The 72,089-nt window shown below is 36.2% G+C and overlaps 1 protein-coding gene across 1 annotated transcript; it reads right to left on the reverse strand.

Moving 5' to 3' along the window:
• Positions 1 to 7,370: 7,370 nt before the first annotated feature.
• On the reverse strand, positions 7,371 to 58,458 carry LOC121374534 (multiple epidermal growth factor-like domains protein 10). The gene is made up of 16 exons (XM_041501637.1): positions 58,333 to 58,458; positions 57,177 to 57,180; positions 55,726 to 55,872; positions 36,146 to 36,292; positions 34,913 to 35,020; positions 30,569 to 30,727; positions 29,125 to 29,271; positions 25,861 to 26,019; positions 24,396 to 24,542; positions 22,534 to 22,680; positions 20,756 to 20,902; positions 12,678 to 12,845; positions 11,192 to 11,359; positions 10,506 to 10,673; positions 10,108 to 10,207; positions 7,371 to 8,942 (listed from the first exon to the last, which is right to left on the reverse strand). Exons 1-16 carry the CDS (start codon positions 58,456 to 58,458, stop codon positions 8,645 to 8,647), a joined length of 2,340 nt encoding a protein of 779 aa, XP_041357571.1. The 3' UTR covers positions 7,371 to 8,644.
• Between the last annotated feature and the right edge of the window lie 13,631 nt (positions 58,459 to 72,089).

Here is a 72,089-nt window from a genome sequence, read left to right on the forward strand (position 1 = left end):
TATCCGACCAGACCGTACGGAACCGCCTACGTGAGGTAGGAATTCGTGCCAGACGTCCAGTTCGAGGTGTCATCTTAACACCACAACACCGTCGACTCCGACTGCAGTGGTGCCAGATTCATCGACAATGGCCTCAACTGCGATGGAGACAGGTGTGGTTCAGTGACGAGTCCCGATTTCTGCTCCGACGTCATGATGGAAGATGTCGCGTGTATAGGCGTCGTGGTGAACGTTATGCGGCAAACTGCGTGCAGGAAGTGGACAGATTCGGCGGGGGTAGTGTCATGGTGTGGGCAGCCATCTCACACACTGGCAGAACTGACCTGGTCCACGTGCAGGGCAACCTGAATGCACAGGGCTACATTGACCAGATCCTCCGGCCACACATCGTTCCAGTTATGGCCAACGCCAACGCAGTGTTCCAACATGACAACGCCAGGCCTCACACAGCACGTCTCACAACGGCTTTCCTACAGAACAACAACATTAATGTCCTTCCTTGGCCATCGATATCACCGGATTTGAACCCAATTGAGCATCTATGGGACGAGTTGGACCGACGCCTCCGACAGCGACAACCACAGCCCCAGACCCTGCCCGAGCTGGCAGCAGCCTTGCAGGCCGAGTGGGCCACCATCCCCCGGGACGTCATCCGTACTCTGGTTGCTTCAATGGGCAGGCGGTGCCAGGCAGTTGTCAACACACGCGGAGGCCACACCCGGTATTGACTCCAGATGACCTTGACCTTGGTGGTGTGTCCTATCACTTACTCACAATGGACTAGAGTGAATTGTGAACAATCCTGCAACATTTGGTAATTATCGGACTCACCATTCAATAATTAAATCAATTCTTCAAATGTTACGACAATGTGGTTTTGCGTTTCTTCTTTTGAAGAGTATATATGTGCTTCAGTGGTGTCGTTAAACAAAACAAACTTTTGCAGCCTGTATGGAGGTTGTATTATTTCAAATAATATCCCATTTTTCTGATAGCCATGGTCATAGCAAACTAGAATCAGCGGTTTTAAAGCAAACGTATCTCGGTTAAGTACCGTACAAACACAAAAACCAAATGAATGAAAATAGTAGTTTTCATAACAGTTTATTTGACATTCAAAACATGAATAGTTAAAGTTACATTCTCTGGTTACCATATTATAACGCCATGTACAAATGTGAAATACAAGCTGAAATGCACTTTTAAAAAAGTCGTGTGTGTTCGCTATGAACGGATATCGTCAAACGTATACGCTTGATTCGTCGCCTGTGCCGCCATAGCTCTGCAAAGCACAAACGACAGCCTGTTGTCAGTTTCAGTTAACACGTGCGTTTGCTGATTTCAAATTGTAGGGTTCGTCTCAAAAAATTAAAAGAGAAATCTCGCGCTGTACGAAGAACGTTCGGTTGAGGATACGGTACCAGAGTCTTTAGTTGAAACCGGTTTGGTCTTGACAACGTATTATCGACAGTCGTACCTTCCTATTTTTGAATTGATATTTTATAAAGTGTTAGTAGAATTTTCAAAGTTTAGTTTGTATACTAGTAACACATTAATCATGTATATATTTTAAAAATAAAATATACTAAAGTAGACAATGAACGTTTTCACTTCTTAATTTTACGTGTTAAAATCGACAAATGCAAATATTATTTCGTTTCGAAAGGGTAAAGTTGGTGTGTGTGTGTGTGTGTGTGTGTGTGTGTGTGTGTGTGTGTGTGTGTGTGTGTGTGTGTGTGTGTGTGTGTGTGTGTGTGTTGACTGATTTAATAATCAACCAACCCCATACAACCGTAAATAAAATGTGTTGAGTGCGTCGTTAAATAAAACATATCCTATCCTTCCTTGCATCTGCTGTTGGATGTCTAACATTTAGTAATTTTGACATAGAATCTTAGAGAGGAATCGGGTGCATGTGTAGGGGGAGGGTATTGGAGGTCGAAACCCTTACTTGCCAAAGCTTAAACAAATTGAAATGTATTTTTTGGGGGAGCATGGCCCCATATAAACTTCGCTCAACACAGTCTATAACCCCAACCCCGCTGAAATCCCTGCACACGCGCCTTGCAAAGCCGCTACATTTCTTTTAGCAAGGGATCGTTTATATGTACCATCTCACAGACAGGATATTACATACCATGGTCTTTTATATACCCGCCGATGGGGATCGATCCTAGACTGACCGCGCATTTTAAAAAAAACACCTTTTTAGGTCTAAGTAATGAATAAAAATAGCATATAGTCTTGAACAATTTTACGTAAATCGAACACAGTGCCCTCTTCCTCTACCCCTAGAGCGTTACGTAATTAGTAACATCCCCTTACATGCAACGCGTATGCCAACAGCTGGCCACTGTCAAAATTGCAAGGCAAATCCCCCACGCACCGACCCCTGGAAAGGCGCTGTACCATACCTCTATGGATATAAATATCTTTTGGAGATATGAGACGACCCCTCAATCAAGACTGTTAAATTTGTTCAAAAATTGCGAAATCTCACGTGATCTTTTGTTGGGGAATTCTATACTTGTGATAAGCCAATGAAAACCGAGATCGGTACGAGCCCGTCAAAAGTGTCCCACTTTCAAAATACTGGCTTTGTTTTTGACCTGGATAAGCCAGCGTAGTGAAACCAATGCGAAGTGCAACGTCATATATGCACCAAACGTAATTGGATTTTCTGTTCTATATGCTTAAATAATAAAAAAATATACCGGATACTGCCGCTTTAAACACTTTGACTGAATATTAGACAGCAGCAGCAGTAGAAGTGGTTGCAGAAACAATGTGCATTAGCTATCTCATTACTATCCGTTCCATTCCGTTCCGGTCCGGTCCGGTCCGTTCCGTTCCTTTTCGGTCCGCGTTTTACCAACACCCCTATATTCATGTGGTGGTTATACGTGCGTTATAATTAACAGGGGTTTTGAAGTCAAAGAAGAAATATTTCGAAGATTTAAAATGTTGTTGTTATTCCTAGAAACACTGTTTCTAATGACTGAAGTTAGTTTTGTAAATAAAACAAATGACCTGCAAACCAGCGGATTACACTCCAAACCCTCAAAACAAAATTAATAAGGCAAACCATAACAAAATAGAAACAAAATACAGATTGAATAATCGTTATGCGGATTCAACGAATTTACCTTTGTTTGTAGGGTGAGTGACCTGTAACTTATGAATTCTGTTGAACAAACTCAGTATACATGCATGCATACATACATACATACATACATACATACATACATACATACATACAATCATACAATCATACATACATGCATCCATGTATGTAAGTATACTGAGGGTTTTTTCACTCGAATTCATGTTACAGGGCACTCACCATATAAATAAAAGGTAAATTCGTTGATGCCTAAAATGCATCAATGAATTTGGGTGAACTAAACCAGTATACATACATGCATACATGCATACATACACACACATGCATACATACATACGTATAATTATGTCCCATTATTCGTATATTTTTCTGCTTCAACACACTATTCATCAGTTGGGACATTTTGGGCCGACTTGGCACATAATTTAATTTTTAGAATTGTGACATCTTGGGCTTCTATAACAGTCGCTATATTGTTGAGGGTTTTTTCCTCGTGTTTCTATTTGCTGTGGCTGTTTTTGTTTCAAATATTCCCAGACGTAGACCCAGAAGGTGGTAGGGGTGCGCGCACCCTTCCAATATCGAAATGCCGCGAATTATCGAATGAGTAGCACATGGATACAATAAAGTGCTATGTGTTTAGCGGGGAACATGCAGTACCTTCTTCGGTGTGGTCTTTGGTGTAGTAATGTCATGCACTGTATTGCCAATACTGTGCTTTTCAATATGGCAGGTGCTGTTAGCCTCTTTCTAAACGTTCTACCCCTCCCTGGATAAACAGAAGCCCCATTCTCGGTTTCCAATGAAAAGTAAGGCAGTGTGGTTCGAGTGACGTAGATAGCGGGTACAACTAAACGACACAGGATATATTCTAAAAGGTTACCTATTTTAAAATATATTCATGAGATTGGATATTGAGATTGAAGCCGATCTCCATTACACTGTTGTTAGGACATGAGTTCATATTAAAGTACGGCTCCATTCTACAGTGGGTACACGGGTCAACTGGGTGGGAAAAGGAACCGGTTGAGGCTTCTACACCGACTACACTCGAGTTAACTACAAACAACTAAACTCTTCTTCAGGATTAGAGATGTTTTCTGGTTGAGGAAAGTGCCAAATACAGCGTGCTTGAACCGTAATTGGGTAGAAGTACAAATATCCTGAAATGAACGAATGGATCATTGATGTTCTATTCGCGGTAGGTCGACAGGTACCGGCTAAATACGTTTTGTAATGGTAGTTTATGAGACTTGGGATATAAGTAAACTTGTCGGAAGAAATAATTTTTAGTATTTTATTTATTTATGTTTTATTTATTTTCTTCAGTTCAACTCATTAGTTTATCTCACTCCAATTGTATTGTATATTATGCACGTTTACTACAAAACACCCACTCACACCCACCCCCACACAAAATAAAAAGAAAGATAGAAAGAAAGAAAAAACGAAAATCAAACAAAACGAAACAACAACAACAACAACCAGAGCAGCCTCACTACTAATAACAACCCAACAAAGGAATGGGTTTATACAAACTATTTACGCTTTTTAAGTACTATATACTACGTATTACGCCGTGCATGCTATTTACTATTAATGTACATGGAGTAATATTAAAGTCACGACTTAACAAACTCAGACAATGCTACTTCTGAATATATAAATAAGTGGAAAGAAAAGAGAAAAGTAAAACGCGTCCACTTTCGAGCTGTGTTGCATGCAGTATGAACCAGGAATAATAGTCATTCAGCCACACTATACACTATCTTACTTTAAACGAGATAATAAAGACTGACTGATACTCGTTTAATAACGTATTATTGCAGCCACAACACACACAATTCACAATATAAGTACTAAAACAATGTTACGTGTTTAGAATATTCATTGCGTTGTTTTCTATGGCCAGTAATAAAATACCATTCCAGCGCTTTAGATTAAAAATAGCGTGTATAACAGTTCGTTTTTCACAGAAGACAAACATTTGATTATGCACGATCAATTACTACCCATTATGCGGCACACGCACGCAAACACACACACACACACACACACACACACACACACACACACACACACACACCTGATACAATATTTGTTAGGAACGTTTTGTTTCCTACACCACTGACATTTCATTTATTTTAAAAACAATGAATGAATGAGTTTGTTTTGTTTAACGACACCACTGGGGCACATTGATTAATTAATTAGTTAATGTACATATTACCCCAAAAAATTAATAAGGTAATATACATTATTATTCAATGCAATATGCCCCACCATTTTATACAGATTACCTGAAACAGACATATGATATATCAACATTGTATGTGCGATGTAGTGGTTTAATGGTAACTAGACTATTTATTTCTTCTTATTGTAATTATGTCTTTGATCTGTATTTTCATTGTCACATGATTTCCACAGACAGAATTATCGGTACATGGACATGGTTTGGTAATGAACATGTACATCAAAGGCTTTCAGAGAAGAATTATGGACATATATTGACTGTTAATAAATCAGCAACAAAAGTGCCGATCTAGGTATAAATATGTAGGTGATATTTTTTCGGTCACTTACAAAATGGATATAGAGGATAATTTCAAACATGCGTTGTATGAGAGTTATGAGAGAATAAGTGCGTGTTGCTTCCCATAGACGAATACAGCAAGACCATCAGCGAAATTCTGGAAGCCGCCCTAAATCTTTCCACCAGATTCGTCTGCTTAAATAGTATGTAATTCAACAATGTGGTGATGTTCATAAGGTAATCAAAAAACGCAAAAGCCAGGACGATACAAGATGATAACAAAAATATACCAACATCACCCTGGAAGCTATCTCTGTGTTTACGTCCATGTCCTAGAGAAAACAGAAGATGCCAACTACCAAGGGAGTTGTAGTGAGGCACATCCTGCCATATCAGTTACTGGACATCAACCTTTTTGCTGGGAGACCCTGAAATACTGCAACGTGACAGTGGATCTGACTTTACTGGGCAAGTTATCTCTGAGCTGAAGCAGTTGTGGCCTTCATGGGAAGCCGTGACAAACCCAGACCATGGTAATTTGACTACACAATAGCTGCAATACAATAGTGATTACTATGAGTGTTTCGGTTAATAAAGATCACCATAATACAATCAGATTGTTTTGTCTTTGAAAGTGTCAGGTAATATGTATCAAGTAGAGGGATACACGCACACTGAATTAATTGGATACGGGTAAGTTGTATTTGCCAAGTTAAACGACCACATCGTTGATAGCATTCGGAAAGTGTCAGGCAATCTGTATAAAATGGTGGAACATATTTCAGGTAATATGTGTATTATTTGATTTTGTTTAGGTAGTATGTACATTAAAGGTACATTCCTGAGTTTGCTGCATTTTTTAAGTCGTTATTGATTAACATTGTATTTATATACCAACTATATTTTTCTGCATAAGATACTAGTTGCTGTATATTAAACGTGTTTCTGATCGTTCTAATATTTGTACTAGGTTAAAGTTCATTGTTTTTCCTAAAATATGTTTTTTTTCGTACGTACGAAATTATTTGAAGAAAAAATTCAATTTCGGCTTCTTACAAATATTAAGACGACCAGAAACACATTGAATATACAAACACTGATATTCTAAACAAGAAAATATATTTAATATGTATGTTTAATCGTAGAAATATTTTATTATTCGAAAACATCTTACAATGCAGCAAACTCGGGAATGTCCCTTTAACTGACAGAATCAGGTAATACACATATTACTTGATTATACAGATTAACTGTTACAATTATATATGTAAACCACGGAGTGTGTACGTAGTTTGAAACAGGAAACGAATAACGCGTCCGCTTTAGGGTTATGTTGTATGCGGTATGAACTATGAACAATATTCACAACTGAGCGGAAACACAGACAGTACATTAAAATAGATACAGTAGAGCATGACGCACATGGCTTTGTAATCTGAACGAAACAACTTTTATCATAATCAAATTTGTATGTTTCACTCTTCCAACAGACGGTGCAAGGAAGTAATTCTGTGACGTGGCGACTCGTGGAAACAATCACAACATCGTCAATGCCCTGCCATCTCTGTTTCGTCCGGAAATACGATTTTGATCAGGATAACGGTTTTGTCGTTCAAAGCCAGATCACACAATAGTTTATACCAACATATAAAAACAATCCTTCCAGTTACACTATGTAGCAGATAATTATTCACAAACAAGAAACATTCATTTTATTAAACTGCATTTATTAAAATGTGTGTACATTAAAACGCAACAGGCAATGTATATAAAACAATATCTCCCAACATGGAGAGTGATATTAATCATGGCAGAGAGTACACTAACATTACATGGAAACAAACTGGCAGACAGACAAACGGGGAGATAGACAGATAAACAGATAAATATCTGACAAACTATATTCAGCGGAACACTGTTAATAATTTTGTTTGGAGTAAACAGTCAGAAACCCAGTATTGTCGTGTATCATACAAGGACGTAAGCATCGTTCGCTGTAGGGTGAATTGGTCTCCATACCTTTAACTCCATTCAACTTAGGGACTCGAATTACAAAACCGCACCATGAGGCTATACTCTGTGAAATACTCAACTAGCTGGCGGTATCTTGGATCTCATGTCTGTTTATGAGTCGACTAATTCTTACAAGAAATTCTTTGTATTTCAGAAAATACTCAGAAAATTGGTGATTAATTTGACAGGTCCAGATCCATTAAAGTACGTCACATATGGTGTGCATTTATTAACTGCGAGTAAGTTAATATTTAATGTTTACAATAAAATAATAATAACAACAACAACAAAAGACCACCACCACCACCACCAATGACACCAACAACAACAGCCAAGATAAAAAAGAAAGAAAATACTTTAACAATAATTATATGTACAAATAACAGGCTATATCGCAGATGATTTAAAACAGTATGTACATCGTTCGCTGTAGGGTGAATTGGTCTCCATACCTTTAACTCCATTCAACTTAGGGACTCAAATTACAAAACTGCACCATGAGGCCATACTCTGTGAAATACGTAACTAGCTGGCGGTATCTTGGATTCCTGTCTGTTTACGAGTCGACTAATTCTTACAAGAAATTCTTTGTATTTCAGAAAATACTCAGAAAATTGGAGATTAATCTGACATGTCCAGATCCATTAAAGTACGTCACAAATGGTGTGCATTTATTAACTGCCAGTAAGTTCATATTTAATGTTTACAATAAAATAATAATAACAACAACAACAAAATACCACCACCACCACCACCAATGCCAACAACAACAGCCAAGATAAAAAAGAAAGAAAATACTTTAACAATATATCTACAAATAACAGGCTATATCGCAGATGATTTAAAACAGTATGTACAATCCAAGGTGTTAGGTCAGTACAGTCAACCTGTTCAAAATGTTTAGTGTTCTTGTGACATTCCAGCTGTTGGTATTTGACTATACCTTTTTAAACATGGTTACATGGTGTATCTTAGACTTCTAACTTACTGTACGGAGATCCTTCGCCAATAACATCAACATCCAGCCTGTCATAATGATTGACGTTCTCCTCGCTGCTTGCTACCTGATGTGATGAGTTTACGTAATCATGTTGTGACTCACTGGTCCCACCACTTTGTGTACGAGTGTGAGTAAGATTTTCTTGCGAAGAACCAACATTAGTTTCACCATCACCAGCTTCATAGACGGAGTTAGGCAAGCTCATCATTCTGAGCAGGTTTTGAGAATTGTTCGGTTTATTCGATCCGCGTGATCTTCTCAAAAGCAACCTGAAAATAAAGATAAATATTCATTTACAAGCAGACATATAAAGATATGTACGTATAAATACTCTTTTTTCCCCAAAAAAAACCAACGTAAAAAGAAACGGTATTATTGTAACAACATTTCATCTTTGAAAAGCAGGTGGGAGTGTGTTAAGACGACACCGACACGTCACACACCAGCACACACAATGCTAATAGATTGTATTTTGTCCGTTAATGTACGTTACACCAAATGGAGTCAACTTTAGAACACGGGTAAACGGGATGTCACTTTCGAGTATCTCCGTTAACATTTTGTGTTCAATTATAATTTCACAATATGCACACATATTTTATAGTGTTATTTTTATCCCATAATTAGACAGTTGAACAGGTTTATTCGTTATGAAGTTCAGAGAAAGAATCAGTATATTATGATAATCACACGGGCATACGGCCGTCCAGCAAGTCTAACTAACTGCATACAATATATTAAATTGAAAGTGGCAGTACTGAGTCCAGACCGATATTAATTTGAAACGAATATTATTATTTTACATAATTGAATACAATTTGCACTATTGTTCATAACCAGTATTCATATGTGGTGACAGAAATAACAGAAGAGCTTCATTATGTTGGACCCTGTGCCTTTTTACATATTGTATACATGGAGATAGACTTGCTGAACTGCCGTTGAGATCGCTACAAGTCCAAACGTACACATGTACAAACGTATTAAATTATTTTAAAGCTAATTCTTTGTAACAACCATTTTTTAACTCAAATGAATTATTCAGGTAGACACATGTTAAGAATGCTGAAATTCTCATCTACGTAACTATGTATCTAAATTAATTTTGTATAGTCTAAAATTGAAAATACTTATCCGCTAGAACAGCTAGGCGAAAAACAGTTCACCTCATGCCGTGCTTCAATGCTTATACGAGGTCTGATGACTCCAAATGGCCGTAATATATACATGTCCTGATGTGTGGTAAAATATACCTTTCCTTTCCTTTCCTTGTTACATGCTATGTTTTATAAGTCATTTGGAATAAACTATTTTTGTGTACCTATATTTTGTTTGATTTGACATGTGCTAAAAGTGAAAGCTAATTGTATCCCCATTTAAGACCTGTGTCTGTTTACATGTCGGCAGACCGTATCCTGGTATCTATGTACTAACCTGATAATCATGATAAACTGTATAATCAAAAATAGGAAGAGTACTCCATTAACTGTTGAAAAAACAACTATTGTCGAATCGCTGTCTTTTTGTGGAGGCACTGAAAATACATTTTATTTGGAGTGTTAAAATAGCGTACATTTTAAAGAAAAACATCCAACAGTGCTACAATTTTGATTATCAAATAATGTTTGACAACTCATTACTATCATTAACGTTAAATATTTTGAGTAAACTAATTCAAGAACGTGTGCTAATAAATCCGTTCCAAGGTGTTTAAGCTAAAACATCATTGCCATGTAGTCATCAACGCTAAAGGTGTATAATTTGGAAAAATTACACCACAACTGTTACCAGGAGCCGTTAGTGTTTTAAGTTTTCAACTGACAAAACGTTACCTGTCGTGAGATCATTAGTTTTAACTTCGTTGCAGGACACTCCTTGCCATCCAGCAATACACCCATCCACACACTGTCCTGTTACTGGATCACACCGTTGTCCACCATAACAGTGCCTATCTATACATTCTTGAAGGCATCCCTCGCCATATTTGCCAAACGAACATTCTATAATGAAAAGTGATTCAAATTGTTGGAACTACCTCATTCCAGTTGACCTTTCATTCGACCAATCAAAACCTTATTGCAGAATCATGCCAGTGATTTGAAAAAAGAGAGAAAATATTCTGAATTATCCCGAGGGTATAAGACATGTTTCGTGTGAATTACGAATGCATTAAAACAGGTTTTATTTTATAAAATAGCTAATTTGTAACGTAAAACTGAAGACTGATTTAGTTTTTGTTTTTAAATAAATAAATAATTTGTAATGTAAAACTGAAGATTGATAACCCATCCCGTACGTATTGGTATGGATCGCTGCAATGCAGCCACTAAAATAGACTCGCCCGATATTATTAGGATTTGTCTGCTCCCAAATAAAATTATAAAATGTGAAGTGTGATTGGTCGATATTTCAATTATTATTTATAGACAAAAAGTCACCTGGACATGATGAAAAAATTACAGTGCAACCGTTACCAGTAGCCGTTAGTGTTTTAAGTTTTCAACTGACAAAACGATACCTGTCGTGAGATCAGTAGTTTTAACTTCGTTGCAGGACACTCCTTGCCATCCAGCAATACACCCATCCACACACTGTCCTGTTACTGGATCACACCGTTGACGGCCATAACAGTGCCTATCTATGCATTCTTGAAGGCATCCCTCGCCATATTTGCCAAATGAACATTCTAAAATGAAAAATGATTCAAATTGTTGGAACTACCTCATTCCAATACGCTATTCTTAAGATTTAATTAAAAAAAATACTGTACATGTTAGTTCTCTTCGATTTGAATAAATAGCAACATTGTCACATGACCCATGTACTGGATCACACGTCGAACTGAAGCCATTCTTACAATGTCGAGATGAACAGAGTGGTGAGTAAATAGGTTCATAGCTCCCAGAATTATAAACTAAAACGAATGAATGTTTTAAGATGTATCATTGTGTCGTTTATAATTATGTAGACGGTCAAACAATAGTATAGTAGGAATAAGTGTTATGTGTGTCAATTCCATGTAATACACTCTGAATAATTAGATTAATAGCAACCATTAGTACATGTTTTAGGCAAATATTTCAGATATTGCATTTGCTAAATGAGTACCAACTGTTATAGCGAACTCGCGCGTGCCTTTTCATTACACATAATGCCAACATGGCCGGGTACCCAACACAATATAACATCTTTATTGTGAATGGATAAAAAGACACACTTTCGTATCACCAGTTCTTCAATTTCGTGTACTGTAAAGCTTGTAGACAGGAAAGTGAGTCTGTAAAAAGGATAAATTTGTATGCACTCGAATCCATAATCTGTTCCAGGGCTTTAATGATAATTGATTGTCCAAATTGCAGCAGTAAAGGTTAATGCTGAATGGGCAATGTCATCCGAATTATTGTGTCTGATGGAAAAACTGTAGCAGAAGTCATAGCATTCTCATCCCGTGATCAGCTAGTGTAATCAAAACTGTAATCACGATATCGGTCTTGGAGTTCATCTGTGCGATCTTTCTTGAGAGTCAGAATTGTAAACAATCTAATTAAAATTAGCCCCACTATTACATGTGGATCTAACAGCAGTCCGTTGGAGCTCATGTCCAGTTGACCTTTCATTCGACCAGTCAAAACTTTATTGCCGAATATGCCGAATTATCCCGAGGGTATACGACATGTTTCGTGTGAATTACGAATGCATTAAAAACATGTGTTATTTTATAAAATAAGTAATTTGTAATGTAAACCTGAAGATTAATTTAGGTGGGTTTTTTTAATAAATAAATAATTTGTAATGTTTGACAACTCATTACTATCATTAACTTTAAATATTTTGAGTAAACTAATTCAAGAGCGTGTGCTAATAAATCTGTTGTAAGGTGTTTAAGCTAAAACATAATTGCCATGTATTCATCAACGCTGAAGGTGTATAATGTTAAAAACATTACACTGCAACTGTTACCAGTAGGCTTTAGTGTTTTAAGTTTTAAACTGACACAATGCTACCTGTCGTGAGACCAGTAGTTTTACGTTCGTTGCAGGACACTCCTTTCCATCCAGCAATACACCCATCCACACACTGTCCTGTTACTAGATCACACCGTTGTCCACCATAACAATGCCTATCTATACATTCTTGAAGGCATCCCTTGCCATATTTGCCAACTGAACATTCTAAAATGAAAAGTGATTCACATTGTTGGAACTACCTCATTCCAATACGCTATTCTTAAGATATAGTTAGAAAAATTAATGTGCATGTTAGTTCTCTTCGATTTGAATAAATAGCAACATTATATTATTTTAGTAAATGAATATAGTTTTAGTTTTTGCATGTATTGATGTTATAAACACCTTATTTTGTATTTACATTGGAAATATTACATTTTGTTACGACTAATTTCCAGAATATGGCACACTATATCACTCAATTTTCCATGGAAATACAAAATATGGTATACATTATTTTGTTGTATTCGGTGATGTCGTTCGGACTCTCCATTACACAATAAATATTTAAGAAACACACTGACAACCATTGTCACATGACACATTTACTGGATTACATGTCGAACTGGAGCCACTCTTACAATGTCAAGATGAACAAAGTGGTGAACAAATAGGTCCATAGCTCCCAGAATTATAACTGAAATGAATGAATGTTTTAAGATGTAGCAATAGGTCGATTATAATTCTGTAGATGGTCAAACCATTGGCCAATGACCATCAATGTAATCATTTAGCAAATACTTTTTCTCCTAGCCTACATATAAATGCAACGTTTGTGTTGATCAGTACATTTTTAGGTCAAATAATTATAATATTACAATACTAATGACAAACTAATGAAATAAAGGATATACCAACTCTAAATTGTAATCCATAATGCCATATTAAGCATCTACTTCATCTGTAATAGTATATATATTGCTGTAGTCCTCATCAGTGTCACGCTTGCAACGCTCTGTACACTGAAAATTGTGTCGCTTACACTAAATTACAGTACATCTGTCTGAACACTTACTAACACCACAATTGCATCTGTTCAGTTCTACCACCTCCAACAGCAGTCACAAATATACCAACCCCCTTGACCCAACCATGTTTGCATGGATCAAGAATGTCCAGATGTAGCATGGAACCTTGAGCTCAGAAATGTGCTTGGAGATGTGCTCTTTGGGTATGCTATTTTCATAACCCAGAGGTAAGTATCAGTGCTTCCACACTTTGGTTTTGTTGGTGGTTTCTTGAACTTCTTTCATCTTAGAGTAGTTGCATCAGTTGTAGAAATGACCCCTTGTGCTTGGTTCCATGCAGGAAAATCTTCACATTTTTCACTGACCTCTCTCTTTGCATGGTTCATCACCGATTCCAAACTGATTTCGGTGTTACGTATAAGTGGAGCTTTCGTGAATACATTGAATTATCTTTATTGGTGTCCACCATCACCAACTGTCCTGTTGTGTCATATTCAGTTACAGCAGGAACATCAGGTAATCCGAGTCTATCTCTGGATACAGTTCATTATCCAATGTTTGCAGGTTGATCTGGTTGTGATTTACATATAATTATTTGTGTAACCTAATGGTGATAAAAACACAACAGTCTGTGTCTTTGGTGTAGAAATCCTCCTCATTGCCTGGCCCGATTACTTCACGAGTATGAGGAATCATGATCATGTCTGCTTCTTCTTGTGTACCGACACCTGTGGTAGGATGGCATTTTAGTACATACTTTGTTGTGTTTGTGACTGTTATTAGCGTTTTACATCAGTATATAACTTTATATGCCAGATCAGATCAGAGGATCATTTGTATATCTAATTGATGTCACTGATAGGAGTAGGCTTTCGCATGTGTCAATGTCACATCATGACCTACCATAGTTGTTGATATCGTAGCGCTCAGATAGCTTTGAAAATCTGTAGTCTGGTTAGTGGAAATATCTAATGTCATCTTTCATAAATATTATTGTGTTAAAAAGTAAATCTTACACCCATATAACCATCTAATAGCGAATCAAAGCATGCAGGAAATGCTTCTGATTACTGACACAATATAAGGCAGATTAGAAGTGAATTTCTGCACCAGACACAGACTTAGTTCTTATCCTGAGCAGAGCACACACACTGATCCCAATATATATCGGTACAGACGTAAGTCGCAACCAGATCAACATGCAACTAATTGATGACGAACTGGGTTCAGAAAGAAAATCAACATTACCAGGGTTGCATGTAGCAACTGGATGTAACACAATAGGACAAATTGATGATATATGCAAATAAATGTTACTGAATGCATCCGGGAAAGCTCCACTGGCTATATCTGAAACTTCTAACCAGCTTGGAATTACTGATGAATCATGCAAAGATGTCAGTACTCCATGGCACTAAGCTCAAGAGTCATTTGTCCAATTTATGGAGCTATTCTGAGAGGAAAGACGTTCAAGACACCATCACCAAACCAAAGTGTGGAAACACTGCCAAATATGTAATAACAGCATACCCAAGGAGCATATCTCCAAGCAAACATCCTATATGTAATAACAGCTTAGGATTCTATGCTACATCCAGAGATCTAGACTCACGGTTGAATCAAGGAGGATATATTTGTAAATGTGGTTGAAGGTGCAAGCTGCACCAGAGGCTGTGATAGAACTGATCATATGCAATTGTGGTATCAGTAAGTGTTTAGGTAGACGAACCTGTAAGGAATACAACCTGCAATGTACAGAACTCCTCAAGTCATGATGGTTGTTGCAATACACTTGCTATTACAGACTAAGTAGAATATAATAAGTTTCAGTCAATTTTCAGATACATGTATGTTGGGTATTTCTTTGGAAATTATTAAAAAGTGACCAATTTAAACAACGTTGTAGCAACTTTGTATAAAATAATTAGCAATTGGCTAATTTGGCATGAGCAGGGTGAGCCCTGGGAATTACAGTTTACATTTGTTCTGTTCCTCTATTTCATTAGTTTAAAATCTAGAACATGAACGTCATTAGCAATGCAATATTTTAATTATTTGACATAAAATGTATGTGGACTAGGAGGAAAAGTATTTGGCCATTTTAAAATTTCCATATGGCTGCCATTATGAATTTTAACGTGGGTCCATGACTGGAGCGTGGTTATAAAAATGTCACCCTTTAATTCAATGACCCTAGAAATGTACAGACAAAAATAATTGTGCTTCTGCCGTAACCGGAAGTTACGATATATGAACAATACATTAAAATGGTGGCTATTTTGAATTTCAAGATAATTGCCACGATTGGATGACTATAAAATTGTCATTAATAAATTCATGACAACATAAATATACATATAGTTAAAAAATATTGTGTTTCTATGTTAACCGAGAGTTCAGATATATGAGAAAATATATTAAAATGGTGGTCATTTTGAATTTCAAGATGGATGCTTAGGTCAGACAACAATTTTCGTTTTCACAACTTCATTCACTAAGCTCATAAATGTAAACAGATACCTAAATTGTTGTTGTGGGTCAACTGAGTAAAGATATATATAAGAATATTTAATTGTCGGCTATTTTGAATTTCAAGATGGCTGTCATGCCCAAATGACTAAATACAATGCTATCAGCGAGTTCACGGACTTGAAAAATGTAAATAGACAAAACAACTGTGTTTCTATTTTAACTGGGAGTCAATAATATGTGTAAAATATCTCAAAATTATGGTCTTTTTTAATTTCAAGATGGCCGTCATGATCAAATGACTAAAAAAATGCTACCAATGAATTTCTAATTCTGGATAGTCTAAAGAATAAAAAGAAATAAATTTTACTGACTTGAGCAAAAAAAATGCAAATTTACATAACTCCCTGGACTATCAGCAAAAGAGCGTCCGACTGCGGTTTGAGTGGTCCAAGGATCGATCCTCCTCATTGGACTCATTTAGTTATATCATCTGTTTCAACCAGTGATCAATAACTAGTGCATCTCAGGACCGAGCTAAGTGCTATCTTATGAATGGTGCTATCATAAAAGAACCCTTGTTGCTAAGAGTAGCGAACGTGGCGGGAACAGGTTTGACAGTAATGTATGTTTTTCAGCAGTCTTGTAAAACACAGATTTTATTTTACCATTTTTATATAATATTTTAATGCAGTTGATAAGAATAATATCAGAACGGTCTAGTGTGAATAATGATGTGTAAGGCAATGAGGTTGCAAATTCACACACACACACACACACACACACACACACACACACACACACACACACACACACACACACCCTGCGCAGAGTTTTGGCGCAGAGTTTAATTTGATTTCTTTTTGTCGTTTGTGTTTTTTGTTTGGTTTCTCAAGATGTATTTTTTAATTATTATAACTAGCTGTCTATGAACTCTATTGACAATTCATAACATGTGCATTCGAGGGATTAATCACAATCTTATTCGGATTTACGTATAATCCAGAGTTGAAAACATATTAACGGTAAAATTGCAGAGGACCGTATTTCTCCATAGCATTTTTGTTCCGTAAACATTTTCTTAATATCCTATTCTTTCAATTATTCTTTCTAAATTTGTGGGTTATATTACTTTATACCAATGGTTACCTAAAATTGTAACGATTGTAGTGATGCTTTGGAGGGAGGGGTTATATATGTTAAATAACGTATTGCTGTGTGTGGAATTGGCTGCCCAGTCAAGCTTACAGACAAGAGATTAAGGTTGTGAGTTGTCCGTCTGCAGTCATTAAGACTAACAAAAGCAAAGAAAAACAAAATAAATGTTTTATTTAACGACGCACTCAACACATTTTATTTACGGTTATATGGCGTCAGACATATGGTTAAGGACCACACAGATTTTGAGAGAAAACCCGCTGCCACCACTACAGGGGCTACTGTTTCCTATTAACAGCAAGGGATCTTTTATTTGCGCTTCCCACAGGCAGGATAGCACAAACCATGGCCTTTGTTGAACCAGTTAACGATCACTGGTCGGTGCAAGTGGTTTACACCTACCCACTGAGCCTTGCGAAGCACTCACTCAGGGTTTGGAGTCGGTATCTGGATTAAAAATCCCATGCCTCGACTGGGATCCGAACACATTACCTACCAGCCTGTATACCGATGGCCTAACCACGACGCCACCGAGGTCGGTAACAAAAGCAAAGAGTCTGCCGCAGTACAACCGATCGCATCCAACACTTTTGATGTATTGTCAAATGTTCATAGTTGACAACTCGGACCTTTGTAACTGTAAACTATATGTATTGTTTTATGTGACACTGAACTATAGTTCGGCAATTAAAGGGGAATGTTTTGGTTTCTTTTAGCAACTTGGGTATTAATTAAGTTTTGTCATTAAATATAGACATTTGAAAAACATCTGGTGTTATTGTCATACAATGTACATGCGTTTATAAATTTTCGATATGATTTTTTATATGATGTAATACATAATCTACAATTATCCATTATTCGTTCTAAATTAGTGAAATCAAGTGAACAATTTCATGTTGGTAACATCACCTCAAAATTTGTGAAAATGTAATCATGATTGTAATCATGATTACTGGGCAGTGTAATCGCAATCGAAATCGATTACTTTCATTTTCGTAATTGTAATCGTAATCATAACATTCTTAAGTAATCGTAATCTATTACTTTTGTCATGTAATCGCCCCATGTCTGATGGCTACACATGTACATTAAATGTTCTTTTGAACTGTTTAGGGTAAAGCAATTAACATACGATTCAAAAGCATGGGCATGCTAAAGGTATGCGCGCTCTATCTCTAATTGCGATAATTATTATTCATACGATAGCACTTAGCACGGTACTTTGATGCAGCAGTTATTGATCACTGATTGAAACACATGACGTAACTAAACGAGTCCAATGAAGAGGATCGATCCGACGACCCACCGCACCATGAGCGTACGCTCTTTCGCTGAGCTAGGGAGCAGAACATAGATCAGTGGTAGAGCGTCCGCTCATGGTGCGGTGGGTCGTCGGATCGATCCTGACTGGTGGACCCATTAAGATATTTCTCGTTCCAGCCAGTTCTCCACAACTGGTGTTACAAAGGTCGTGGCATGTGCTATCCTGTCTATGGGATGGTACATATAAAATATCCCTTGCTGCTAATTAGAATGGTCACTGACCATATGTCTAACGCCATATAACCGTCAAATAAAATATGTTGAGTGCGTTGTTAAATAAAATATAAAACATCTCTCTCTCTCTCTCTCTCTCTCTCTCTCTCTCTCTCTCTCTCTCTCTCTCTCTCTCTCTCTCTCTCTCTCTCTCGCTGAGCTACGCCCCACTCCTCTTTATTATGGCATCACATTTCGTAGAACACTGTATACATTGAGTATTTGATTGATTGAAATATATTTTATTGCTTTAACAAATGGATTAGACATGTTTTTCTAACTTACTAGGTCTTCTGTAAACCTCTATATAACACAGAACTTACAAAAGTCAACTATATTAGCAGGTGGTCGTTATATACAGATAAAAATAGATGCATTGGTATACGTAATGTAGCTCTCGAAGTGCCCGTTTATGAAGCGTGGTTGTTAAATAAAGGTGGCCTTTATAGCAGTTCGACCGAACATGACAGTCTTGTTCACACTAACATTACTTATATGGTGCTGAACATGGTACGTGAGTCATTTTATTCAACTGTGCTTTTACAGTGTGATATTGATTTGATATCGAGTTTTGAGACCACTAATTTGGTGCTAATAATGAAACATTTTAGGGGATGCTACAGTGGGAATAGATCCTCTAATCCTGCCGAGCAAGGGACACTATATTTGAGCTAAGGATATACCCCCAAAAGGACAAAACAGGATTTTTTTTTTTTAACGTCAATATAAATTATGACATTTGTGGTCGATGAGTTGCGTCATTTGTCGTTGTGACATTTGTGGCGTTCAGCGTTGTGACATTTGTGGTTGAGATCTTTGTGACATTTGTGGTCGATCGTGTGACATTTGTGGTCGATTAGGACATTTGTGGCAGTAACATTGCGACATTTGTGGGCACTACACACGTCGAGGTAGGTTGACCATGCGTTCAAATTTGAGAATATTTTGTTTCGTTTTCTACACTGAAGTAAATTTTGCGAAATCGGGGTCAGATATTATTGAACTGCCATAAGTTCTTACTTTTCAAATACTGCTCAAAGCATCCCATTATCCCGCGGATAGTGGATGGTCCGTAATTCGAGCCATCAGGCTTTTTTAATTAAATAAAATAGCTATAAAAATGTTGCATAATTCTGATTTGGGAATGATTTCGATGGGTCTTGTCCCACCATAATCGTCGGTGAAACGATTCAACTGTTTAATGGTGTAGAATGGGTTTCTTCATGGTGTTTTTATTCTGATTTCCAGCAATATAGCGATCGATGTTTGAATGATAACAAGTGTTTGTGGGTTGATATAGAAACTTACTGGACTCATTAAAAAAGTCATCCTTAAAATGTTCTTCCAAAACATCGTACGACAGATCAATGTTAGATTTATCTGGTAACTTTCGCAATCGGTAACCGGAGACTTGGCGCATCGTCACATGTTCTGATGTTGTACATTGTGTAAGTACCCAAGAGTTTTACAGTAGATGTTACCCGCCATTTTTTTTTGCCATCAACTGTATGTAGTCATTGAACTGAATGTTGTTTATAGGTGCAGCCATTTTAATAATATAGAAGCTAGCAGACGATGAAAAGTAGTTCACATGTTTACATGGTTACTGGGTCATGACCTCTCGGAAACGATCTCCAACATACGTTGTATACGATATTGGTAGGCAACGATGGTCTCCTACACGGGTATGTAAGAAACTATATTTATATAAAAACCGAATATTTATACATGTATAGTTCGTATGAAGTTAATATATATTTTATCATTATAAATTACTTTACGATGCAAATGCATACACATGCATGCGTAGTGGCGCCTAGACTGGCGAGTGAACATATACATACTCGTACATACACACATACACGCACGTACACACACACACATACAGACACACACACACACACTTTCACACACATATATATACACACATATCTTATATACTTTTTGAACAATCGACGTCTCTCCAACCCGGCTGACAACCGCCTTCACACAATCCTGTGTTAGCGTCGCATGTCGAGTTATTCAGACATTGACGACCTGCACATCGCTTGTCACAATTATTACCGTAAGTCAGTCCCGCTCTACAAGCTGTAATAGAAACCATAATTGTGTATCTTAGTTTGTGATATACTGTATAGAGACTACTACATGCGTGGCCGTTCACTACCATTTGTCTTACGGCGAGTTGTTGTAAAACGTATCTAACGAGAGAAATGGAGTGGGACAGGAATGTTGTATTCTATTTCTTACATATCTTGAAAAACAGTTTAAAATTAAATTTAAAAGCCTTTTCAAATTAAACATATTGATAGAGCTTATAGCTATTTGTATGTCTCAGACAAATCAATTTCAGGTTAAATTGTACGTTACAGAAGGATCGATTCGACCGTGCTTTTTTAATTGGATGTTATGACATCGGTAACCTGGTCATCTCCTATAGGTTGGGCTATACCAATTAAAATCCCATAGGCGACCATGTTAACATTTGTGCTTAAAACACTATATGCAACATACCAACAATACTATGGCCCATTAATATCAGTACTGCAAGACCTACCTCGAAGTATTAACGGCAGAAAATGGTATTTTGCATAGCTCACTTTCGGTATAACCAGATGTTTGTACAGCACCCTTAGTTTCGCACAAAATTTGAGTACTATTTTTATAGGTACCCCATACATGTTTCAAGCACAAGGCTACTTGACACAGTGGAACTAGATGAAATAAAATCGCATACATGTTTAGCCGAGATGAAACTTTTTTTTTTTTTTTACAACCAACACACTCACATTTATAACCAATCACAGGACTTGTGGTGGTCACTTATCTATCAAACGTTGGGTGCACCTCGAACTTCGACTCAACCGAAAGTTATTTGGTTTAGTACTACCTATAGTAGCCAGTCGTATATTTTAAAAATGTTATCGCACATATATGCGTTCTCACCAACGGGTGTGTAAGAATAAAATTCTAATGATAAAACTTATGTGAGTATAAATTTGAAATACAATGTGTCATGAGTATAAAACAAAATACTACTCATTAAATGTAGGAACATGCACAACACAGTCGCTATTAGGATGTACGAGTGATATGTAATTTAATATTAAAAATATTCATTGAACATGTCACATGCAGCTATTTCACTAAACCAAATACAACTGAAAGGGGACATGGAAAATAACTGATCGTGGTTCTCTGTATTCTCAGCGTTCAGTCAAGATACTGACACAACTTAACCTTTTAGATAGTGTGAAATGTTAAATAATATGCAAAGGCATGTGTGTGCCTTTTCTCCTTTGTACCCCCAATTGTATACATCTTCTGACATGCATTTCAATCCATTTTCGAAAGATGTATTCTGATATTAGATACATGTTAGGTGGTGTAAATATTGTAAGCAATAAAAAATACGCGAATATTTTAATTAGAAAAAAAAATATTAAAGATAAATTTAATTCCGTAAATAGACTGTAAAAACGGATATACGATATACATACAGCAATGATAATTTTAATAGACTCAAAAACTAATGGAATTCAAACTGAATAATACATAATAATACTAATATGACTCATGCATGTTGTAGGTCAGTGGCATTGTATTAATTTGATTATGTTGAATATGTCCTGTAGATTACTACAAGCATTACTATCGGGCATTAACAAAGACGCCTACGTAAGTCTTTTTTAAAATTATTTTAGTTCGAAGATGCTTACCTGTGCAGTCGATGCCTTGCCAACCAGATTGACAACCACTGTCACATGATCCATTTACTGGATTACATGTTGCAGTTGAGCCACTCTTACAATGTCGAGATGAACACCGTAGTGAACAGCTAGGTCCAAAGCGATCAGAATAACAAGCTAAAACGATATGCCATTTATTATCATGTAAACGATCAAAACACTTATTAAGCTGTCATGGGAATACAAACGTAGAGTAACTGTGCTTAATTGGATTACTAGCAAACATTAGTATGCAATATGTTAGCTACATAGTATATTGCAATATGGCTGCCCATTAGACATAATGCATCTTACAAATTGTTTATGCCGTATTCGCGCTTACACAGTTAAATTATTCGTCATAGAATAATAAGTTTCGTTAGTATTAATTGCATTTGACTGTGTGACGTTTTTATACAATATGCAATGTATGACATTTGAAACTTCGAGAATGCATCTTTAAGAGACATAATGATAGTTAGATCAGAATGTTTGAATATCAATTCTACCTGTCAGTCCTAATTTTCGTGCTAAGAACATTCTTTACTGGATTAGTTCAAGATACACCACACTAGTGAAGTCAGAATGATTGAATGAATGTATGTTTAACGACACCCCAGAAAACAATATATTTTGGCTTTTGGGTGTAAAACAAAGGCAAGTACATCGATATGATTATTTTCGTTGTAAAACAGTGTAAAGAACTGTGGAAATACAACATAATAACTAATTCTAGGTTGAATTTAAAACATTCCAAAACATTTCTGTTGCCAAATATATCGTTTCCAGTGGGCTTCAGATTATTATACTCCACCAAAATGAGGCGCACGGTCAGTGTACACTGACAGTGTTGACACTGAGGAGGAGAAGGGTACTTCTTTAAAATAAATGAATGCGTCAAATGTGGCTTTCACTACACATAATGTCAACCTGGCCGGGTACCCAACAAAATATAACATCTTTATTGGCAATGGATAAAAAGACACACTTTCGTATCACCAGTGCAACGAAGGGATCCTTCAAGTTCGTGTACTGTAAAGCTTGGAGACAGGAAAGTGAGTCTATACAAATATATATTTTTTTTATGCACATAAATCCTTAACGGGACATTCCTGAGTTTGCTGCAATTTTTAAGATATTATTGACTAAAATAGATTTTTTTAACGATTGTAATTGCATATCAAATAGATTTTTTCTGCATAAAATAATAGAAGCTGTAAGCCTGTATATTAAACGTGTTTCTGATCGTTCTCATATTTGTACTAGGTTAAACTTATTTGAAGACAAAATCCAGTTTTGACTTCTTACAAATATTTAGATGATCAGAAACACACTGACTATACAGACACTGATATTCTACACAGGAAAATATATTTAATATGTAAGTTTAATCGTAGAAATATTTTATTAGTTGCAAACATCTTACAATGCAACAAACTCAGGAATGTCCCTTTAGTCTGTTTCAGGGCTTTAATGATTGTCGAAATATCAACAGTAAAAACTGAGGCTGAATGAGCAATTTCATAGCAATTATTGTGTTAGATGGCAAAACTGTAGCAGAAGTTATCGCATTCTCATCCCGTGATCAGTTCATGTAAACAAATGTAATCACGATATCGGTCTTGTATTTCATCTGTGCGATCTTTCTTCAAATGAACAAGATCGAATACAAGCTTGTGTGGTTTCATACACCAAGGTGAGAAAAAAAAATATGATGGCAATTCCAAAATGTCGGTTAAATCACTGTTGAAAACTGATAAAAACTGCTTAATGCGAAACGGAAATGTTCGGATGATATTCGGCCTGGCAGTAAATTGAGAATAAAATCAGTATTTACATCACTAGCCGCCTACCTTGTGAACAGTCTGTGTATTTCCATCCTGGAAGACAACCTCCCACACATTTCCCAGTCTTTGTGTCACATGTTGAATTTTGCAGACAGTGACGATCACTACACTGATTCGTACAGCCAGCACCGTAGGTCAGTCCTTCCTGACATTCTGTAACACAGAAAAATAACTAATAAGTTCTCAGTAGCAGTTTAATTAAATAAGTTGTCACAATGGCCACTGATACGGTTGCGAATACATTGACGAGGGTGGAGGTGATCTAATTTAAAATAATTATGTAACTTATTATATACATAGCAGTGAAATGTGACTTTTCACTGAATATCACTTGTATGGTTTCAGTTGATCTATATATCATATAAATCGACATAAACCATAATAGTGATATTCAATGAAATGTCATGTTCACTGTATGTTAGCTACAGTGAAAATATAGAAATCATATTTATATTTTTGTGAACAAGTTCGAGATTCAATTATCTTCCTTGGTAACTTATTATTATATGATCGTTTTTACTTTTATGAGTACCAATGCATATGGTTGTATTTGATTTGTTTATATTCTAACAACAGTTTAAATAATAAAAAATGGATATGAAGTGTAATATTGGTAAAGTATTTGAAACTCATTGGGATCGAAGCTAAATAATGATCACTCAATATCTTGTCATTGAGTGTATATTAACGTTTTATTTCACTGTTGATTCAAGTTTAATTTGTGTTGTTTTGCTAGACGATCGCTGTATCAGGTATGTTTTTACAGCAGTATCATTAAATAATAATTAATTTAATAATTAAATAACGGTAATTAGTATTCATATTTCTTTTAAAATGTCCATGGTCAAATAATGTTTAGGAAACTTTCTACCGAAACAATAGATCTATATCATGACGTTACATATTTTCGATAGCATATAATCAAGCAAAAGATACTGTCAAGAGTTCAGAAAGATGTATATATAATAAATATACCCATTACATGGTTTTTTTTTTTTTTTTCGCATACAGTGTTTATGTCAACTCGTGAAATATGGTTCTCACACATCACACGTTGACATAAAAATGATATTCGAAAAAACAAAAATCCCACCATGAAACAAACTATATATTTATAAATGATTGTATGACTCCAGAATGTTATTTCTATCATGTCCAGTACTAACCACTGAGATGTTTCAGGTGGAAATATATTCAAAAGATAATTTAACCAGAGTCGCAATCATGCCACAGCCACTTTCATACATACACACCTATTTAAAAACGTCGATAAAAAAATGAAGTGCACGTGTGTACATGTGTGTATGTGTGATCGTATGTGTTAAGGTGTACATGTGTGTGTATATGTGATTGTATGTGTTAATGTGTAGATATGTGTGTGTTTCTGTGTGTACACGTTTGTGTTTGTGTGTCGCATCTGATGGGCTAATATTATAAAGTAAATTAGATTACATTATGAACTATAGCATACCTTGTGTACAGTCATCTCCCTTCCATCCTGGGTAACATCCCCTATCACAGTTTCCAGTAACTGCTGGACACGGGGCTGTGTACGAGCCATAAGGAACACAGTGACGTTCAGCACACGACTTGGTACAGTTAGCGCCGTACTTTACACCTCGCTCACATGCTAAACAGAACAGAGAAAGAATAATCTAAACTATGTTTTTCAGATGACATAAATACTACTACTACTACTACTACTACTACTACTACCACTACTACTACTACCACTACTACCACTATTACTACCACTACTACTACTACTACCACTACTTCTTCACCTACTACTACCACTACTTCTTCTTCTACTACTACTACTACTTCTACTACTACTACTACTACTACTTCTAATCCCTTTTGCATTCCTTAGAATTCTTCTTATTTATTATTCCAGTATTTCATTTTATTTATACTTCTGTTCGTGCTTATATTCAGTTAAGATTCAAACACGCTTTCCTAGACACACACCTCAGCTACCCGGACAGACTCCCCATGGCAGGACCTTCACATGTTCTGATGTTGTACATTGTGTAAGTACCCATGGGTTTTACAGCAGATGTTACCCTTCCTTTTTCTTTGCCATCAATCCGTACGTAGTCATTGACCTGAATGTTGTTTATAGGCGCTGCCATTTTAATAATATAGAAGCTAGCAGATGATGGAAAGTAGTTCGCATGTTTACTTCCGATTGCAACGGTGGTCTCCTACACGGGTGTGTAAGAAACTATATTTATATGAAAACCGAATGTTAATACGTGTATAGTTCGTACGAAGTTAATATATATTTTATCTTTTAAATTATTTAAGGATGCAAATACATACACATGCATGTGTAGGGGCGCCTAGACCGCCGAGCGATCATATACACACGTACTAACGCACATACACGCGCGCGTGCACACACACACACACACACACACACACCCATAGCAATTTTGAAACAACTATATCAATATTATTATGTAGACGACCAAAACACTTAATAAGCTATGATAGGAATACCGAACAAGAGTAACTGTGATTAATTGGATTACTAGCAAACATTATTATGCAATATTTTAGCTACAGGATATATGGGTGCCCATTAGATATAATGCATCTTACAAATTGTTTATATCCGCATACACAGTTAAATTATTTGTAATAGAATGATAAGTTTCGGTAGTATTAATTTCATTTGACTGTGTGACCTTTATATATAATATGAAGTATATGACATTTCAAACTTCGAGAATGCATCTTTAAGAGACATGATAGATAGATCAGAATGTTTCCATATCATAGTTTTCTCTGTCAGTCCTAACGTTCGTTTTAAGAACATTCTTTACAGGATTAATTTAAGATGCATCACACTTGGTGTCAGTCAGAGTGTCGTTGGCCGACTGTGGCAACGGTACCAAGCAACGGATTCTGTTCGAAATCGTACACGTTCGGGAAGACCCCGAAGCACTACAAATAGAGAGGACCGCTACATCACCAATATGGCTCTACGTCAACGCACAACCACTGCACGCCGATTACGTGACAATCTGCGGACTGCGACTGGAACTCGAGTGTCTGATCGAACCATACGCAATCGTCTGAGAGCCAATAATCTACGCTGCCGTCGCCAGGCTGTTCGTGCACCACACCTACCACGTCACAGAACGGCCAGACGTCACTGGTGCACGCTTCATCTGCGGTGGCAACGTGTTCAGTGGGGTCGAGTGATGTTCACTGATGAGTCCAGGTTTAGTCTCCAGTTCAACGACGGTCGGGTTCGTGTCTACAGACGTCCTGGGGAGCGCTTCGCTGACGTTAACGTTAGACAACGTCACCGGTTCGGTGGTGGCAGCGTCATGGTGTGGGGCGGCATCTCTATCCACCACAGGACCCCCCTCTATGTGGTGGATGACAATCTGAATGGAATCCGCTATCTGAATGAGAGTATCCGGCCGTTGGTTCTCCCGGGCCTACAGCAGATTGGCGGCGGGGCTGTTCTGCAGGATGACAATGCCAGACCCCACCGCGCCAGGGTGGTAACGGATTTTCTCAGACAACAAGGTATCGCCAGGATGGATTGGCCAGCATATTCGCCTGACTTGGCCCCAATAGAGCACGCCTGGGACGAATTAGGCAGGAGAGTTCGGGATAACCATGCCCCTCCGGCCAACCTTCATGATCTGGGTCAAATTCTTATGGCAGAGTGGCAGGCCATTCCCCAAGAGTTCTTCAGACGTCTGATCAACAGCATGAGGCAATGATGTGTCGAGTGTATTCGCGCCAGGGGTGGATTCATACACTATTAAACGAATGTTCTAATGTGTAAAATCCATGTTTGACAACCTTCAACTTTGACAGCATGTCATGTGACTTTCTTGTATACAGTGACGTTTATTTGTGGTTTTTTGTAAATACGGAACAATAAATTAAATTTTTGGTGTAGTTTACATCATCAATCTAATACACTCTCAAACTTATTTGGTTATAAATTTTTGACCCTTAAATTCTTTTGAGTAGTATATATATCATTTCCAGTCGGCTTCAGATTATTATACTCTACCAAAATGAGGCGCACAGTCATTGTACACTGACAGTATTGACATTGTGGAGAAGAAGGGTACTTCTTTAACATAAATGAATGCGTCAAATGTGCCTTTGACTACACATAATGTCAACCTGGTCGGGTACCCAACAACATATAACATCTTTATTGGCAATGAATAAAAAGACACATTTTAGTATCACCAGAGCAACGAAGGGATGCTCCAATTTCGTGTACTCTAAAGCTTGGAGACGGGCAAGTGAGTCTTTAATAATAATACATTTTTGAATACGCATGAATCCTTTATCTGTTACACGACCTTAATGATCGTCCATATTTCAGCAGTACAGTAAAGATTGATACTGAATGGGCAATCTCATAGAAATTATTGTCTGATTGAAAATCTGTAGCGGAAGCCACAACCTTCTCTCCCCTTGACCGATTTGTGTAATCAGAAATGTAATGACGATATCGGTCTTGGATTTCATCTGTGCGATCTTTCTTCAGATGAACAAGATAAAATACAAGTTTGTGTGGTGTGATACACCAAGGTGGAAAAACAAAATATGATGGCGTTTCCAAAATGTCGGTTAAATCAATGTTGAAAACTAATAAAAACTGCTTAATGCGAAAACGAAATGTTCGGATGACATTCGGCCTCGCAGTGAATTGTGAATAAAATCAGTATTTACATCATTAGCTGCCTACCTTGTGAACAGCTTGGTTCTCTCCAGCCTGTAAGACAACCTCCCACACATTTCCCAGTCTTTGTGTTGCATGTTGAATTCTGCAGACAGTGACGATCACTACACTGATTCGTACAGCCAGAACCATAGGTTAGTCCTTCCTGACATTCTATAACACACAATAATTTGACTATTAAGTTCTCAACAGCAGTTTAATGGAATAAGTTTTTACCATGGCTGCAAACCCTGTATACGAAAACCCACGCTGGTGCAGTTGTGAATATAATGAAGAGAAAGTAAATCCACATACCTTGGGGTGGAGGTGATCTAATTTGAAATACTAATGTTACTTATTATGTACATAACAGTGAAATATGATTTTTCGCTGAATATCACTTTTATGGTTTCAGTAGGTCTATATATTATATAGATCTACAAAAACCATAAAAGTGGTATTCAATGTGACAATGAACAGTCGTGTTCATACTTATATTTTGTGAACCAGTTCGTAATTCGAGTATCTCTCTTGTAACTGTCTGATCGTTTTTACTTTTATGATTTCCAATGCATATTGTCGTATTTTATTTATTTTTGTAAAAAAAATTATATTTCAATAACAGTTCAGATTAAAAAAATGGATATGAAGTGTAATGTAGATAAAATATTTAAAACTTACTGGGTATGAAGCTAAATAATGGTGACAAAATATCATGCCATTGAGTGTAAATTAAAGTTTTACTTCACTTTTGATTCAAGTTTCTTTCCTTTTTTTGGACCATCGCTTTATCAGGTATGTTGTTATATCAGTATCAAGAAATAGTAATTAATTTAATAATTAAATAATGGTAAATGTTTATTCATATTTCTTTTAAAAAGTCCATGGTCAAGTAATGTTTTAGAATTTTTTTTTCCAAAACAAAGAGACCTATATCATGTTACATGTTTTGAATAGCATATAATCAAGAAAAAGAAACTGTAAAAAAATCAGAAAGATTAAATATAATAAATGTGTTTTTTTCGAATACAGTTTTTATGTCAACCCGTGAAAACATGGTTTTCACACATCAGGCGTCAACATAAAAATAGTATTCGAACCCCCCCCCCCCCCCCCCCCACCCCCCATGAAATAGACTATATATTTAAAAATGAATTTATGACTCCAGAATGCTATTTCTATTGTGTGAAGTGCAGAAAACTCAGATGATTCAGGTGGAAATGTATTCAAAAGAGAATTTAACCAGAGCTGCAATCATGCCACAATCACTTCCACACATACACACCTATTTAGCAACGTCGACAAAGAAAGTAAAGTACATGTGTGTACATGTATATATGTGTGATTGTTATGTCTTAATGTGTACATATGTGTGTGTATTTGTTTGTGTGTGTGCGTGTGTTTGCATGTACACGTGTATGTTGAGCTAATATTATAAGTAAAATAGATTACATTATGAACTATAGCATACCTTGTGTACAGTCATCTCTCTTCCATCCTAGGTCACATCCCCAATAACATTTTCCAGTAGCTGCAGGACACGTAGATCTGTACCGGCCACTACGAGCACAGTGACGGGCATCACATGACTTGGTACAGTTGCGACCGTACTTTACACCACTCACGCATGCTAAACAGAACAAAGAAAGAATAATCTAAACAATGTTTTTCAAATGACATATATACTACTACTACTACTACTATGACCACTACCTCTACTACTACTACTACTACTACTACTACTACTACTACTACTACTACTTCTACTAATGAATTAGAATTATTTATATTTCCATATTTCATTTCTTTATACCTCTGTTCGTGCTTATATTCAGTTAAGATTCAAACACGCTTTTCTAGGCACACACTTCAGCTACCCGGGCAGACTGCCCAGCACAGTGGGTTAATTGTTAGTTACTAGCATGATAGAAATCGGTGTAGTAGCCCTACACCTACCCACTGAGTCGTTAAAGCTGCAGTCTCTGGAATATTTTTTTATTGTTTAAGCATTTACAATATACGATCCAGTTCTGTTTGGTACATAAAAGGTCCACCACATCGCTATAGTATGGCAATGCTAGCTTGTCTACATTATCTAGGTCAACTACAAACGCAATGGCCCACGTTGTTTTTCTTCATTTAGCGGGACGCCAGTAAAACTGGGCCTGTTCGTGATTTGCGCAGGCTCTGAGCTTCTTACGTGATTTTGAACAAATTTAACTGTCTTAATTGAGGGGTCGTCTCATATCTTCAAAATATATTTATAGCCATAGATGCATAGTACAATACCTTTCCAGGGGTCGGTAGGGGATTTGCCTTGAAATGTTGACATTGGCCAGCGGTTGGCATACGCGTTACATGTAAGGGGGTGTTAACAAATATGTAACGTTCTAGGGAAGAGGAAGAGGGCGGTGTTTTCGATTTACGTAACATTTATCAAAACTATGCTATTTCTATTCATTACTTAGACCTAAAAAGGTGGGGGTTTTTGTTGGAAATGCGCGGTCCAGTCTAGGATCGATCCCTATCGGCGGTCTCGTTCCAGCCAATGCACCATGATTGGTCTATAAAAGGCCAGGCATGTGATATCCTGTTTGTGGGATGGTGCATATAAACGATCCTTTGCTAAAACAAATGTAGCGGGTTTCCAAGGCGCGTGTGCAGTGGTTTTAGCGGGGGTGGGTGTTATATACTGTTGAGCGAAGTTTATTTGGGGTTATGGTCCCCCAGAAACTATATTTCGATTTTTAAAAAACAATTTTTGCTTGGGCAGATAAGGGTTTTGACCACTGCACATGCACCCGTTTTCTCTTTAAGATTGTATGTCAAAATTACCAAATGTTTGACATCCAATAGTCGATGATTAATTAATAAATCAATATGCTCTAATATTGATGTCGTTAAACAAAACAAACTAACTTTCCCCTTTCCATACGAAAGAATATTTATTTGAAATCGTCGGTTTTAACACTCGTAAAATTGAGAAGTGAAAATGTTCAATGTCTACTTTAGTATATTTTATTAAAAAATAAAATAAATGATCAATGTGTTACACAAACTAAACTTTGAAAGTTCTACTAACACTTTATAAAATATTAATTGAGAAATAGGAAGGAACGATTGTCGATAATACGTTGTCGAGATCAAACCGGTTTTAACGACACACCCTAGTACCCTATCCTCAACCGAACGTTCTTTGTACAGCACAAGATTTCTCATTACATTTTTTTTTTGAGACGACCCTTACAATTTTAAATCAGCAAACGCACGTGTTAACTGAAACTGACAACATGCTGTCGTTTGTGCTTTGCCGAGCAATGGCGGCACAAGCGACGAATCGAGCATATACTTTTGACGATCTCCGTTGATAGCCAACACACCCGAGTTTTTTAAAAGTACATTAATTTTTTTTCAAATTGTATTTCATATTTGTACATGGTGTTATAATATGGTAACGGGAGACTGTAACTTTAAACTCGCTCTGTGTGGAAGTCTTTATGGGGATTCCAAACCAGTACCTACCAGCCTTGACATTCGATGGCTTAACCCACTATAATAAAATGTTTATAATAATAGACGTAAATGTTTGCATATGTACTTCTATTGACTCTTAGAACCAGTGAAATATAAACTCACAAATTCAGGAAACAGTTTCATACTACGATTCATGTAAAAGCATGCATAACCACCTACATCACATACTGTAGTTCACGCATGCTACAGATCAAACTTATTGATGTAATAGGAAATCATAAGCAACAGACATTTAAAGCTGTTATTTGAAATAAAGTTTTATGTCAACTCGTGAAAATATGGTTTTCACACATCACACGTTGACATCAAAATCGTATTTGAAAAAAACTCAACATGAAATAGATTATATATTAACTCAAGAATGCTATTTCTACGTGTCCAGTACAGACCACTTAGATGTTTCAGGTAGAAATATATTCAAAAAAAATTTTAACCACATCCGCAATTATGCCTCGGCCACATTCATACATTGACATCTATTTACAAACGTCGTATATAAAACAAATGAAGTGCATGTGTGTATGTGTGATCCAGAATTGTGTGTGTCACATCCGGTACAGACCACTAGATATTATAAGGTAAAAATATTACATTATGGAAAGAGATAGCATACCGTGTGTGCAGTCATCTCCCTCCATCCACATGGGTCATATCCCCAACAAACTATTTACAAACGTCTACAATTTATTAAAAATGCATGTGTGAACAGGTCACATACAATTATTTCACTGACATCAAAGATAATATGAAAAGGAAAATGTATTACATCATGGTTCTCGTGTATAAGTCATCTCGTTGCCATAAGGTACTGACAAATGTAACATTTTCAGATAGTGTACAATGAAAATGTTATGGAAAGACAGGCATACATGTTTTCACTGAATCATACACACACATAAGTCACGTTCACACACTGACAAATGTATCCAGATAGTGTACAATGTTATGTTATGTAAAGGCATACATGTATCTCATCTATATACGCACACACATACACACACATATGTATCCATATCATCTATCTATCTACTATATACATAAACATATACACACATATATATATATATATATATATATATACTGTGATATTGCTATGAAAAATATATTTCACAAAATCCGTAATATTTTGCTCAATCTGTCTTCAGATTCCGAGCAACAGTTATGGTTATCAGTCTTAGAATAATTATTTCGTTTAACAGTAAAACGATGTTTGGTATTCTAAACAACCTAGTAATACTGACAAAGGACATGACATCAGAAAATCATCTACACACACACAATATACATGAAATGTAACTGAAGCTGTCTTAGCCATATTATGATTAACAAATGAATGTTATATGCATGGTAGAATGTATCTACAGCGTCATATTAGCTATGGACTGACATTAAAAGATGAACAATATACATAAGTAGGTATAAGCTTCGTGTTGAATTTTGGATAGCCATAATATTATTATGATATTGCAAAGATGTTTATACAAATATAGTAGTGAACAAAATAGTGAATTTCAATTCCTAGCTACAGTAAAAGAAAACGATAAACTCATAATCGCCAATGCCAGTGAATGAAAACCAGAACATGAAATAATGAATGAATATGTTTAACGACACCACAGCACAAAAAATACACATAGGCTATTCGGTGTATAAAATGGTATGTATATGAAAACATTAAGGAGAGGTGGGGGGAAAAGTATAATACAATACATAAATCAAGGTAGGTATATTTTAAAACTTTGTAAAGAAGTGAAAGTGTTTTTAAAATTTTACAATTAATTCTGGATGGAATTACAAAGATTCCAAAACATTTCTGTTGCCAGAGATATCATTTCTCGTCGGCTTGAGGTGATCACACTCCACGAAAATGTGGTGCACATCGGACTATGTTCACACTGAGGTGGAGGGTCCTTCTTTAAAATACAGAATGCATCAAATATGTATGGCCGATGCTGACACAACACAAGACTACTTCGTCCCTCCTGCACCGCCTGCTGGATGACTTCCAAGTCGCAGGACTTGCTTGATATAATGAAACTTGTTCGCAACCGCACCGTCCCAAGTCAAAAAGGTATATTGATTAATATGAAATTTAAAATTAGTGTAAGTGACACCCAACATTAATTTTTCGAATCCAATTGCTTGTTATCATGTGCCCCATGATTTAAATATCAAAGTGAAAATAATCATAACGCTCACCCCAAAATTGCCACTCATTTGCAAATTAATATAAATATATACATACGTTGAGTACAGGTTGTATTCAACCATCCAGGTTTACATCCCCCAATACACTCTCCAGTCTGGGAATCACACGGCGAAATGTCGTCCTTACAATGTCTCTTACTACAGTGAAAACTGCAGTTCACGCCATATCTGTCATCACATGCTGAAATAATCATACATGCCTAGGTATATTACAATATGTATAAGTGTTCATGATCAGTTGCTCCCCCAGAAGAAAATATAGAAACTTATGGAAAATTCCCTTCTTAACCATTAACGGCTTACTGTCACGGATTTAAGGACCTTATTTCTCTAAAAATGGATAATAAATACAAATTGCATTAATTGTTGGAAACCAAATCTAGTTATCGGATCACCTTAACTGAAACATGATGGAGTGGAATCCATGTCAACACTCTCGGCAATTTTAGTTTTTGAATTATGGGCCATTGCCTTAATTCAATTATATTTAAAAATACCATTAATAAATGGAGTATGGTGGTTATGAAGATGGTTGAATAAAGTGCATTTAGGAACAAATCAAATTATGTTTGTTCACATAATAATTTCTTAGGCCATTAAATATGTCAGTGGTCTGTGACAGTATGCCTTTAAGCAATTTTAGACTATAAACTATTCAGCCCCCCCCCCCCCCCCCCCCCCCCCCCAACAAAGGATATCCTAGCTACGGCCCCGATGATAAACATAAACAAGTGACATATTTATCAGAACTATCAATGTTGGCCAATGTATATTTTATCATCAATATACACGCTTTGTATATAATACATAGTGTGGTGTGGATAAAACAATACATATATTTATACTTATACAATAGTACACCAGACAGTTTAAAGTGTTGTGTTCGTTTTACACAGAAACTAGTTGCATTAGCATACGCATTTCTTATTTGACTGAACAAATCTGTAATTGATATAGGCTTGTTAGGTGGACGTGTGTACAGGGGTCGACCCCCTTACCTTCCCCCTGTAATAACACACACATGTACACGCACGTACACACACGTACATTTTAACACACATTTTATATACCATTGCGACAACCCTGTGTTAGCGTTACTTTCTTCAAATAAAAAAGATCGAATACAAGTTTGTGGTTTGATACGCCAAGGTGGCAAAACAAAATATAATGGTGTTTCCAAAATATCAGTTAAATCGATGTTGAAAAGTGATAAAAACTACTTAAAGCGAACACCAAATGTTTGGATGGCATTCGGCTTCGCAGTGAATTGAGAATAAAATCAGTATTTACATCATTAGCTGCCTACCGTGTGAACAGCTTGGTTCTCTCCATCCTGGGAGACAACCTCCCACACATTTCCCAGTCTTTGTGTCGCATGTTGAATTCTGCAGACAGTGACGATCACTACACTGATTCGTACAGCCAGAACCATAGGTTAGTCCTTCCGGACATTCTATAACACAGAATGATTTGTCTAATAAATTATCAGCAGCAGTTTAATGGAATACGTTGTTACCATGGCTGCGAACCCTGTATAAGAAAACGGACGCTGACGCAGTTGCGAATACAATGACGAGAAAGTAAATCCACATATCGAGGGGTGAAGTTGATCTAAGTTAAAATAATATTGTTACTTATTATATACATAGCAGTGAAATATGACTTTTCTCCAGATATCACTTTTATGGTTTCAGTAGATCTATATATTATATAAATCTACAGAAATCATAAAAGTGATTTTCAATGAAAAGTCATGTTCACTGTATTTTAGGTACAGTGAAAATATAGAAATCATATGTATGTTTGTGAACAAGTTCGTGATACAATTATTATCTTCCTTGTAACTTATTACTATATGATCGTTTTTACTTTTATGATTACCAATGCATATGGTCGTATTTGATGTTTTTTTTTGTATTTTAACAACAGCTTAAATAATAAATATTTTGGGTTCAATAGATCTATATATTATATAAATCTACAGAAATCATAAACGTAAATGTATTTTAGCTACAGTGAAAACATCGAAATCATATTTATATTTGTGTGAACAAGTTCATGATTCAATTATATCACTTGTAACTTATTACTGTCTGATCGTTTTTACTTTCTTTGTGCGTGTGTGTGCGCGTGCGCGCGTGCGTTTCTCTCTCTGTGTGTGTGTGTGTGTGTGTGTGTGTGTGTGTGTGTGTGTGTGTGTGTGCGTTTCTATGTGTCACATCTGATAAGCTAATGTTATAAAGTAAAATAGAGTGCATTACAAACTATAGCATGCCTTGTGTACAGTCATCTCTGTTCCATCCTGGGTCTCAACCCCAAGAACAGTTTCAGTATTTTACAATATCAAAACTATTCAATGAACAGGTCGCATTAAATTATTTCACTTAATCAAATATAAATGAAAAGGGACATGGAAAATGTTTGATCATGGTTCTCTCTGCGTTCAGTCAAGGTACTGACAAAATGTAACGTTTTAGATAGTGTATAATGTTAATTGTTATGCAAAGGCATACATGTGTTCACCTTTCCTCCTCTGTACCCCCAGTTGTATACATCATCTGACATGCATTTCAATCCACTTCAGAAAGATGTATTCTGATATTAGATAAGCTTTAGGTAGTGTATATATAGGAAACAGTAACACAGATACGTGAATGTTTTAATAACAAAAAATTAAAATTACATTTAATTCCATAAATAGACTTTCAAATTGGGCCTATGATATACATAAGACAATGATAATTTTAATAGACTCAAACACTAAAGGAATTCAAAAAAATAAATATTAATAATGATAATAATAATAATAATATTAAATATACATGTTGTATGTCAGAGGAATTGCATTCGTTTGAAATATATATATATATATATATATATATATATATATATATATATATATATATGCATGTATGTACATCTCCACACCTTGTTTTTAATATTATTCCAGGCATTCATGTCGGGCATTAACAAAGATGCCTAAGCAAGTTCTTTTTCAAATTATTTTAGATCGACGATGATTACCTGTGCAGTCGATGCCTTGCCAACCATATAGGCAGCCATTGTCACATGACCCATTTAGTGGATTGCATGTCAAACTGAAGCTCCACTTACAATGTCGAGATGAACACGATAGTGAACAGCCAGGTCCATACGTCGTATAATAACATTCTAAAAAAACACACACACACAGACATATATATATATATATATATATATATATATATATATATATATATATATATATATATATATATATATATGAAATATACGACACTTACAACTTTGAGAATGCATCTTTAAGAGACATCATAATAGTTCGATCAGAATGTTTGAATATATGGAAGTCCTAACTTTCGTTTTAAGAACATTCTTTACTGGATTAATTCAAGCTGAACCACACTTGTGAAGTACGAATGAATGAAATTAACAAAGGTAAGTACATCGATATGATTATTTCCGCTAGAAATACAAATGGCATAATTATGTAAAACAGTGTACAGAGCTATGGAAATAGAATATAATACAAATATCAAGATCAGTATATTTTAAAATTTGGTATAATGCAAGTCAAGATAAGTGTATTTTAAAAAATTGTATAGAAATCAAACTGCTTTAAAAAATTAATTAATTCTGGGTGGAATATAAAAGATTCCAAGACATTTCTGTTGCCCAATACATCGTTTCCCGTCGGCTTCAGATGATCACACTCCTCCAAAATATGTCGCACAGTGAATGTATACTAACAATATTCACATTGAGGAGGGTCCTTCCTTAAAATAAATGGATGCGTCAAGTTTCCCTGTTCACTACCCGTAATGCCAACATGGCCGAGTACCCAACATAATCTAACATCTTTATTGGTAATGGATATAAAGAAACACTTTCGTTTCACCATTGCAACTAAGGGATGCTCCAATTTCGTGTACTGTAAAGCTTGGAGACGGGGAAGTGAGTCTGTAATAATAATACATTTTTGAATACGCATGAATCCTTTATGTTACACGACCTTAATGATCGTCCATATTTCAGCAGTACAGTAAAGATTGATACTGAATGGGCAATCTCATAGACATTATTGTGTCTGATTGAAAATCTGTAGCGGAAGCCACAGCCTTCTCTCCCCTTGACCGATTTGTGTAATCAGAAATGTAATGACGATATCGGTCTTGGATTTGATCTGTGCGATCTTTCTTCAGATGAACAAGATAAAATACAAGTTTGTGTGGCGTGATACACCAAGGTGGAAAAACAAAATATGATGGCGTTTCCAAAATATCGGTTAAATCAATGTTGAAAACTAATAAAAACTGCTTAATGCGAAAACGAAATGTTCGGATGACATTCGGCCTCGCAGTGAATTGAGAATAAAATCAGTATTTACATCATTAGCCGCCTACCTTGTGAACAGCTTGGTTCTCTCCATCCTGGAAGACAACCTCCCACACATTTCCCAGTCTTTGTGTCGCATGTTGAATTCTGCAGACAGTGACGATCACTACACTTCGTACAGCCATAACCAAAGATTAGTCCTGCCTGACATTCTATAACACACAATGATTTGTCTATTAAGTTCTCAACAACAGTTTAATGCAATAAGTTGTCACCTTGGCCGCTTTCCCTGTTTACGAAAACGGACGCTGGTGCAGTTGTGAATACACTGACCAGGAAGTAAATCCACATAGCGTGGGGTGGATGTGATCTAAGTTGAAATACTAATGTTAGTTATTATGTACATAGCAGTGAAATATGACTTTTTGCTGAATATCACTTTTATGGTTTCAGTAGGTCTATATATTATATAGATTTACAGAAACCATAAAAGTGGTATTCAATGAACAGTCGTGTTCATTGTATTTTAGCTACAGTACAAATATAGAAATCATACTTATATTTTTGTGAACCTGTTCGTAATTCGAGTATCTCTCTTGTAACTTATTGCTGTCTGATCGTTTTTACTTTTACGGTTGCCAATGCATATTGTCGTATTTTATTTTTTATTATTATTTTTTTTATATATATATTTCAACAGTTCAAATAAAAAAATGAATGGATATGAAGTGTAATGTAGGTAAAATAGTTGAAACTCACTGGGTATGAAGAAGCTAAATAATGGTGACACAATATCATGCCATTGAGTGTAAATTACGTTTTACTTCACTTTCGATTCAAGTTTCTTTTCTTTTTTTTTTTTTTGGAATATCACTTTATCAGGTATGTTGTTATATCAGTATTAAGAAATAATAATTAATTTAATAATTAAATAATGGTAAATTTTTATTCATATTTCTTTTAAAAAGTCCATGGTCAAGTAATGTTTGAGAAAAATGTTTACCGAAACAAACAGATCTATATCACGACGTTACATGTTTTGGATAGCATATAATCAAAACAAAAGATACTGTCAAAAATTCAGAAAGATTATATATAATAAATACACCATTACATGGTGGGTGTTTTTTTTCGAATACAGTTTTTATGTCAACTCGTGAAAACATGGTTTTCACACATCAGGCGTTGACATAAAAAATCGTATTCGAAAAACCCCCATGAAATAGACTCTGTATATTTAAGAAATGAATTTAAGACTCTAGAATGCTATTTCTATTGTGTACAGTGCAGAAAATGCAGATGATTCGGCTGGAAATGTATTCAAAAGATAATTTAAACAGAGCCGCAATAATGCCACAACCATTTCCATACATACACACCTATTTAGCAACGTCGACAAAGAAAAATAAAGTACATGTGTGTACATGTATGTATGTGTGATTGTATGTCTTAATGTGTACATATGTGTGTGTATTTGTTTGTGTGTGTGTGTGCGTGTGTGTGTATGTACACATAGATGTTTGTGTGTGTATTGCATACGATGAGCTAATATTATAAGTAAAATAGATTACATTATGAACTATAGCATACCCTGTGTGCAGTCATCTCCCTTCCATCCTAGGTCACATCCCCAATAACATTTTCCAGTAGCTGTAGGACACGTAGATCTGTACCGGCCACTACGAGCACAGTGACGGGCATCACATGGCTTGGTACAATTGGGACCGTACTTTACACCACTGACACATGCTAAACGGAACAGAGAAAGAATAATCTAAACAATGTTTTTCAAATTACATAAATACTACTACTACTAGTACTACTACTACTACTACTACTACTACTAGTAGTTCTACTACTAAGAACATTTTCCAGTAGCTGCAGGACATGCGGATCTATCCGGGCCGCGACGAGCACGGTGACGGTTATCACATGACTTGGTACAGTTCGAGCCGTACATTCCCGAACACATGTTATACACAACAGAGAAAGAATAATCTAAACAATGTTTTTCAAATGACATATATATTACTACTACTACCACTACTACTAATACCACTACTACTACTACTACTACTACTACTACTACTACTACTTCTCCTACTACTACTACTACTACTACTAATCCCTATTGCACTCCTTAGAATTATTATTATTTATATTTTCACATTTCATTTCATTTATTCTTCTGTTCGTGCTTATGTTCAGATAAGATTCAAACACGCTTTTCTAGACACACACCTCAGCTACCCGAGCAGACTTCTCAGGACAGTGGGTTAGTTGCTAGTTGCCAGCATGATAGAAATCGGTGTAGTTGCCCTACACCTACTCCTGAGTCGTTAAACTCTGGGATTCTGTTTGGGAATGGTACCTACCAGCCTTGAATTCGATGGCTTAACCACTATAATAAATTGTTGGCGTATGTACTTCCATTGACACTTAAAACCAGTGAAAAATAAACTCATAAATTCAGCCCCTGCGTGTGCATTAACCTCACCGTGGTGCAGGGGTGAACATTCTTTTATAGAATGGCCAATAAGTGCACAACTCCTCGTATGAGGCACCTTGTTTGCCGTGAGGTGCAACCCGTGAAGATGGATGATGGGATCCTGGTAATTGAGTTGGGGCATACCTGCGGGTATGACTTCTGGCAATATATCACGTTGGCCCGGAGTTCATATAGACGGGTGGTCAGGGAGGCCCGACCTGATCAATCGGCTGGTCATGGCAAGCTCAAGAGCAAACAACCTTTGTTTCTTTCATCTAGCCAAGAACAAACATTGTTTAATTTACCATGTGTATTTGTTGCTCTTGGGGTGGTGGCTAGGGTCAATTGGGTGATTTATTGTTTCTTTATTGCCCAAGTATATCAACCATGTATCCCTGTCATGGCTGCCTGCTGGTTATCCGCAGCACCATGTCCCCTTGTTGGACTCGGTGGTGGGTGGGGGGCATGGTTGATGAAATTATAGATTCATATTTGGATCGAAATAAAGATATTCCTTTTGATGGGACCCTGAAAAGGGTCCACACCGAAGTTGCGGATTCTTCGTCATCTGATGAAGAATCCATGACCAATGTTACAATTAAGAAGTCTAGAGTAGGGTCTTCTGAATCCTGGCCAAGGTTCTTGGTTGTTACTTCTTCAACTGAGGGAGCCTTGGGCAAACTTTCACCGTTTGCTATTCAGAAAGGTCTAGTTGGTTTGGCTGGTGAGCCAAAAAAATTAAAACATTGAGGAATGGTTCATTGTTAGTGGAATGTTCCAAAGAGAGTCATTCAAAGTGTCTCCTGAAGTCAACATCCCTCTGCAATGTACCTATTACAGTGACAGCTCATAGTACCTTAAATTCATCTAAAGGTGCCATCAGATGTCGAGATTTGGCAGAAGTTGGTGAAGAAGAAATTCTTGAAAATTTGTCAGCACAAGGCGTGACATTTGTTAAAAGAATTAAGGTCCGTCGAAACAATGAGTTGATTTCGACAAATACCTTAATTTTAACTTTCAATACACCAACACTTCCAAGCTCGATTAAGGCTGGGTATCTCTGTGTACCTGTTGAGCCTTACATTCAAAACCCTTTACGTTGTTTTAAATGTCAGAAATTTGGGCATGGTCAGAATACATGCCGCAATAAAACTACATGTGCTCGTTGTGGTCAGTTTGACCATGACAGCAAGAACTGTAACAATGACATTAAATGTATCAACTGTAATGGGAATCATTTTGCATATTCGCGAGAATGTGCAAAGTGGAAATTTGAAAAGAAGGTTCAGCAGGTCAAGGTTGACAGACACGTATCATTCCAGGAAGCTAGGAAAGTGGTGGAAACATCAACATCTCCAGCTACTGCAGATAAATCGTATCCTGCAGTAGTCAAGCTTTCCATGATTAGTGTTGCTGTCAATACTGATCTTACTTGGCCATCTGGTGACAATAAGTATAAAAAGTTGTCTGATGTTGAAAAAACTGAAAGGCATGTGGCTAAAGCTGTCACAAAAATGAAGGAAGCAGTTATACAACAACAAGTATTGGCTTCTACCTCAAAACTGTCAGATTTGTCTTTGGGTTCTGTGAACCCATCAAGTAGGTCGAGTACTGGTCAGCCAGGACCCAGTCTCTCTCAGTCAGGAAAAGGCAAACAGACAAAAAATTCAAAATCTGGACGAATAAAGAAGAGTGAGTTGCATTCCATCTCAGTCAGCAATCAATATGATCCTTTGGTTGTTGATATGCTTGATGAGATGGGTGATTCATCATCACAAGATTTTTCGCACTCACAAAAGGTTTTAACAAAATCTAAGGGAAAGTCTAAATTAACCCCCATACTTCCTCCCAATGACTAATTCAGTCATTCGGTGGAACTGCCGTGGGCTTAGGCCCAATTTTGATGAATTAAGTCTTTTAATTCAAAAACATAATCCTCTTGCAGTGTGTCTTCAAGAAACTTTCTTGAAGGACACTGATCATATTACCATGAGAGGATTTAACCTCTATCACAAATTTCAAGAAACTGAAAATAGAGCATCTGGGGGTGTTTCCATTCTTGTTAATGAAAACATTCCTCAGAGTTCAGTAACACTGTCTACCAATTTACAAGCTGTGGCTGTAAAGGTCACAGCTCATAAAACTATAACTCTGTGTTCAGTTTACTTGCCACCTCGTAATCATTTTAATTTTAATTCGACGGATCTTCAAGGTCTTCTTGACCAGCTCCCTACTCCCTTCATTGTTATGGGAGATTTTAATGGTCACCACACTTTGTGGGGATGCGAGGATGTAAATATTAGAGGAAAACAATTAGAAGACTTAATTCTCAAAAATGACTTACTTTTATTCAATGATAAAAGTCATACATATTTTCATTCTGCAAGTGGTTCTTTCACTTCTATAGATTTAACTCTTTGTAGTCCATCACTTTTTCTTGATTTCTCCTGGAAAGTTGGTTCAGACCTTTCCCATTATTTTGGAGAATGATGGACCACCATCACTTGAAAGGGTTCAAAGGTGGAAGTTGGCGAAGGCAAACTGGGGTCAGTTTCAGCATCTGTGCAGCACTCGTCTGCAACAATTTGCCATTACTGATGCTGATGATCCCATGTCTTTGTTCACTTCCATCTTGAAGGACATTGCAGATGAAACTATTCCTAAGACTTTGGCAGTACCAAAGCGTTTCAATAAACCATGGTTTAATGATACATGCAAAGATGCATTCAAAGAGCGAAACAGGTTGCTTGAGCGGTTCAAACGTGAACCTACAGCAGACAACCTGGATGCATTTCGTATTGCTAGGGCTAAGGCTCGCAGAGAGATTAGACAGAGTAAGAAAACATCTTGGAGAACTTTTGTCTCCAACTTGAATTCACAAACATCAGTGAAATCTGTCTGGAATAGGATCCGTAAAATCAAAGGTAAAGAATCCAGTAATACAGCTCATCATTTGTCTGTCAATGATACGGATGTCACGTCTCATCGTGACATTGCTAATACATTGGCAGACAACTTTTCTCACAACTCATCTTCTGCTTTCAGTACAGATGCTTTTACATCTGTCAGAACTAAAGCTGAAAAGCAGTCCATTAATTTTTCATCTGAAAATGCTAAAGTGTACAACAGGCGTTTCTCTATTTAGGAATTGCAGGATACTCTTCGTAGAGCCCATGATACTTCAGTAGGTCCAGATGAAATTCATTATCAGTTATTAAAACATTTACCTGAATCATCTTTGATGGTTCTTTTGAATATTTTTAATAACATCTGGATTTCTGGTGACTTTCCTTCTGATTGGAGGAAAGCTATTATCATTCCTATTCCCAAGCCTGGTAAGGATCCAACCAATTCTACTAGTTATCGCCCTATCGCTTTGACAAGTTGCATTTGTAAAACCATGGAACGAATGATCAATCGTAGACTTGTCTGGTATCTTGAATCTCACAAATTGGTCACTAACGTGCAATGTGGGTTCAGATTTAGACGTAGCACGGTTGATCATCTTGTTAGATTTGAAACGTTTTGTAGGGAAGCTTTCATCCATAATCAGCACTTGGTTTCAGTGTTTTTTGATTTGGAGAAAGCTTACGATACCACGTGTAAGTATGGGATTTTAAACGACCTCCATGGCATGGGACTAAGAGGTCGACTTCCAGTTTTTATATCTCAGTTTTTTAAGAGATAGATCTTTTAAAGTCCGGGTGGGGTCGACTTTGTCCGACATTCACCCACAGGAGATGGGTGTTCCTCAAGGTAGTATCCTGTCTGTAACTCTATTTTCTCTGAAAATTAACAGCATCACCCAGTGTTTAACACCTGGTGTGGATTGCTCGTTATATGTCGATGATTTTCAGATTTGCTATAGATCGTTCAATATGAGTATCATTGAACATAAGTTGCAGCTTCGTTTGAATAAACTTCATCAATGGGCAACTGACAATGGCTTTAGATTCTCAAAGGCAAAAACGGTTTCTATGCATATCTGCCAGAAAAGAGGTCTTCACTTAGATCCATAGTTGTTTTTGGACAAAAATCCAATTCCAGTTGTGGAGGAGACTAAATTCCTGGGGGTTATATTTGACAGGAAGCTATCTTTTGTGCCCCATCTTAAATATGTTAAAAAGAAGGGCTTAAAAGCTTCAATATTTTAAAAGTTATTCGTAATACGGAATGGGGAGCAGACCGCAAGGTAATGCTCCGTCTGTATAGATCTCTTGTGAGGTCTAAACTTGATTATGGATGCATTGTGTATGGATCGGCACGCAAGTCTTACTTGCAGATGCTAGATCCTATACACAATGAGGGACTTAATGCTTTGTCTTGGTGCGTTTAGAACATCACCTGTAGAGAGCTTGTACGTTGATGCACACGAACCTTGTTTGGGTGCTAGACGTGCAAAGGTTTCTCTGCAGTATGCTGCCAAGATTAAATCTTTACCAAGACATCCAGCTCATGATGCTGTGTCTGACAACAAATATATGAAGTTGTTTGATGCAAGGTTAAATGCTATTCGTACATTTGGTCTTCGCATTAAGCGTTTTTTGTCGCTTCCCAACATTGATTTAACTGACACTTTGGAAACACCTTCATATTTTGTTTTACCACCATGGTGTATTACACCACCTAAAATTGTGTTTCATCTGGCGCATCTGAAGAAAGATCGTACAGATGCTGTAGTTTATAAACAATTGTTCATGGAAATTCAGGACAAGTACCGTGATTACATTCCTGTGTATACAGATGGATCACGGGATGGGAATTCTGTGGCTTGTGCTACAGTTTTTCCATCAGACACAATACTTCCCATGAGACTGCCTGACTCGGCATCAATCTTTAGTGCTGAAGTTTGGGCAGTCATTAAAGCCTTAGAAGAAATAAAGGATTCTAATGTATCCAAGTTTATTATTTTTACTGACTCACTTTCGTGTCTCCAAGCTTTACGCAATATGAAGCTGGACCATCCCTTAATTGGGATGGTGATACGAAAGTGTGTCTTTTTATCTATTGCCAACAAAGATGTTGTATTTTGTTGGGTGCCTAGCCATGTTGGCATCAGGGGTAATGAAAAGGCAGATTCAGCTGCCAAGTCTGCTTTGGATTTTGCCTCATGCCAGGGTTGGTGTACCTTATACTGATTTTAAAAATAATATCAACCAATGTATCTTTTCGACTTGGCAACGTGATTGGGACAGTGAGGTTGCGAGGAAGCTTCATGCTATCAAGCCAGTCTTGGGAGAGTGGCAGTCCTCCTATAGACAGTGCAGGAAGGATGAAGTAGTCTTGTGTCGTGCCCGCATCGGTCACACTCACTTGACCCATTCAATTATCTTAAAGAAAGATCCTCCACCTCACTGTGAGTACTGTCAGTGTACTCTGACGGTACGCCACATTTTGGTGGAATGTCAGCATCTTCATGAAACTCGAAAAGATATTTTTGGCCAAAGTAATGTGATGGAATCATTTTGATTCCATCCAGAACGTATTTTACAATTTTTACGTGACATCGAGTTTTATTCTAAATTTTAATTATATCTATCTGTGATATTTGTATTTTTACACAGTCCTTTACACTGTGTTTTTATTTAACTGTTGAATTTTTATATTCATGTTGATCATAAAACAATTGTTTTTGCATTTACCATAGTTTGACACCCAATAGCCGATGTATTTTTCGTGCTGGGGTGTCGTTAAAAATTCATTCATTCATTCATAAATTCAGACAACACAGTTTCATACTACGATTCATATAAAAGCATGCATAACCACCTACACCACATAATGTGTTCACGCATGCTACATATCAAACTTCTTGATGTAAAAGGAAATCGTATAGAACAGACATTTAAAGCTGTTATTTCAAATAAAGTTTTATGTCATTTGTGTGAACTCGTGAAAATATGCTTTTCACACATCACACGTTGACATAAAAATCATATTCGAAAAGAAACCAACATGAAATAAAGTATATATTTACTCCAGAATGCTATTTCTATCGTGTCTAGTACAAACCACTCATATGCTTCAGGTTGAAATATATTCAACAGAGAATTTAACCAGAGCCGCAACCATGCTTCAGCTACATTCATACATACACACCTATTTACAAACGTCGATAACGAAAATGAAGTGCATGTTTGTATGTGTGATTGTATGTGTTAATGTGTACATATATGTGTGTATTGGTTTCTTTGTATGTGTGTGTTTGTGTACACGTGTGTGTTTGTGTGTGTCACATCTGATGAGCTAATGTTATAAAGTAAAATAGATTACATTATGGACTACATACCTTGTGTGCAGTCATCTCTCTTCCGTCCTGGGTCACGTCCCCAAGAACATTTTAAATATTTTACCATTTTTTTAAAAATATTCATTGAGCAGGTAAAATACAATTATTTCACTGAATAAAACATAACTGAAAAGGGACCTGGAAAATTTCTGACCATGGTTCTTTGTATAAGTAAGCGTTCAATCAAGGTACTGACAAACTGTAACCTTTTAGATAGTGTAATATTAACTAGGTGAAACCTAAACGGGAGCCCAAGAGAGAAATTAAATACTCTGTAATACGTGTGTATGTGTGTGTGTGTGTGTGTGTGTGTGTAAAGATGTGTGCGTGTGTCCGTGCGTCTGTTTGTTTGCTCACGGGCGTTCGGTTCCTGGTGTATTGGTGATTAGTTAGTACCACCCTACGGAACGAGTTATGCGTGTATGCTATATATTAATTACGTCACATTGTTCCGAGGCTTCCACCCCTCTTGAAAAGTATTCTAAAAAAAAAAAAGATAATACTTTTTTAAAAAGACAGAAGGCGAAAAATGACAGGCTTTTTCTCCAAGGTAATATGTTTATAATTTAGTATGTGAAATCTTTGTCATTATAACATTTGTTTTCCAAGATTTATGTCTGAACAAAATGTGAGGGAAGGCTAACAGCAATTAAAGATTGGGGAGTAATGTATCGGATCGACAATGAGGTTTGGACTTTAAAATGTTACCTAATTATTGAACGGCGGGATGGAAGGATGTGTCGTAATCTAACACATCATGACATGTCTTGATTATGATATAATGCAATCGTGATGACGTCACATTAGTTACGTCACATACTTGAGAGGTATCCAACCCTCTTGAAGAGTATTCCATAATGAAGTAAAATGGCAGATGGCGATAAATTAAATGTTTTTTGGCCTAGGAGATCTCGGCGAAGTCGATATAGCTGACATGGTACAATCTGGTATGTAGAATATGTGTCATTGTAATGGGTTTTTCCACGATTTCTGTCTTCGCAAATGTGAGGATATATATATATATATATTGATAATTAAAAGTAGGATAGCAATTTGTCGTAATTATTAAAGAAAAGAAAGAAATGTTTTATTTAACGACGCACTCAACACATTTTATTTACGGTTATATGGCGTCAGACATATGGTTAAGGACCACACATATTTTGAGAGGAAACCCGCTGTCGCCACTATATGGGCTACTCTTCCGATTAGCAGCAAGGGATCTTTTATTTGCGCTTCCCACAGGCAGGATAGCACAAACCATGGCCTTTGTTGAACCAGTTATGGATCACTGGTCGGTGCAAGTGGTTTACACCTACCCATTGAGCCTTGCGGAGCACTCACTCAGGGTTTGGAGTCGGTATCTGGATTAAAATTCCCATGCCTCGAGCCCAGTACCTACCACCCTGTAGACCGATGACCTGCCACGACGCCACCGAGGCCGGTCGTAATTATTAATAACGTGGTTCGGACTTTAAAGCGTTACGTAAATTTGTTGAACGGCGACTAAAAGTGTTTTGGAAATAACAAAACTATACTTTTTTTTTTTTTTTTTTCAAAAACACTTACTTTTCTTCTTACGTGAAACCAAACTGAAATTATTTACAAACAAGGATATTTTTGTAGGAGGATAAGACGGAATAACTATCGTTTATTGTATTATTAGTGCTGTGTTTTGATAACAGTTTTAGTAATTGAAAAAGTAACAATACAGCAATGATTAATCTTACTTCCAGATATACGTCGCTAGTTTTCTAGCACATGGTATTTTATTATTTCTGCAGAATCACCAGCATTCATTTATAGTTACTTTCTTAATTTGACAGTTACCGTCATTTTAGTTGATTGATTACAAGGACAAGTCAAAGAAGCGTTAAACAAAAGGGTTATAAAAACAATTTATGAACTTTAACCATCAACAGAAATAATTGAACAATACAATGACAAGAAAAAGTGTTCAGATTTGATATTAGCGATGAATTAGAACATTCGTGTAGTTTTTCAGACTTATTTTGGTCGGTAACATTGTATTGTCGTCAACTATTAAACTTTTTTCCGTTACAGCGTTAGTCCAGAGTAATTTAGTGTTGCTTCAAATAATCACTTGTGATTAACGCACATTTTTAAGCAAATTAGATAGCAAAATTTATTATGGTTCGAATGTTAAACCATTTTAGTTGCACTTAGCTGTTGTTAATTTAAAAACATCATTTAAGTACCGACGTTAGGACACGGGATGGACGAAAGTGTAATATTAACAATGTTAACACCATGCATCCGAGGTGTAAATATCGGATTTTTTTTTCAAATATTAAATACTCACAGAAAAGGGTATCAGTTGATGGGATAAAAAAAAATATTGTCAAATTCCTTGTGCAAAATCAATTTTCCAAGAAAAACACACAACAACATTGACATCATTTAGGCTGTGTACTATTTACATTAGTATTTGTTTGAAATGGTCGTCAACTAAAATGTGTGTTTACGAATTATGTCGAAATATTCCGTAAATTTTCGTTTGTTTGTCATATTAATACAGACTACTTTTTTTCTTAGGAATGTTAAATGAAGTAACAGAATGAACAGAAGTCGCAAGTTGGTGATGTAGTTTCTTGTATTTTACTTTCGAACACTAAACATGATTACAAGTTAACAACATGGTGATAAAGATAAAATATACATGTCTAAGCTCTTAGGTGAACGATAGAGTTGACATTGCGACTGAGACCTCAATGGTCTCCACTTGGGTCCCAACGTCCCAGTCTATCTCTGGGTCTCTATATTCATGTCTCTATTTTATAAGATTCAGCTCAGATGGTTACGTCTTTATGTACCTTGGGAATATATTTCCCGCCAATAGCATTTTCCTAGGTAACACACCTCTCTGTGAACCGTGTCACATGGTAAATTATAATAGTTAACTGCTGACATAATAGTGAATAGTTAATTTTTTGCAGACCGGGTATTAGCTGTGGGCATCAATTAAAAATCAGCAGTGTCTTGATTGCTGCGATTTAGTTTCAAACTAATTGGTCGGATGGCTAGCCCCTAAGTAACAAAAGTATTAAGTTATTGCAAAATCGACAGGTGACACCATAACGCTTATTTGAATCGTATATGAACGCTAAAATATATACAGTACATTTGAATATAATTGTTAATCTTTCACTATGATAATATATCAAATTAATAGACCACAATGCGCGGCAAAACACAATTATACTCTTCTTGTATTTATGAATGAATTGATTTTATTTATATTTTAACAAATCACATCACCTACAATGCATATGCGAATCCGTTATGTTTTTTCTCGTCAAAATCATATTTTAAAAAATTAAATGCATTCTTGTTTTGCACGGTAATGTATCGAATGTATTTTCTAAAAATATATCAACACGATCGTGATCATAAGGTATTTACAAAAGTGAGATTAGTTAGACTTTTTCTGTATTCGTCGCAGATATGTTACTCATTTACAATTTTTTTTTTAACGCGATTTCACTTCCGTTTTGACTGGTTTTGAAATTTCGACAAAACATTTATTGCCTTACATATGGGACTCAGTCTGTTTAGGTAATTTCGCCTTGTCATAAGCGCTCGATGGCACTCGCTATAATGTTAATTGTTATGCAAAGGTATACATGTTTTCTCATACACACACACACACACACACACATATATATATATATATATATATATATATATATATATATATATATATATATATATATATATATATGTGTGTGTGTGTGTGTATATATATATATATATATATATATATATATATATATATATACAGTCAAATTTTTTGTCTTGTTTTTCATTACGTTTTTGCACATGTATATGCCTCCTTAATAGTTATATTGCAACATACGTGTATTTTTTTTTTAAAGTCGGACTTATATATGACCTGCATACGGCGGCCACCTCTCTATGGCGGCCACTTTTGTCATGTCCCACGAGTGGCCGCCATAGACAGGTTCGACTGTATATATATATATATATATATATATATATATATATATATATATATATATATATATATATGTATGTATGTCTGTGTGTCTGTGTTTGTGTATACTGTGATATATTGCTATGAAAAGTATATTTGACAAAATCCATAACATTTTGCTCAATCTGTCTTCAGATTCCTAGCAACAGATCTGGTTATCAGTCATAGAATAATTATTTCGTTTAGCAGTAAAACGATGTTTGCTATTCTAAATGACCTAATAACACTGACAAAGGACATTGCATCAGAAAGTCATTTACAGAGGATCAACACGTAATGTAACTGAAGCTGTCTTAGCCATATGATTAAAAAAGGAATGATATATGCATAGTGCTTGAACTCCATGGACAGAATGTATCTACACCATCATATTAGCGATGTACTGACATTAAAAGATGAATTGTATACATAAGTAGGCATAAGCGTCGTGGTGAATTTTGGATAGCCATAATAGTATTATGATATTGCAAAGATGTTTATTCAAATATAGTGAACAAAATGGTGAATTTCAATTCCTAGCTACAGTAAAAGGAAACGATCAACTCACAATCGCTAATACCAGTAAATGAAAACCAGAACATGAACGAATGGATGAATGAATGAATATGTTTAACGACACCCCAGCACAAAAAATACACATCGGCTATTGGGTGTATCAAATGGCAAGTATATGAAAACCTTATTTATATATAATTATGTCAAACCACAGTATAAGGAGCTGTGGGGAAAGGTATAATACAATACATAAAGGTAAGTATAAGGTAAGTATAGTTTAAAAGTTTGTATAGAAGTCACAGTGTTTTAAAAAGTTTACAATTAATTCTGGATGTAATATAAAATATTCCAAAACATTTCTTTTGCCAAAGATATCATTTCGCGTCGGCTTGAGATGATCACACTCCACCAAAATGTGGTTCACATCGGACAATGTTCACACTGAGGAGGAGGGTCCTTCTTTAAAATAAAAACGTCAAATATGTATGGCCGATGCTGGCACAACACAAGACTACTTTATCCCTCCTGCACCGCCTGCATGATGACTGCCACTGTCCCAGGAATTGCGTGACATGATGAAGCTTATTCGCAACCGCACCGTCCCAAGTCGAAAAAATATATTGGTTAATATAAAATTTAAAATCGCTATAAGTGACACCGAACATTACTTTTTCGAATCCAATTGCTTGTTAGCATGTGTCTCATGATTTAAATATCAAAGTGAAAATAATCATAACGCTCACCCCAAAATTGCCACTCGTTTACAAATTAATATAAATATAAAAAGTAAAGTTTGTTTTATTTAACGACGAGACTAGAGCACATTGAATTTTTATCTTATCTTCGGCTATTGGACGTCAAACATATGGTCATTCTCACACTGTTTTTTTGGGTTTTTTTAGAGGAAACCCGCTGTCACCACATAGGCTACCCTTTTACGATAGGCAGCAAGGGATCTTTTATTTGCGCTTCCCACAGGCAGGATAGAACAAACCATGGCCTTTGTTGAACCAGTTATTGATCACTGGTAGGTGCAAGTGGTTTACACCTACCCATTCACCAATCAGGGTTTGGAGTCGGTATCTGGATTAAAAATTCCATGCCTCGACTGGGATCCGAACCCAGAACGTAGCCTATCTGGGTCATGGCGTATGAATATTTGGCATACATACTACGTCATAACCAAATCACACCTGTACTAACAGCTCTGCTTTACTTAGAACATAGAGCACTCTACAACCACAAGGTTCTGAAATGAAAATTATCTGAAAACAACTCATGAGATAAGACGTTTCAATGAAACCATTTAAAGTCACTTCTCGATATATGTTAATGAACAAACAATAAAGTACCAGTTCGAACACGAATTGAACTCGACAAGAAACGTGACGTGTTGTTTAAAGTTACAGTGCGATGTCTCTCTCAACAGACCGTTTGCAGTGTTTGGCGGCTTCTGGTTCACTGGATGAATTACAGAAATGTATGCATGGATTGAAGCAGAAAATATGGAAGACAGGCCAACGTTTTCGTGTTTACTGACACAAGTGACAGACTGGGAGGAGGTAAGATTAATCGACGTGCTTGTTGAATCGTGCTGTTTAGGGTCAACCCATCCACTGAGAATTCCACTGATGGTCCGGTGCTGAGACATCGAAATGTGACTGTAGTTGTTTACACTTTGGAATTTGTGGGACCCGATATCTGCATAATTTGTGTTGGCGGAATATTTTGCTCCGATAGCTTTAAAAAACCTTCCGGGCTGAAGTGTTGGTGAATCGCTTGTGTTCGAAACATGTATTTGTTGACATTCGTTTCATTATCGAGCCAAGTTCGTTTATCCGGACTGGCTGGCGCTTAAACCATGAAAACTTGTTTGATGGAACTTTAGTATTTGTTGCAAGGCCAAAAGGGGAATTCGATGTGGAATAATCATATGGTCGGAGGGTAGCATACAGTTTGAACAACGCGACGGGGCACCGTGGATCGTTTGTAGCCCAGTCTTTTGGATGGACGTCACGAACAGAAACAGGATTGTCCGCCTGAAAAATGTTTGATTGGGGTTCTTGAAATTGAAAAAAATCATTTCCACCGAAGTGTAAAGTGACGTCACCCCATTTCGTATCAGCATAAGATTTTAACCTTCGAATACCAAAATGCTTGATGTTGTTCCACCATAAGGCGTTTAAGATGGATTCGGGATTATTTGGACCTAACTGATTGCATTCCCACAGTTTATTTATATGCTCGTCGAGGTAGGTTGCCCATGCCTTCAATTTTGAGAATCTTTCGCTTCGTTTTCAATACTGAAGTAAATTTTGCGAACTCGGGGTCAGATATTATTGAGCCGCCATAGTTCTTACTGTCAGATACAGCTCAAAGCAGCCCATCATCCCGCGGATGGTGGATGGTTCGTAATTCGAGCCATCAGACCTTTTTAACTGAATAAAATAGCTACACAAATGTCGCATAATTCTGATTTGGGAATGGCTTCGATCGGTCTTGTGTCGCCATTATCTTCTGGGAAATGCTGCAACTGTTTAATGGTGTAGAATGTTGGGTTTTTCGTTTTGTTTTTATTCTGATTTTTGGCAATATAGCGATCGATTTTTGAATGTTCACAAGTGTTTGTGGGTTCATACACAAAATTACTGGGCTCATAAAAAAGTCATGCTTAAAACGTTCTTCCAAAACATCGTCCGACAGATCAATGTTACTTTTAACTTTCGCAATCGGTAACAGGAGACTCAGCGCATCTAACCGTCACATGTTCTGATGCTGTACCTTGTGTAAGTAACCAAGGGTTTTACAGCAGATGCTACCCGTCCTTCTTCTTTGCCATCAATCTGTACGTAGTCATTGACCTGAATGTTGTTTATAGGCGCAGTCATTTAATAATATAGAAGCTAGCAGACGACGAAAAGTAGTTCGCATGTTTACTTATAATCGCTTTGGTTACTGGCTCATGACCTCTCGGAAACGATCTCCAACATACGTTGTATACGATTTTTATAGGCAACGATGGTCTCCTACACGGGTGGGTAAGAAACTATATTTATATATAAACCGAATGTTAATACATGTATAGTTCGTGCGAAGTTAATATATATTTTATCTTTTAAATTACTTAACGATGCAAATACATACACATTCATGCGTACTGGCGCCTAGACTGGGGAGCGAAAATATACACACACGTACATACACACATACACGCACACACACAGACACGCACACGCACACATATATACATACACATATCTTATATACTTTTTGAACAATCGACGTCTCTCCAGCCCGGCTGACAACCTCCTTCACACAATCCAGTGTTAGCGTCGCATGTCGAGTTATTCAGACAGTGACGAACTGCACATCGCTTGCCACAATTTTCACCGTAAGTCAGTCCTCCTCTACAAGCTGTAATAGAAACCATAATTGTGTATCTTAGTTTGTGATATGTAGAGAATGCTACATGTGTGGCCGTTCGATACCATTTGTCTTACAGCGAGTTGTTATAAAATGTATCTAACGAGAGCAATCGAGTTGCATACTTTTTTTAAACGGGACATGGATGCAGTATTCTATTTCTTACATATCCTGAAAAAAAAAATTCAAACATAAATTTAAAAGCCTTTTCAAATTAAACATATTTATAGTGCTTACCGGTATAGCTAATTATGTGTCTCAGAGAAGTCAATTTCAGGTTAAATTGTCCGTCACAGAGGGATCGATTCGACCGTGCTTTTTTAATTGGATGTTATGACATTGGTAACCTGGTCATTTGCGACATGTTGGACTATACTAATTAAAATTCCATAGGCGACTATGTTTTTGTTTAAAAACACTATATGCAATATATCCACCAAACTATGACCCATTAATACCAGATGTTTTTACAACACCACTAGTTTCGCACACAATTTGAGTACTTTTTAACAGGTACACCATACATATTCCAAACACAAGTACATAGTGGTACTAGATCAAATAAAATTGCATACATTTTTAGCCCAGATGAAACTATTTATTTTACAACCAACACACTTACATTATAACCAATCACAGGACTTGTGGTGTTCACTTCTCTATCAAAGGTTGGGTGCACCTCGAACTTTGACCCAGCTGGAAGTTATTTTGTTTAGTACTACCTATAGCAGCCAGTCGTATGATTTTTAAAATGTTATCGCACATATATGCGTTCTCACCAACGGGTGTGTAAGAATGAAATTATAATAATAAAAACGATGTGTATATAAATTAGAAATACATGTGTCATGTGTCTAAAACAAAATATTACTCATTAAATGTAGGAACATGCACCAAACAGTCGCTATTAGGATGTACGAGTGATATGTAATTTACCATATTTAAAATATTCATTGAACATATCACATGCAATTATTTCACTAAAACAAATATAACAGAAAAGGGACCTGGAAAATGACTGATAGTGGTTCTCTGTATTCTCAGCGTTCAGTCAAGATCCTAAGACAGTTTAACCTTTTAGATAGTGTGTAATGTTAATTGTTATGCAAAGGCATACATGTGTTTACCTTTCCTCCTTTGTACCCCCAATTGTATACATCTTCTAACATTCATTTCAATCCACTTTAGAAAGATATATTCTGATATTAGATACATTTTAGGTGGTGTAAATATTGCAAACAATAAAAAATACGCGAATATTTTAATATTATTATGAAAACGACCAAACCACTTACTAAGCTATGATAGGAATACAAAACAAGAGTAACTGTGTTTAATTGAATTACTCGCAAACATTATTACGCAATAATTTAGCTACAGAGTATATGGGTGTCCATTAAATACAAATTGTTTATTCCTGCTTACACAGTTACATTATTCGTCATAGAATAATAAGTTTCGTTAGTATTAATTTCATTTGAATGTGCGTTTTTTATATACAGTATACAATATATGACATTTCAAACTTCGAGAATGCATCTTTAAGAGACATCACATGTGATAGATCAGAATGTTTGAATATCATAGTCAGTCCTAACTTTCATTTTAAGAACATTCTTTACTGGATTAATTCAAAATACACCACACTCGTCAGGTAAGAATGATTGAATGAATAAACTAATTCTAGGTGGAAATTAAACGATTCCAAAACATTTGTGTTGGCAAATATACCGTTTCCCGCCGGCTTCAAATGATTATACTCCACCAAAATGAGGCGCACAGTCAGTGTATACTGACAGTGTTGACATTGAGGAGGAGAAGTGTACTTCTTTAAAATAAATGAATGTGTCAAATGTGCCTTTTCTCTACACATAATGCCAACCTGGTGGGATACCCAACAAAATATAACATCTGTATTGGCAACGGATAAAAAGACACATTTTGGTATCACCAGAGCAACGAAGGGATGCTCCAATGTCGTTTACTGTAAAGTTTGAAGACAGGAAAGCGAGTCTGTAAAAATACTAATATTTTATGAACACAAATCCTTAATCTGTTCCAGGGCTTTAATGATTGTCCAAATTTCAGCAGTATAGATTGATGCTGAATGAGTAATTTCGTATAAATTATTGTGTCTGATGGAAAAACTTTAGCAGAAGTCATAGCATTCTCATCCCGTGATCAGTTTGTGTAAACAGAAATGTAATCAAGATATCAGTCTTGGATTTCATCTGTGCGATCTTTCTTCAGATGAAAAAGATCGAATACAAGTTTGTGTGGTTTAATACACCAAGGTGGCGAAACAAAATATGATGGCACATCCAAAATGTCGGTTAAATCAATGTTGAAAACTGATAAAAACTGCTTAATGCGAAAAGCAAATGTTCGGATGACATTCGGCCTCGCAGTGAATGGAGAATAAAATCAGTATTTACATCATTAGCCGCCTACCTTGTGAACAGTCTGTGTATTTCCATCCTGGAAGACAACCTCCCACACATTTCCCAGTCTTTGTGTCGCATGTTGAATTCTGCAGACAGTGACGATCACTACACTGATTCGTACAGCCAGAACCATAGGTTAGTCCTTCCTGACATTCTACAACACACAATGATTTGACTATTAAGTTCTCAACAGCAGTTTAATGGAATAAGTTGTCGACATGGCCGCTTTCCCTCTATACGAAAACAGACGCTGGTGTGGTTGTGAATACACTGACGAGAAAGAAAATCCACATATCGTCAGGTGGAGTTGATCTAAGTTGAAATACTAATGCTATTTATTATGTACATGGCAGTGAAATATGACTTTTCACTGAATATCACTTTCAACAACAGTGCAAATAATAAACAATAGATATGAAGTGTAATATCGGTAAAATATCTGAAACTCATTGGGTTCGAAGCTAATTAATGGTGACGCAATATCCTGTCATTACTTCACTTTTGATTCAAGTTTAATTTCTCTTTTTTTAAGACGATCGCTTTATCTGGTATGTTTTTAAAGCAGTATCATTAAATAATTATTATTTTAATAATTAAATAACAGTAATTTTTATTCATATTTCTTTTAAAAAGTCAATGGTCAAATATTTTTTAGGCAAATTTCTACCGAAACAATAGTTTTTTGTGACGACCCTGGATTAGAGGGTGTCCTTGTCCATAACTACTAACTATGAAGGCAAAAGATCACCAACAAGATTAAAATTCAACAATATTTATTTAACAATAACCTCAAATTACATTCGCAGTTGAACTGTATATTCACTGATTCATTTAGTAATAAAATTCACATAAATAATTAAATAAATATGACTAAGTTACGTTCAGGCTATGAAATATACCACAATTCTTAAATTACCTTAAACGACTGAGTCTTATTAACCTGAGACAGGTAAGTTGCTCAGTAATAATTATTCCTAATATACTAAGTCTCCAACGTTATCATATACACAGACTTAATGTAAAATCTAGCCCGAGTACTCTGACTGTAAGAGAGCTAGACGGACATTTGGACATAAATACGCTCTCATTACAGTCAGAGACCAAACTATGCATTTTTTTGGCAATTCCCGACAACCAAAAAGTTAACAAAGATTTCCTCTCTAATATCACAACAATCCTATGTTTGACGTTAAATACTTTTACATCGATCATTTTCGAGTTAATTGATTAAAAAAATTCCACATATTAATCACTAATACACATAGTACAGAAAGAAACCCGACAACACCAACATTCAGCTAAGCTTCTGCAAACTCCGGACAGCAGAATTCTAAGTTCGCCGACCTATATCGTGACCTTGCGTCACATGATCGCCCAATCAGCCATTCCGTCTACTAGGCGGAATCGCCCAGTGGGCGATCACGTGATCTACGTCACGAACTAGGTCACCGAGCTTTGTAATTCTTGCGACGGAGTGTCACGAAGCGTAGCTGAATGTGGGTGCTGTCGGATTTCTTTCTGTACTATGTGTATTAGTGATTAATATGTGGATTTTTTTTAATCAGTTAACTCGAAAATGATCGATGTAAAGGTATTTGACGTCAAACATAGGATTGTTGTGGTATTAGAGTGGAAATATTTGCCAACGTTTTGGTTGTCGGGAATTGCCAAAAAAATACATAGCGTGGTCTCTGACTGTAATGAGAGCGTATTTATGTCCAAATGTCCGTCTAGCTCTCTTACAGTCAGAGTACTCGGGCTAGGTAAAATCCAGCAGTGCGGAGTACAATCCTGCATTGCAGAATTTGTAAATCCCGCAGTGCTGGTTAGAAAACCAATGACGTCATTTACTACTGGCTAACGTCATTAGGCCCTACAAGCCTTTACACCTTAATTACTATGCTATAATGGGAACGAAATAAATACAATTAGGCATATATATATACAAACATCCGTTCCAAATTTGATATAAGTTTCATTAGTAATATCTAATATTACCTAACTCACACAGTGTAACAGACGTCAAAAATAGCAATGACAGAAACCCAGAAGTAACTCTCAAAAATCCAGAACAAGGCTCGTACAAAAGCATGCCTTCGATCTTTTTACATTTGCGGCTGTATAAAAATGTCAATTTAACAACTTAATAACACTTGACACGGTAAGTTATCTGTGACTACTGATACTACAAACTAAATAAACTAATGATTATGTGTATACATGTTATACGATAAACAAGGCCTTGTTTTATTGACCCGGCGCATAGAATTGAGCTGTTCAATGTAAACAAATATAGACTACGATGCACGTTGGCGCTAAAACAAAACGAACTTGAATTATAGCTTAATAATTTATAGAAAATAATTTACTGGCAATATCGTAATCCCGGATTCTCACACTATATCATGACATTACATGTTTTCGATGGCATATAATCAAGCAAAACATACTGTCAAAGATTCAGAAAGATGTGTATAAGAAATAGACCATTTCATGATGTTTTTGTTTGTTTTGCGAATAAAGGTTTTATGTCAACTCGTAAACATATGATTTTCACACTTCACACGTTGACATAAAAATCGTATTAGAAAAACAACAACCCCCCCCCCCCCCCATAAAATAGACTATATATTTACTCCAGAATGCTATTTCTATTCTGTCCGAATACAAACTACTCAGATGATTCAAAGGAGAAGTTAACCAGAGCCGCAATCATGCCACAGCTAATTTCATACATATTACAAAAGTCGATAACGAAAATGAAGTGTATGTGTGTACATGTGCGTATGTTTGATTGTATGTGTTAAGGTGTACATGCGTGTATATGTATGTGTTAATGTGTAGATATGTGTGTGTATTTGTCTCTCTCTCTCTCTCTCTCTCTCTCTCTCTCTCTCTCTCTCTCTCTCTCTCTCTCTCTCTCTCTCTCTCTGTGTGTGTGTGTGTGTGTGTGTGTGGTGTGGTGTGTGTGTACACGTACGTGTTTGTGTGTGTCGCATCTGATGAGGTAATATTATTATAAATTAAAATAGATCACATTATGAACTATAGCATACCTTGTATACAGCCTTAGTAAGCTATTTTTAAAATTAGTTTAGGTAGACGATGATTACCTGTGCAGTCGATGCCTTGCCAACGAGATCGACAACCATTGTCACATGACCCATTTACTGGATTACATGTAGCAGTTGAGCCCCACTTACAATGTCGATGTGAACAGAATCTGGAACAGCTAGGTCCATACTTCCAATAATGACATTCTAAAAAAAATAAAAATAATATATATATATATATATATATATCAATATGCCGATTATTATTCTGTAGATGATAAATGAAAAACAAACCCACGCACTTAATTGATTTCTGGCAAACATTATTACACACTATTTTAGCTATTGAGTATATGAGTGCCCATTAGATACAGTATGCAAAATATGATATTTGAAACTTCGAGAATGCATCTTTAAGGGACATCATGATAGTTAGATCAGAATATTTGAATATCATAGTCCTACCTGTCAGTCCAAACTTTCGTTTTAAGAACATTCTTTACTGGATTAATTCAAGCAAAACCACATTTGTGAAGTAAGACCGATGAATGAACTTATGTTTAAACAACACACACACACACACACACACACACACACACACACACACACACACACACACACACACACACACACACACACACAAATATATATATATATATATATATATATATATATATATTTCGGCTATTGTTGTGTGTAAGTACATCGATACGATTATTTGCGTTAGAAATACAAATGGTATATTTATGTAAAACAGTGTAAAGAGCCGTGGAAATAGAATTTAATACAAATATCAAGGTCAGTATATTTTGAAAGTTGGTACAATACAAACGTCAAGGTAAGTATATTTTAAAACTTTGTATAGAAATCAAACTGTTTTAAAAACTAAAATTAATTATGGGTGGCATATACATGATTCCAGGATATTTCTGATGCCCAATATATCATTTCTCGTCGTCTTCAGATGATCACATTCCACCAAAATGTGTCGCACAGTCAGTATACACTGACAATATTCACACTGAGGTGAAAGGGTCTTTCATTAAAATAAATGAATGCATCACGTTTGTCTTTTCACTACCCGTAATGCCAACATAGCCGGGTATCCAACATAATCTAAAATCTCTATTGGTAATGAATATAAAGACTTTCGTATCACCATTGCAAGTAAGGGATGCTCCAATTTCGTGTACTGTAAAACCTTGGAGACGGGCAAGTGAGTCTGTAACTATGATACAGTTTTGGATACACATGAGTCCTTAATCTGTTCCAAGACTTTAATGATTGTCCAAATTTCAGCAGTAAAGGTTGATGCTGAATGGGCAATCTCATAGAAATTAATGTGTCTGATTGAAAAGCAGAAGCCGCAACATGCTCATCCCGTGATCAGATTGTGTAAACAGAAATATAATCACGATATCGGTCTTGGATTTCATCTGTGCAATCTTTCTTCAGATGAACAAGATCGAATATAAGTGTGTGTGGTTTGATACACCAAGGTGGCAAAACAAAATGTGATGGCATTTCCAAAGTGTGATGGCATTTCCAAAATGTTGGTTAAATCAATGTTGAAAACTGACAAAACGTGCTTAATGCGAAAACCAAATGTTCGGATGGCATTCGGCCTCGCAGTGAATTGAGAATAAAATCAGTATTTACATCATTAGCCGCCTACCTTGTGAACAGTCTGGTGGTGTCCATCCTAGACGACAACCTCCCACACATTCCCCAGTTTCTGTGTCGCATGGAGAATTCTGCAGACAGTGACGATCACTACACTGATTCGTACAGCCAGAACCATAGGTTAGTCCTTCCAGACATTCTATAACACAGAATGGTTTGTCTAATAAGTTCTCAAAAGCAGTTTAATTAAATACGTTGTTACCATGGCCGCTTTCCCTATATACGAAAACAGACACTGGTGCAGTTGTGAATACATTGACGAGAAAGTAAATCCACATAGCGTGGGGTGGATGTGATCTAAGTTGAAATACTAATGTTACTTATAATGTACATAGCAGTGAAATATGACTTTTCACTCAATATCACTTTTATGGTTTCAGTAGATCAATCTATTATATAGATCTATAGAATCCATAAAAGTGATATTCAATAAAAAAAAAAGTCCTGTTCACTGTATTTTAGCTACAGTGACAATTATAGAAATCATATTTATATTTTGATGAACAAGTAATTCAATTAACTCTCTTGTAACTTATTACTATCTGATCGTCTTTACCTTTATGATTACCAATGCATATGGTTGTATTTTATTACAATTTTTTTTTAATTTCTCAGTTCTAATTAAAAAAAATGGATATTAAGTGTCATGTAGGTGAAATATCTGAAACTCATTGGGTACGAAGCTAAACAATGGCGAAACAATATCCTGTCATTGAGTTTTAAATTAAAGTTTTACTTCACTTTCGATTCAAGTTTAATTTTTATGTTATTATTATATTTTTTTGACGATCGCTTTATCAGGTATGTTTTTATAGTACTATCATTATAATAATAATAATAATAATAATAATAATAATAATAATAATACTTACATAATGGTAATTTTTATTCATATTTCTTTTAAAAAGGCCATGGTCAAATAATATTTTAGAAAACTGTCTACTGAAAGAAATAGATCTATATCATGACGTTACATGTTTTCAATAGCATATAATGAAGCAAAATATACTGTCAAAAATTCTGAAAGATTATATATAATAAATATACCATTTCATGGTGTTTTCTTTCGAATACAGTTTTTATGTCCGCTGGTGGAAACATGCTTTTCACACATCTCACGTTGACATAAAAATATAATTCGAAAAAAAAAAAAAAAAAAAAAAAAAAACTCTATATAATTATAAATAATTTTATGAGTCCAAAATGCTATTTCTATTGTGTACAATACAAACCACTCAGATGCTCCAGGTGGAGCATACACACACCTATTTACAAAAGTCGAAAACCAAAATGAAGTGGATATGTGTACATGTGTGTATGTGAGATTGTATGCGTTAAGGTGTACATGTGTGTACATGTGATTGTATGTGTTAATGTGTACATGTGTGTGTGTGTGTGTGTGTGTGTATGTGTGTACACGTGTGTGTTTGTGTGTGTCGCATCTGATGAGCTAATGTTATAAAGTAAAATAGATTACATTATGAACTATAGGATACCTTCTGTACAGTCATCTCTCTTCCATCCTAGGTCACATCCCCAATAACATTTTCCAGTAGCTGCAGGACACGTGGATCTGTACCGGCCACTACGAGCACAGTGACGGGCATCACATGACTTGGTACAGTTGCGACCGTACTTTACACCACTCACACATGCTAAACAGAACAGAGAAAGAATACTCTAAACAATGTTTTTCAAATGACACATATACTACTACTACTACTACTACTACTACTACTACTACTACTACTACTACAACTACAACTACTACCACTACTAGTAGTAGTAGTACTACTACTACTACTACTACTACTACTACCACTACTACCACTACCACTACTATTACTACTACTACTAATCTCTATTGCACTCCTTAGTATTCTTATTACTTATTTTTCCAACATTTCATTTCATTTATACTTCTGTTCGTGCTTATATTCAGATAAGATTCAAACACGCTTTCCTAGGAACACACCTCAGCTACCCGAGCAGACTTCTCAGGACAGTGGGCTAGTTACTAGCATCATAGAAATCGGTGTAGTAGCCCTACACCTACCCCTGAGTCGTTAAACTCGCTCTGTGTGGGATTCTGTATGGGAATGCGAAACCAGTACCTACCAGCCTTGAATGGCTTAACCACTATGACATTATTTTTATAATAATAGACGCAAATGTTTGCATATGTACTACTATTGAAACTTAGAACCAGTGAAAAATAAACTCACAAATTCAGGCACCACAAATTCATACAAGCATTCATAACCACTTACACCACATAATGTAGTTCACGCATGCTACAGATCAAACGTCTTGATGTAATAGGAAATCGTAAGCAACAGATATTTAAAGCTGTTATTTCAAATAAAGTTTGTGTGAACTCGTGAAAATATGCTTTTCACACATCACACGTTGACATAAAAATCGTATTTGAAAAAACCTCAACATGAAATAGATTATATGTTTACTCCAGAATGCTATTTCTATCGTGTCTAGTACAAACCACTCACATGCTTCAGGTAGAAATATATTCAAAAAATAATTTAACCAGAGCCGCAATCATGCCTCAGCCACATCCATACATACACACCTATTTACAAAGTTCGATAACGAAAATGAAGTGCATGTGTGTATGTGTGATTGTATGTGTTACTGTGTACATATCTGTGTGTGTTTGTTTATTTGTGTGTGCGTGTGTGTGTGTGTGTGTGTGTGTGTGTGTGTGTGTGTACGCTTGTGTGTTTGTGTGTGTCACACTTGAAAGTGATTACATTGTGTGTTTGTGTGTGTCACACCTGATGAGCTAATATTAGAAAGTAAAATAGATTACATTGTGGACTATAGCATACCTTGTGTGAAGTCATCTCTCTTCCATCCTGAGTCACATCCGCAAGAACATTTTCAATGTTTTACAATTTATTAAAATTATTCATTGAACAGGTCACATACAATCATTTCACTGAACCAAACATAACTGAAAAGGGACGTGGGAAATGTTTGATCATGGTTCTCTGTATAAATCAGCGTTCAATCGAGGTACTGATCAAATGTAACGTTTAAGATAGTGTATAATGCTAATTGTTATACAAAGGCATATAAGCTCTCTCTCTCTCTCTCTCTCTCTCTCTCTCTCTCTCTCTCTCTCTCTCTCTCTCTCTCTCTCTCTCTCTCTCTCTCTCTCTCTCTCTCTCTCTCTCTCTCTCTCTCTCTCTCTCTCTTTCTCTCTCTCTCTCTCTGGTTATAAAGTGTTATGCAGGTAAAATATCTGAAACTCATTGGGTACAAAGCTAAATAATGGTGACACAATATCCTGTCATTGAGTGTAAATTAAAGTTTTACTTCACTTTCGATTCAAGTTTATTTTTATTTTTTTTATCATCGCTTTATCAGGTATGTTTTTTATAGAAGTATCATTAAATAATAATTAATTTAATAATTAAATAATGGTAATATTTATTCATATTTCTTTTAAAAAGTCCATGGTCAAATAATGTTTTAGAAAAATGTCTACTCAAACAATTAGATCTATATCATAACGTTACATGTTTTCAGACACGACACAATACTATTTCATCCTTTCTGCACTGTATATAGGAGGACTGCCACTCTCCCAACTCTGGCTTGATAGCATGAAGCTTGTGCGCGATCTCACCATCCCAATTAGTATAAGGTACACCAACCCTGGCATGAGACACATCCAAAGCAGACTTGGCAGCTGAATCTGCCTTTTCATTACCCCTGATGCCAACATGGCTGGGCATCAAACAAAATACATCTTTTTGGCAATAGATAAAAAGACACACTTTCGTATCTCCATCCCAATTAAGGGATGGTCCAGCTTCATATTGCGCAAAGCTTGCAGACACGAAAGTGAGTCAGTAAAAATAATAAACTTGGATGCTATGGAAGCTTTGATTTCTTCTAAGGCTTTAATGACTGCCCAAACTTCAGCACTCAAATTGATGCCGAATCAGGCAGTCTCATGGAAATGATAGTGTCTGATGGAAAAACTGTAGCACAAGCCACAGAATTCCCATCCCGTGATCCATCTGTATACACAGGAAAGTAATCACGGTACTTGTCCTGAATTTCCATGAAAAACTGTTTATACACAACAGCATCTGTACGATCTTTCTTCAGATAAGAAAGATCAAACACAATTTTAGGTGGTGTAATACACCATGGTGGTAAAGCAAAATATGAAGGAGTTTCCAAAGTGTCTGATAAATCAATGTTGGAAAGCGACAAAAAGCACTTAATGCGAAGACCAAATGTACGAATAGCATTTAGCCTTGCATCAAACAACTTCATGTATCTGCTGTCAAACACCACATCATGTGTTGGATGTGTTCGTAAAGATTTAATATTGGCAGCATACTACAGAGAAAGCTTGTCCCGTCTAGCACCCAAACAAGGTTCGTGTGCATCAACGTACAAGCTCTCTACAGGAGATGTTCTAAATGCACCAAGACAAAGCCTAAGGCCCTGGTTGTGTATAGAATCTAGCATCTGCAAGTACGACTTGCGTGCCGACCCATACACAATGCATCCATAATCAAGTTTTGACCTCAAAAGAGATCGATACAGACGGAGCATAACCTTGTGGTCTGCTCCCCATTCCGTATTACCAATAACTTTTAAAATATTAAGAGCTTTTAAGCCCTTCGTTTTAACATATTTAAGATGGGGCACAAAAGACAGCTTCCTGTCAAATATAACCCCTAGATATTTAGTCTCCTCCACAACTGGAATTGTATTTTTGTCCAAAAAACTACTGTGGATCTAAGTGGAGACCTCTGTTCTGGCAGATATGCATACAAACCGTTTTTGCCTTTGAGAATCTAAAGCCATTGTCAGTTGCCCATTGATGAAGTTTATTCAAACAAAGCTGCAACTTACGTTCAATGATACTCATATTGGACGATCTATAGCAAATCTGAAAATCATTGACATATAACGAGCAATCCACACCAGGTGTTAAACACCGGGAGATGCCGTTAATGTTCACAGAAAATAAAGTTACAGACAGGATACTACCTTGAGGTACACCCATCTCCTGTGGGTGAATGTCAGACAAAATCGACCCCACCCGGACTTTAAAAGATCTATCTCTTGAAAATTGAGAAATAAAAATAGGAAGTCGACCTCTAAGGCCCATGCTATGGAGGTCGTTTAAAGTCCCATATTTCCACGTGGTATCGTAAGCCTTCTCAAAATCACAAAACACTGAAACCAAGTGCTGATTATGGATGAAAGCTTCCCTACAAAACGTTTAAAATCAAACAAGATGATCAACCATTCTACGTCTAGATCTAAACCCACATTGCATGTTAGTAAGCAATTTGTGGGATTCAAGATACCAGACAAGTCTACGATTGATCATTCATTCCGTGGTTTTACAAATGCAACTTGTCAAAGCGATAGGGCGATAACTAGTAGGATTAGTTGGATCCTTACCAGGCTTGGGAATAGGAATGATAATTGCTTTCCTCCAATCAGAAGGAAAGTCTCCAGAAATCCAGATGTTATTAAAAACATTCAAAAGAACCATCAAAGATGATTCCGGTAAATGTTTTAATAACTGATAATGAATTTCATCCAGTCCTGCTGAAGTATCATGGACTACGAAGAGCATCCTGCAATTCCTCCATAGAGAAATGCTTGTTGTACACTTCAACATTTTCGGATGAAACATTGATGGACTGCTTTTCGTAACGCTTTATTGAAATGCTTTGGCACTGCCGAAGTCTTAGGAATAGTTTCATCTGCAGTGTCCTTCAAGATGGATGTGAACAAAGACATGGAATCATCAGCATCCATAATGGCAAAATTGTTGCAGACGAGTGCTGCACAGATGCTGAAACTGACCCCAATTTGCCCTCGCCAACTTCCACCTTTGAACCCTTTCAAGTGATGGTGGTCCACCATTCTCCAAAATAATGGGAAAATGGTCACTACCACAAAGGTCTGAACCAACTTTCCAGGAGAAATCAACAAAAAGTGATGGACTACAAAGAGTTAAATCCACGGAAGTGAAAGATCCACTTGCAGAATGAAAATATGTACAACTTTTATCATTAAATAAAAGTAAGTCGTTTTTGAGAATTAAGTCTTCCAATTGTTTACCTCTAATATTGATATCCTCGCATCCCCACAAAGTGTGGTGACCATTAAAATCTCCCATAATAATAAAGGGAGTAGGGAGCTGATCAATAAGATCTTGAAGATCCCTAAGATTAAAATTAAAATGATTACGAGGAGGCATGTAAACTGAACATAAGGTAAGAGTTTTATGAGCCGTGACTTTGACAGCCACAGCTTGTAAATTAGTATTTAATGTTACTATACTCTGAGGAATGTTTTCATTAACAAGAATGGAAACACCCCCAGATGCCCTATTTTCAGTTTCTTGAATCTTATGATAGAGGTTAAATCCTCTCATGGTAATATGATAAGTGTTCTTCAAGAAAGTTTCTTGAAGACACACTGAAATAGGATTATGTTTTTGAATTAAAAGACTTAGTTCATCAAAATTGGGCCTAAGCCCACGGCAGTTCCACTGCAGGAATTTATTTGCCATCATTTGGGGGAAGTATGGGATCTATCTTAATCTTTTCCTTTGGTTTTGGTCGTAGTGGTTTTAGTGGCTGTGAATGATCCTGAGAGGAATCATCCATGCCGTCACTCACATCCATCTCCAAAGGATCAAAAGGATTGCTAACTGGGACAGATCTCTGCTAAATCTTCTTGAACCGTCCCGACAAGTGGGAATAATGAGTTAGTTTCAAGTGTCAACAATATGGACATGGTCAAAACTCTTGTCCATATTGTTGACAGTTGAAACAATGCTAGGGATTAGGAATGTAAGGCTCAACAGGTATATTTAAATACCCATCCTTAACTGATTTTGGAAGGATTGGTTTTCCGAATGTTAGGATAAAAGTATTCGTAGGAAACTAACTCATTATTCCTACGAACGTTTATCCTCTTGACTCCTGAAACATCCTGTGATGACAAATTTTCACAAATTTCAACATCACTTACTCCCTCCAAATCACGTGAACGGATCACTCCCTTTGACGAGTTCAAAGACGAATGAGGTGTTACGTTATTTGAATATTGCAAAAGCTAGTTGATTTCAGCAAACACTTAGAATGACTCTCAGTGTTGCATTCAACTAACAACGACCCATTTTTTTTTTTTTTTTTACACTTTTAGGTTCACCGGCCAAACCAATGAGTCCATTCTGTATTGCAAAAGGTGAAATCCTTTTCAGACGAACTGATAACTAAAAACCTTGGCTAGGGGTCTGAAGAAATCACCTTTGATTTCTTTATGAAACTAGTAGTCATAGATTCTTCTATGTGACCAGTTGTGCGTATTAACCTCTTATAAGTTAAATTAAATTAATATTACAATAATATCTTTCCTTTATTTACAATGATTATTTTTATAAAATAAAAGTAATCCTGTTGGAAATTAATAAATAATATTATATTTTTTAAAGAAACCGTTGAACCAGACGGCAAGATGGGTACGTGTTTTGATATATTGATTTAGTTTTAGATCACAACTAAACAAGTATGTCTTACTGTGTAGACAATTAGTTATACAAGATGTATAAGAATATTATCTAACCGAAAATGATTATATAAATTAATATCTTAAACAATTAGACTTTAATTTGTCTGAAAACTATTTGGAACCGCCCTCACCGGCTCACGTCCTAATAAACACAAACTCACATTTTGTGCTTAGAACTCATGTGGCGTGAAAATTAACTTCAGTAAGATATATTTTGTTTAACCTATGACAGAAATAGAGGATTAAAAAAACCCATTATTATTTTTTTTATTATTACCCCCAGATCATAGGCAATGTCAAGGTTGGGGAGCCTTGAATCATTGTCTTACAGTATCACATAAAAGTTATATACAAATAGTATGACATACAAAATTATAAAAATATATATATTATATGTGATGTTTAAGATTTTCTGTTTACAAATATGAACCTATATAGGCTTCCTCATACAATTAGTTTCCAAATTGTAATCTGAGGGTCAAAACGAAAATAGAAGAAATTAATACAGTGATCACAATATATATTTGGATGCCGTGTTAATCGCCAGATAGACGTGTGTTACTGTTTTACCACGTCCGTCTATTCGTCCCTTTTTTTTTATTTCGCCCCAGGAATTATCTCCCCTCCAGTTTAATTATAAATTCGTCTCGGGCACCTTTACGCCAGACAGAGAAGAATACAATTGTATTTATGTAAATAAATCTAGTGTTATTTATATCATTTCTTGATCTTGCTTTTTTTAATAGCGTTATTTATGTCAACAAATATAATTATTTGTTGGCATGCAAAGATTATTTATACTATAAATATCTGGCCGGTGTGTGGAGCCATTGACCAACTAGTAGTTGCACTTAGAAATATATCCGGTGAAGGCACGTGACCCACACCACCCCGAACCGGTTACAGTCAACAATACAACTATAACACAACCACAAGAAATCTGCAACTCTATGGCAGAAAATGTTAGTCCAGTATTTAGCGACACAGTAGATGAACATTTTGATGACAATTTTAAATCAAATATTGAAAAGAAAGTTTCAGAATTTAAGCTAACTGCCACTACAAGTAAAGATAGTGTTGATATTTCCCCCATTCTTGTTAACAAAATCTGCTCTAAGCTACCAAATAACAAGTCTTGTGGCCCAGACAAAATATTCTATTCTTATCTTTACTTTTGCCTTGCTCGGTTATTTTCTTTAGTAATAAACAGTGGACACATTCCAGAAGATTGGAATTTAGGGGTTTTAGTCTGCTTATTTAAAGGTCAAAGTAAGCCGAAATCCAACAGAGACTCTTGTAGGGGTATTGCACTTCTATCTGTAATCTTTAAAGTTTTTGAAAGAGTGCTGGACACGGTCATGTCAGAACTGAACTCATCAGAACGTTTTCCCAATATTCACCAATGTGGTTTTCAGAAAGGACTTTCTAGCATTGACACTTCGTTTAT

The sequence above is a fragment of the Gigantopelta aegis genome, chromosome 6, assembly GCF_016097555.1.
Source record: "Gigantopelta aegis isolate Gae_Host chromosome 6, Gae_host_genome, whole genome shotgun sequence".
Lineage (NCBI taxonomy): Eukaryota > Metazoa > Mollusca > Gastropoda > Neomphalida > Peltospiridae > Gigantopelta > Gigantopelta aegis.

Bases quoted from the DNA above. Each gene is read 5' to 3' on its own strand.
- LOC121374534 (XM_041501637.1), bottom strand. From the start codon at position 58,458: ATGGTTCTGGCTGTACGAATCAGTGTAGTGATCGTCACTGTCTGCAGA. The intron at 10,674-11,191 runs GTATCGTTTTGT...TTTTCATTATAG, and splicing joins AACTACTGATCTCACGACAG to AATGTTCGTTTGGCAAATAT. The intron at 10,208-10,505 runs GTAACGTTTTGT...ATGTATTTTCAG, and splicing joins AACTAATGATCTCACGACAG to TGCCTCCACAAAAAGACAGC.